The sequence below is a fragment of the Osmia lignaria genome, unplaced genomic scaffold (assembly GCF_051020975.1).
Source record: "Osmia lignaria lignaria isolate PbOS001 unplaced genomic scaffold, iyOsmLign1 scaffold0035, whole genome shotgun sequence".
Lineage (NCBI taxonomy): Eukaryota > Metazoa > Arthropoda > Insecta > Hymenoptera > Megachilidae > Osmia > Osmia lignaria.
In genome coordinates, this window is record NW_027478176.1 from 168,010 (window position 1) to 240,098 (window position 72,089).

Sequence of the window (72,089 nt, forward strand, 5' to 3'; positions counted from 1 at the left end):
GGTGATTAATAATTAAAAAAGGAAGTACAACAAGTACCTTTTTGTTTTATAAGTGACTAACTTTATTATGTAATTAATAAAAACTTAACTGAACTATATTTCCTCTACCCCCCCTACCCCTTCCCCCGATTCCCCTACTCCCCTTTCCCTTCCGCCCCGGTACCCCCTCAAGCGCCGCGACCTCCCAGCCGCTACTCCTCTGTCTGTAATGTAAAAATTGAAATTATTAGATATGTATTTTTTTTTTCACAAAATATTATTATTATAAATATTCGCCCATATATTGAACAACAGAGATGTTCTGATAAGGGCAATATTGTATTCCTCTGTACGAGGCAAGAATTCATAGTGTAATAAAAAATAATCTGTAATACATACTTCGCGGTGGCCTACCCGCCTCCTTCTTCTCCTCCTCCCTCAGTTGTAGCAATTGTTGCTCTTGTTGTTGCTGCAGCAGCTGCATTTGCTGCTGATGCTGCTCGTTCTGCTGCTGCAGCAACAGCTGCACGTCCCGCATCAATTTTTGATCTGAAAGAGAAATAAAAAAAAAATCTATATATATATTACAGGTGTTACGTGCGGAGCGCGCGCGTGTGTTTGTGACGCGACTGTGTCAAGTGTCAGCTGATGTATAAAGAGTGTAAAAATGTGGTAGTGTACTGGTCGAGCAATGCAACTATCGATAACGTAACGCGCGGGTGATGCCGTAAAGCCAGAAAATTTATTAAATTTTTGTGGGTTCGGAGATACGCTAGTCCCATACGGGCCCTTTCATCAGATCGCTAATATTATAGGATTTATAAAGGAGACTAATGAAGGTTATGTCAAAGAAAATTAGATTTGATTAAAATGAATCAAATGGTATATTATAAAATAAAAATGTTAAAATATAATGAGATACGTATAATAGTGAAAGGTATAAAATATAGATAAAATATTGAAATATGAAAAATATATAAAATATTGAAATATAATAAAATATATATATAAAATGTCGAAATATTATAAATGATATAAAGTATCGAAATATAATAATGATAGGTGTAAAATAAAATATAAAATATTGTGAAATATAACAATGTGATTAAATATAAGAAAACGCAGACTTAGCTCGCGTACAATTTAAACCTGAGACACACAATTATGGCCGGAAATAGACAAATACATGTGATAAAGTACAATTTGAAAATAGGAATCTCCAGTTGAAGAAGACTCTTACAATCAAAATTGACTACGTCAATTTTGACTACTGGAAATTCCTTGCCAATATATTCATGAAACGACCGGAAGAGTAATGGAAACGACTCACCGGATTATGTGGTAAAATTCCGTATAATGGTCAAAATTCTGTTGCTGCTATTTTCCTGTTGACTGTTTTCTGGAGGAAGGAGAGTAGAGCACACACCCCGAACTGTTCCACCGATACACAATTACAATGCGCGAACTATTACGCAGTCTATTAACTAACACTACGAAAATATATGTATTTATAAAGAAATAAAATTGAACTGGAAAGTTAAAATATTGAATAAAATAATCAAAATAAACGAAAGTAAAATCGATACACGAAGATAGAGTCTTTTGCCCTATTTGCTACTTCCGAACAATTGAGAACAAAACTCGTCTCTAAACCACTTCGCGGACCCGCCGACACGGTGCTCGCGATTGTACGTCGAAGAGTGTCGCAATCTGCACCTTTCGGAGAAGACCAGAGTGGGCCTCGTCCGAAATTGTTTACATTGCGTTGTTGTGCGCCTAACGAATTAGGCGGCGGTGTCGATGCGTAAGGAGGCGGGATTCGCTTATCGGTGGTGCAGCAGGGATATGTGCGCTCCTCTCTCTGTTTTAATCTTTCTCTTTCTAATTCACGTATATTCCTTTACTTTTCCTGTCATACCAAAGACCTCGTTATTCATTAGAATATAATAAATTTTACAAAATTGCTTTAATCTTAACGTTATAGGAAGGAAACATGCTTTTCAAAATTATTACAGGTTACTGAATTTGAACTGAATAAAAATATAAATTCGCAACTTGGACTAACCCGGCGTGGCGGAATTACAATATTATAGTGTTTAGTGAATTTAGCAGAAAATTCGGATTATTATAATCTATGTATAGGGAATTTTGATCATCCTCGCGGAACCGATAAGGAACGTTCTAGAGTGGTCAAGATTATCGGACCACACGAATGATGTTTCGGGTTTACATCCGGCGATATTCAGTACCAAGAACGACACGTGATTTTGAACCGTGGGACCACTCTGATTTCGAGGAAGGAATTTGTTATGCTAACAATCGGAATTATGTCTGGAGGAGATAGATTATCTCGAAATTTCAAGGATCGTTTTGCGTTCAATCCGGGGAGGTCCGGAATGCAAGACAAGCTATCGATGTTCATGGTTTCCGTTCGCACCTCCAACCAAGGTCGAGGGTACGACGGATCAAGACGACGGGGGCTGGCCCATCAAAAAGACGACGGAAAAAGGGGGGGGGGGGGAAACAACATGGCTTTCGGCTAGACAATTGCTGCCTCAAAGCAGCAATCTCAAAAAGAGAGGGAACATTATCGAGGGAGCGGAAAGACCCCTGTATCCCGCATGCACTGGGGATAATTCAATGATGGTAATGTTAATTGATCCGCCCGTTAACACGGGGGACAATTCGATGATGAGGGGGGGAAACACGAGGAGAACGTGTAAAAATTTCTGTTCGAAACGTAACACAGGCATGTTTTTGAATCATGCAATATATGCATTTTCCAGAGTTTCTTTTAATTTTACTTGAACTCTTTTACCATTATTAAAGTTGAAATAATACTTACAATCGTTTTCAGACTGCTCCATTTTTCTAAAATTTTATTTTTATTATTTTTTATTATTACGTTTATGTTCTGAAACAAAAATATGTAGATGTAATATTTGCAAAAAAAGATATAAGTAATAACCGTTACATTAATATTAATTAATGACTAGCGGTGGAAGATTATCGATTACAGTGGTATAGTGTTCATGTTGTATAGAACGAAAGTCACACGAACGGCGACAAGACCGTATATATCGAAACACATCTATACTTTTTAAAGCGTATTAGGATAACTAACATTCAATATGTACTTCTTATATATTTTTTTATTATAATCATTGAATACGAATCCGGAAACTATTTTCAACAGTGGCTAAAATTTTTGATTATTTCAATTGCAAAATATATAAAATATTATGAACTACGTATGTTTAAACGTCGATAAAAGTGATAAAAATGACATTTGTTACGTTGCGCGCGTGCGACGGCGCAACGTAAAAAGGAAATATAACACTTGGAGATATAGGTAGTTAAATTTCAATTAATTGGTTGGAATTCAACCCCTAATTCCTGCTTCCCTATTTTAGCGCGATGGTTGGTATCGCTGCCACCAGTCTCGAGCGTGTTAACGCTCTCGACAAATTAAAAGACGAAAGACAAAATTGATAAGATGTTAAAAGATTATTATTATTAGCCTTTCGTTGGGTTCGTTCAATGCTTGGTCCCGTACGGGACCCTCCTTGAATCTGGGTATGTTGATAGGCGTGTTTTAGCTGAAACGTGTGGGGTGTGTTCGAAATAAATGGAAACTGTTTGACTAAATGAAACTGGTTTAATCGTGAATGAAAATCAGATAATTGCCAAAATTATGAGTTCAATAATTTAGAAATTCCGTTGAATTGAAAATTACCAGTTTTGCAAAAATGTGTACAAGTGTAAAGATGCTTAAGATTAGTTAACAAGGTATATATATATGAATATAGAACACTCTGATATCACATTTGAAACATTAGACTAGTATACCGGTCGCGTGACTCGATTATTACAATTTCACTTCCTATATTTAGCTGTAAAACCGGCGGTTTCCGCCCGCGGTACACCTTAGCCTGAGAAATTCTCGTAACTCTCGAGGGAGCTGGACTAAGATGCCCTTTGGATGATGGAAAGAAACTGGATTTCGAAATTGTAATAAACGGAAAATATTTAATATTGAATGATATCGATACCTCGTACGGTGGAACGATCTGACCTGAGGAATTCTCGTAACCCTGAAGGGCTGGACCAGGTCGCCCGTTTTGCCAATCAATGAAGGTCGTGATCGAAAAACGTAATTGAAACGACTTACCATTACGCTGTATAATGCGAAACAAGATTATAATATTCGTTATCTAAATTTCTCTGTATTCGCCTGATGATCTGGAACACCAAAGAAACGGTAAGACGTTGATCACTGCACTTGTCGCGGCGGAAATGAATTAAAACGGACGAGTACGTCGACGAGAGACAAACGAATAACGATTAACGATTAATTACAATTTATTACGAAAACGATCAATATATGATTTACGCGGAGTGAAGTTAATACGAAATTACTACGCGAGCAAACGATTTAAAATCAGAAAGAAAAGATAGAAATTTAGGGAGAGAGAAGATTTAACGTGCGCGTCTATGAGTCCTTATCCAGAATTCCGAATATTTTAACTCGCACGGCACTCTGCCTCGCTACGCGGAGGACTTTACCGCAGAGAAAATATCGCGAACTTCCAAATAACTCTGTCTCTCGGACACACGGGCTCCCGATCACGTACTTACGATTGATCGATCAAGAGTGACAAATTTCGTGCGCGATCGACGGCCGAAGGGCCCGTCGCGCGAACATCGTCCTTGGAGGGTTTGGCGAATCGTAGCCCGTTTTCGGAAGTGTCGCGTGCCCGGTGATTGGCTAAGACGCGCGAGCTAGACGAAGATCTTTCATCCCCTTTCTTTGGTGTTCCTTCCTTTTCTCATTCGTCGCCATGATAGTTTCAACGGTTTTCAGAAACTACGCAGTATTTCTCTTTATACATATAATTAATTAACGGCATTTATTCGAGATATAACTATTAGTTTAGCTGGAACACAATTTGAGATTTGATATTGAAATATAGATTAAAATTGAAATATAGATGAAATCGAAATATCGAGTCTGATAGGAAACCGTCATCCGTATATCATGATCAAAATTATTCATTCCCGATTGCAAAAAGACAGTATGATTTAATATATTTAAAAGCGGATGACGCGCTTACGGTGGTTGTAACGCCGTAGCGAATTATGCAATTTATCGCACATTAAAACTATCGCCTCGATGTATTCGGCATTTCGCATTTTATGAATTTTAAACAATTCTAAATCTGGCGAACGTTCCTTCGAGAACGTTCCTTTGTTCAAAATTTGCCGTTATCGCTAGGCAGTTCTTAGAATTTCGATACAATAGTGTTTATTGCTTCGAACGACCCTTGATTTTCGAACGGCGGTCGAACGTTCGTGACGTTCGCTTTCGTAAGGGTTCTCAATTCTTACTTTCATTGTTTAAATTTGTTTCATCCATCCACTCTCTCATACTATTGTTACAATCAGGTAAAGATGATCCTTGTTGGACCGGCTGACGCTTTGTGCAACAGAGTGAGAAAGAGGTTTCTAACAAAAGAGTTATTACGATTTTCCCGTTTCTACGCAGTTACCAAGGGAAATTCCCGAAATGCGAAGCACTGGCTAACTGCGTAGTGCTGGTGTTATTGCTACGGCTCTCTCTCTCTCTCACTCGAGCTAACCCGAGTTTTTGTGCGTATTAGTCTCTTATTACAATGGCTGGCGACGATAGCTTCAAGGAGGGACACGTAAACTATTGAAAAGTAGAAAATAGAAACGGCCTTTCCTCGTGTACCTCGCATGAGAAATTCTCGTAACCCTCGAAAGAGCTTGACAAGGTATACGGTTCCAGGGTAGAGCAGGTAAAGAAGAGAAAGCGATAGAGGAAGTCAAAAACAGAAAAGAATTGAACTCAAACTCTTCCTTGTACATCCCCGCATGAGGAATCCTCGTAACCTCGAAAGGCTTGACAAGAATGTACAAGGTTGAGGAGGAATGGAAAGGTTGGCGGAAAACCGAAACACCCGCCTATACGCCCCTTACATGAGAAATTCTCGTAACCCAAAAGGGCTTGATAAGGGACGCCAGGCGGATAAATTTCAAATTTTCCGCCGGGACGTAACACATTCGAAATGCAGTAGTACTCAAATATTTTTTTTCTTTAAATTCAAGTTGTAAAAAAAGAAATTCTAATTATTATATGCATGTGCGATTTCATACCAAGTTTACTGTCGACTAGTATAAATATATATAAAAAAAAAATTATTCGTTTGTTCCCCCATTTAATTGCGTTCGTTATTTAACTCCCGAACAACGTTTCTAATAGCGATAAACGGTTCCTACATTCGTATTCAGCGCACATTCAACCGTTAGAACGCAATATTGAAGTATAAACATTTTAAATAGAAATAAAAGGTTTTATTGATAATAAAAAAAAAAGAAAATATCTATTCATATTTGTTAACATATTTGTATTACTTTTTTATTATAATAATTGTAATAAAAATTTGTTAACAATTCAAAATCTAAAGTTAAATAATGAAAATAATAAGTTATTCTTTGATGTAATAAAAATATTTTTGTTCAAAGTAACTATAATAATACACCAACTAAATAAACCGTACCACCAGCCATTAAGAATTATTAATATATATTATTATATACAACGTATACAAAAATAAAATATTGCTCATTTCGTACTTACCACTTGTTCGATTCACTGATCGTATGAAATTGAGCAGGAATCTCCGACTTCCAAAGGGAGAGAGATGGTGGGGCACATTCCAGGATCGCACAAATTGTTCTCTATGTTTACATTCCTGTTGGTATGTGCGTAGTAGCTTATATTGAACATAAATATTTGTAAATATTCTATTCACCTCAAATGCGCAAAAACCAAACGGCGTACAGTCAATGATAGAAAGATTCATACCCTCTTAATGTAGCCAAGAAATGTACAAAGTATAAGTACAGTAAGTGTAATAAAAAGTGTCTAGTCAACGTTTAAAACAGAATACCTCATTTAAAATTGGACCAAATAACTTGAGGTTTTTTTTAATGAGAAGATACAAATTTATTTATTAAGATGTGTGTTTTTGTCGTTTAAAAAAATTACAATTTGTTGAAATTGTGAAAAAAAATAGTAAAAGGCAATTTTTTTCATCTCTTTTCATGTGAGCCTATAATAAGAATTTGAAATATGTCTTTCGTAAATTCAAATAAGTTGTGGGTATGCAGAAAATTTCGTCGAGATCTGCCAATGCACTTAGAAGTTACAAATAATTAAAATTTCTGAAAATCAGAACTTTTCATTTTAAAATGTGACTATTTATATTCTTAGATGAATAAAAAGTCGCGATTTTCGAAAATTTTAATTACTTGGTAGTGCTAAATACATTGACCGATCTCGATGAAATTTTCTTCATACACATAACACACTTAAATTTACAAATGTCATATTTTAAATTTTCATTGCAAACTCACTAAAAAAGTTAATAAAAAATTGCCTTCTACTATTTTCTTTCACGATTTCAACAAATTGCAATTTTTTAAAACGACAAAAGCACATATCTTAGTAAATGAATGTGTATAAGTTCTCAAAAAAATACCTCAAGTCATTTGGTCCAATTTTAAATGAGGTAATCTGTTTCAAACGGTAACCGAACACTGTTTTATTACACTCAGTATACAACCTGTCGGAATACGTTTTCTTCGATAAAACGTAATGTGTCGCGATGTACTTTTACAATCCGACTCTGGTAAAAAAGTTGAAGATTATTCAGTTCGAAGAATAATGTAATAATTATAAAATTATACACTGGGCATTAAACAATCTTCATTTGAACCCAATGAAGAATTTATTGGCAATATTGAAAAATTTAATTTACATAAGAAAACCTGTAAACAAAAAAAAATGAGCCTCGTGAAGCAAATAAGGCAACGTGAGATAAAATCATAACGATATAAATATACGAATCAGTGCGAAGACACATAAAACGACGCGTGGAAATGTAATTGAATATTAAGTAATGCAAATTTTAATTAAATTGCAAGTATTTCTGAATTTATGTTACATTAGATCCATTTAACAGTGTCATGAGTTTTGTACTTATACCGCATTGTTTCACGTATGGAAAACGTTGATGTTCAGCGCTGACATCGTACCGTCGTATTCAATGAATGAAAAACTTATTATTGCCGCAAAATTCATTATTTTCCACTTATCACTCAATGTAACGGAAATCTACTATAAGTTGGCCTATTATTGCGATCGTCCTCACAACATAAACAAACATAGCTAGAACTCATAAACAGATCTCGTACTCAGTTGAAACGAATACCTGGCAACGTTACATCTTCACTTGACTGATACTTGATTGAATCATTTGAAAATTGCTCGAAGGTAGTCGTTTTTAACTAATAATATTGAATTTTCGAAAATCTGAAACCGGCCACGTCTGCTTGGAGCGACTGACAATTGTTTCCAAAATCCAAAACTGACCACGTCTGCTTGGAGCGACAAATAATTGTTTGTAAAAACAAACCAACCGCATCTGCTTGGAGCGACCAATAATTGTTTGTAATAAAAAACAAACTGACCACGTCTGCTTGGAGCGACCAATAATTGTTTGTAATAAAAAACAAACTGACCACGTCTGCTTGGAACGACAAATAATTGTTTGTAAAAACAAACCAACCGCGTCTGCTTGGAGCGACCAATAATTGTTTGTAAAAACAAACCAATCGCGTCTGCTTGGAGCGACCAATAATTGTTTGTAATAAAGAACAAACCGACCACGTCTGCTTAGAGCGACAAATAATTGTTTGTAAAAAAAGACAAACCGACCACGTCTGCTTGGAGCGACCAATTGTTTCTAAAATAAATAAAAAACAAACCAACCATGTTTGCTAGAAGCGATGGGTAGACCTACAAAACATGCATCCCGTATGAGGAAGTATCGTGCGAATGAATCAAACGACGCCACGCAATTACGTCTGTACAAAAATTGCAAAAGAAATACAGAAACACGATGTCATGAAACTATTAACGAACGCCATTTGAGATTATCTGCAATGCGAAAATATATGCGTTCAAAATTATTGCGTGAAACGATAGAGGAGAAAAAACGTCACTTAACCATAATTTATAATCGTTTAAAAAACGAATCTGTCGAAGAACCATCACATAGGCTTAGATTAATCAGTAGGCGTCTAGCAAACGAATCTGCTGAGGAACGGTCACGTAGATTGAGATTAATCCATAGACGCTTAGCGAACGAATCTGCTGAGGAACGATCACGTAGATTGAGGTTAATCCACAGACGTTTATCCAATCAATGTATCGAAGAACATTCACATCGTCTAATGCTCATGAAAAATCGTAATCGTAAAGTATTTTTAAGGGAAAGTACCGAATCAAAAACCACACGTTTAAGAGGTATGCGCGAACGAGCTAAAAACCAAAGGAAAGAACGTTTCCTCCAGGAAGATTACTTTGAATCGGCTATTAATATTTTTGCTGATGTACCGTGTGCGGTGTGTTGCAAGACTTTATATCCGCAGCAACGTTACGCTTTACACACGCAACCTTTGTCTGATCTAATTCCTGCAAATCTAATGGAATCAGAGAAGATAACAACATGTTCTCGTCGTCTAAATCATCTTAAAAAGCACAAAGTTCCATCACAGGCATTTTGGAATAAAATGGAACTAATGTCTGTACCTCAGGAGATAGCAGATTTATCGGAAATCGAGAAACAAATGTTGTGCAGAATAGTGCCGTTTCTTAAAATCATGAAAATTCAAAATCGCTTCAGTTAGGATTGGTGCAAAGGTCAGGTATTTGCCCGCGATGTGTTCGAAGTAGCCGAGCAACTTCCAGTCCAATTAAACCATACCGGTATAATGATTGTAGTGGAAAGTTACGAAAATTTGGAGCGGCAGCGACAATTTAAAATAGATGTTGGAAAGCTTCGGGTAGCCTTACAATGGCTATTACAAAATAATGCTTTGTACAAAGACGTACAACCATGTTTTTCAAACATTACCAGTAATATTTTCGAGATAGCTCATGTCATTGAACAGCCGGCTATTGTAACAGAGGAAATTGAAATTGCACAAAGAAATACTGAACCAAACAGTAGATTTGTAGACGTTGATCAGAATGTAGCTATTTTACGAGGCACGTTTCATCAAGCTAGCGATCGCTTCAGTATCGAATCTCGTGGCAAGCAGTGTACTGGCATAGCTGCAGTTGCATGTGTTGCGTTTCATTCCCTTGATCCTAGCACGTGGTGTACTAGTGATGTCGATTATGTGGTTGTAGTAGGAGATAAATATTATCGTGATTGCATTAAAGCGCGAAGTATTCCTAACCCCAACGAAATCAATGTAGACTATTTAGCCGCAACTGAATTATTGCCGCATGTAACATTTAATAATAGGCGAGTCAGTATTAACGTTGACTATGAAATGTCGGTAAATGGTTACATTGATGTTGATAACGGTGATAATGGATTTCCAAATTTAAAAAATGGTTTGATTACATTTTTTCAACGGTATATGTACGGAATTCTTACTGCGAATCTTACATCAATAGCCGTATCATGCAGCAACCAGTCGGAGACCACCTGTTATTGGTTGTTTGATTCCCATGCAAGAGGTCCAAAAGGATATAAAGCACCGTTACGGGGCACCTCATGCTGTATGAAATTTACTACTATTGATGTTTTACACGCCACTTTGCGTCGTAATTTGTATGCGAAACATGGCAACAGTAATGTATTAAATATCTACTCATTAACACCTGTAACAATTGCATCCCAGAGAAATAGATCTTCACTGGTAGAAAGAATGCAACATCTATCAGTTGTGACCCCACGAAATGAATCCGACGCAACACGAATTATTTTCGAAACAAGCATGTTACGTTCGATTGACGAAGGTGTTCCCAACATCGATAGTGTCGTCTCAGTCAGTAACACTAATAATAATGCAGACAATGACCCGATAGAACTGGCGAATATACATAGAAAAACAGCGCCTCCTTTGAACCTAGAGAGGGAGAGAAGAATTGAAGAACTGTGTTGGTACTTCCTGTTTCCAGATGGAAAAAATGGATTCAGAGAGCATCGTGACATCCCAATAACACTATTAGATTACTTCCAAGCACGTATTCTGAGCAATGACAAACGGTTCCAACGAACAGATTATCTGTTCTTCGCATTATCTGTGGTTGAATATTACCGCGCAAAAGCTAGCATTTCAGTGTCATGTAGAATGCGCCAAGGTGAATATACTCCAGAGGGATTAGTAGACAACATACATCTCACAATGAGAAACATAAGAGGATCGGTATCATACTGGAAACGATGCTGTTCTCTTGTAATGATCTAAACTGGCCAGATATGTTGAAGGCATTACTACTATCCGAAGGTCAATCAACGACCGAACTTGAAAACCTAACGTTTGCAGATCGACTACAGTTGGTTCAGAGACACCCTGTAGTTATTGCAAGACAATTTACGTAACGCGTAAACGCGTTAATGCAGTATTTAAAAAACTCGCATTGCTTAGGCGGCGTTGTTACCGATTTTTGGTACAGAATTGAATTTCAAAATAGAGGAAGTCCACGTTTGCACATGCTTATTTGGTGTGCAAACGTACCTGATTTCCTAACCAACGAAGGCCAAAACGTTATTGAGAAAATTGTATCTTGTTCATTGGAAGTCGAAAATCACGATATGAAAGATATAGTTCAAAAAGTCCAAATTCATAAACATTCTCATACATGTTACAAAGATTGTAATAATCGTTCTTGTCGATTTGGATTCCCCAGACCGATAAGTGAAAGAACGATGTGCTTAGGCCCAGATGACACACTTGCCAACAACGGGCGTTTCTGCGTACTTAAGAGAACCGCGAATGAAGTTATGGTGAATAATTACAACCCAAATCTTTTAAAGCTTCGGAAAGCAAACATGGATATTCAATCATGCGGAAATGTTACAGCGGTCGCATATTATATTGCTAAATACGCAAGTAAATGCGAGCGGCAGGACACAGGAAATATTATTAAAGAAGCCGTTTTACGAGCGAAACGCCGAAACGATACCATCCGAAATCAATCATTTTCGGTATCTATGGCAATTCTATCTCAACGTATGGTCAATGCCATAGAATGTGCTTATCGATTATGCCACCTCCCCTTAAAATGAGCTCGCGAAAAGCTGTATTTATAAACAGGTGTCGGCCTGAGCAGAGATATAGAATTCTGCAATTTGAAGAAAATGGAACATCATTTTTCAATAACATATTCGATCGTTACGTAAAGAGGCCAGACAACCTAGAAAACTTGAGTTTAGCCGAATTTGCTGTCCGATATGAAACAGTTTCAAGTGAAATATGGACAGAAGAAGATGGCGACGCTGAACTTAGAACTGACGATGAAGAAATTTCGAGATCGAAGTTTATAAAATTGAAGGACAATACCCGAATGCAAATAAGAAATAAACCAGCTATACTCCGCCACCGATATTATACCCTGAATAGTGATAGAAAAGGATACTTCTATAATTTAATAGTGTGTCACATTCCATTTCGTGATGAAAGTACACTTATGTCCGAAAACGAATCTTCAGAACAATGTTTTCTTCGACGGCAATACGAGTTGAAACCTATGTTGGGTAACGCAACCGTCGAACAATTTACTCACGCAGAGTAAATTATTGAAGCGGCGCTCGCCCAGGTTGTTGCTTTGAATATTGTACATGAAGAAGAAACTAATGAACATTTAAGAGATCCAGTCGGAATTCATGCCGACGAAACAATATATTATGATCAAGGTGATTTATATGAAGATCAACAGCAAGAAACAATTGCAATGCCAGAAGACGTTCGAAGTCTTAACCAAGACCAATAGCATTCGAAGTCTTAATATTCAACAGAAAGACGTATTAAAATCAGTTTCCGCAGTAATTGAGAAAGATATTTAAAAAAATGATGATGAAAATACGGAACAAATATTGCTTTTTATTACCGGAGGAGCTGGTAGTGGCAAGTCGTTTATTTTAAAATTACTTGTTGAACACGTTAAACGCTGCTATAATCCTACAGTTGATACGATGATAAAACCATCTTTCATTGAAGTAGCTTGTTTGACTGGCGTCGCTGCCCGTCAAATATTCGGAAAAACTCTGCATTCCTTGTTCTCGTTGCCTATTGAAAAAGGTACTGCAATGACCTATCGACGACTGACAGGACAGAGGCTCGAACAGGAGAGACGAAAGTGGCGTCATACAAGGTGGTTGATTATGGACGAGATATCAATGGTATCTTATGAGAATTTGCGAATAATTCATTTAAGATTGCAAGAATTCAAAACAAATGATAAACTATTTGGTGGCGTAAATGTACTTCTCTTTGGCGATATCATGCAGTTGCCCCCAGTAAAAGGAAACTGGTGTTTTGTACAGCCACATTGGTGTACTGCAGAAATTAATTTATGGCATCAATTTTCATTCTGCGAACTCACCATTAATATGCGACAAAGAGATGACGTTGAGTTCATCGATTTATTGAATATCCTTCGGTTTGGGGAAGTGACAACTTCTCAACTGGAAATATTATGCGAACAAAGAGGGGTTCCTCTAACCGGAGAGTTCGAGGATGGTGCAGCAGTAAGAATATTCCCAACGATAAAATTAGTGGATGAATATAATTCAAAAATGATTGATGAATTAGCAAAATCACACCGTATGTACGTCATTGATGCAGTAGACGAATCCCGTGAAGCAGCTACATATGGAAAAAGGCCACCAGAAAATGCCATACCTACAAATGTAAATAATTGTGGCGGACTGTTACATACAATAAAGTTAACTGAAGGATCGCGAATCATGCTGCGACGAAATATATCAATTTCTGATGGTTTGATATACGGCGCAATGGGAATAGTGAAGAAATTTACATGGCCGGAACTTCGAAGAGATCAACTAGAACAGGGAGAGTTGCCGGACGCGGTACTTATAAAATTTGACGACGAGTCCATTGGAAATAGATTTAAAGATTTCGACGGTTACATCCCAATATCTCCAGTTGTAGCAACGTTTCAGGCGACGAAAGGTTATGGGGACGTCGAGCGCAGAATGTTACCACTTATTCTAGGTTGGGCAGTAACGGTGCATAAATTACAAAGGACTACATTAAACAAAGCTGTAATTGATCTTGGCAAAAAGAATTTTGCAAAAGGCCAAATTTACGTCGCTCTTAGTCGTGTCAAAAGTTTAGATGGTTTAGCTCTATCTGATTTAGCACCAAACAAAGTCCTCGTTAAACCGCATGACGAAAGAGCACTCGCAGAAATGCAAAGATTACGACGGTTTCTTTTGCAAAGGAACAGTCCAAATTAGCTTCCAGCGATTGATACCTGAAGAAGGAAGCCAACCTTTCTTTTAGCGACCAACTGGTAGAGAAAATGACGAAGTCTATATTTTTTTTTTTTTCATTTCATTTCATTTCACGGATAATGTTGAAAAGTCGCAATCGGTATATTCCCTGTAGAGTAAACGCCGAAAGAAAAAAATATAAATGAAGCCGTACGTTTTCTTGAAATAAAAATTGGCAGGAATGAAAAAATGCAAAATAGTTTTTTTACTGGACCAATGAGGAGTTATACTCTACAGGACGCAAAAAGTTTCGTTCCGATTGGTCCATCCGTCTCGGCGTAATCGGTGAACATACATTAAAAAAAAAAAAAAAAAAAAAAAAAAAAAAAAAAAAAAAAAATGCACATCGAATTGAGTATCCTCCTCCTTTTCGAAGTCGGATAAAAACATCATATAAGTTTGTAATAAAATAAATAAGATAGAATATAATTATAATTAAAACGCATAAAGTAGCCTGACAAAATGTAAGTCAATAAAATAGTTAGGAAAGTAAAATAATAATAAAGTAAATAATATGAAAATAAAATCAAATCAAATCAACCCGAATAAGCCCCGCAGATTGCGCAGATTGCAGGACGCACTGCGTTACTACATTATAACGTCGCAAAGAAACAAATTATACAAAAACAATGGAGATAAAGGAAAACAACCGCCAAGGAATGAGAGGCCGAATAAATGAATAAAAGACCCTTAACCAGAGCAAAATCAATATCAAACGCATATAGTCAGGAAAATCTAGTGGAACCAATCAAACAACACCCAGTCAAATAATATTAGTTAATAAAATAGACAGCTAAAGATGTTCACAAACTGAGGAGCTACAGAAAATGTAAAGTGTGTAGCTTAACAGACATAACCGACATAATGTAGTACAATGTAAAATAATGTAAAATAAAATAAAATAAATACAGTAATGCTTCGAAATAAGCAAGTGGTCTCTGCTTCGAAATAAGCAAGTCGCTATCCCCTCTTCTTTGTTTGAAGTCGCCCGCAAAGTGAGAGGTACGAGAAACGAGTGAGAGGTCCATGAAAGCGCGAAGCCGATGTTTAGGGTAATAAATTTCACGCTCGACTGAGCAGTGACATCGGTTAGTAGAAGAAGGATGGAATATATATAATGCTTTCTCAGTCTGGTATATTTGCTTCGAAATAAAGCATAGTGCGAGAATGAGAGGGCATGTTATATTCTATCCTTGTCCAAAAAATAACATCCCTGCTCGGCCGATCACTTTATGATTTGCCGCTACCTCGGATCTCTCACTCGTTTCTCGCGTTTTCTATCGACCCGTTTCGAGAACAAAGTCAAGCCGAATAGCTACTTGCTTCGAAATAAGCAACTGTTCGGTCCCGAGCCACTTGCTTATTTCGAAGCATTACTGTAAATACAACAAGTGAGTTGTAGTAAATACAACAACTTTAAGATGTAAGGTGCGTGGTTCAATTAAACACCATAATACTGTATAATATAAGAAGAATAATAAGTCAAGGCAAGATATTTAAATGATGTTAAAGGATAAACTAATAACAGAAACCACGCACCATCAATGCATCCGAATAGACAAAATCACCCACCAGCACAGAGGAAAGAATAAAATTAGAGTAAATAAATCAAATCCTTTAACTCTAATAAAATGAATAAAGAATGAATGAATGAATAAATAAATACTGAATGAATTATGAATGTGTTACGTTGCGCGTTGCGTGAGCGCGCAACGTAAAAGAAATATATGAAAATATATTTAATTCTTATTTTTGGGCGATGAGAAAGGTATCGCTGCCACCAGTTCTGACCGCGTATGACGCGGAAGCGTCCCCTACGGTCACAACGAAATTAAAAGACGGAAAATTTAGATAATATTTATTTCCGTTGGGTTCGTCAGCGCTCTGGGTCCCATACGGGTCCCTCCTTGAAACCTTGTGTTGGTATGCGTGGATTTAAAATGTAATATGATAAAGGAGATGATACAAAATGGAACTTGAAAGAAATGTGAATGCAATTTAGTGTACAAAAAGAAAATAATTTAATTCAAAAATAACTATCGAAGCTAACAGAACTGAATTTTGAAATGACTAATTGTTTGAATACTAAAATGATTCTATTAGATTTCTGTTAATCACTGTTAAGTAAATTCAATTGATAACAATACTGTTTGAACAAGGGTAAAGATGCTTAACCTATTGTACGTTAATAATATAAATGAAAATCGGAAAAACGTCTAACCTTTGGTTTACAATGAGAGCTTCTATTGTAATTATTACACGTATTTGAGATGTGAGAAATATATGGTTGACGTAGGACGACTGCCTCGACCGGATATAATGAAAAATCAAATTTTAGGCGATTTCTATCCGCAAGGAAACGACCTGCATGAAGAGACTCTTATAACCACCGGAAGGGCCTTACAGGTCGTCCCTGATAAAATATCTCGCAGTCGAAACAATCGTCACCCACACACATTCGCGATGATTGAAAAATTCGGAATATCAAAATAGCGAAAAATAATATAATCGGTACCTGACTGTAGAAACGAGACGATCTAAAATGAAAAGACTCTTATAACCCGTAGGCTTAATAGATCGCCCGTTTTGCCGTGTCTAAATTGAATGCTAATGCCGTGCTCGACAAATTAGTACAGAACAGGCTTACCGTGAAATTGTAGAATGGAATACAAGAAGAAAATCGCTCTGAGATCGCTATGTATCGCTGAATAATCGCTGGTAAATCTGGAACACCAAGAAAGGTTGAGAGATCTGTGGCGGCACTGCACTTGTCGCGCGCCCGTTTGCCGTTTGTTGCAAAATTAATTAGACGAACACAAGACGATTACGCTCTTCGGAATAATATAATAATAAACGCGAGTGAATTTAACATGAAAATTACGCGAACAACGGATTAAAAGAAAGAGAAAAAATAGAGGTTTAATAGTGTGAAATGGCTTTACGTGCGCGTCTCTGAGTTCTTGCCGCGTATCCGGAATTTCAGTCTCACGACACTCTGCCTAATTCGTAGGTCTTGCCGCGCAGGTAATTACAACGAAGTACGAACGACAACTCTATCTCTAGACGCACGGGCTCCCGTCCCGACTTACTCGATTGTTCGACGAAGAGTGATCAGAATCGATCGCGATCCTAGCCGGAAGGGCCCGTCGCGAGGACGATGTCCTGCGTGGGGACATTTCGGCAAATCATAGCGCGTGACGACAGCGTCGCGTGCGTCGCTATTGGTTAAGCGCGCGCGCCAGCTAAATTCCTCTAGATCATGTTTTCTCTCTTTCTTGGTGTTCCCTCTCTGTCTAACGGCTTTTCGGTGTTTCTACGCCGTAGAATTTCTGGATTGTTCCATGTTTCGATAATTTGGATATTAGATAGTAATTGAAGCGATTATCAACTAGTAAATTGAATCAGAATTATTGAACAATAAATTTGCAAGTAATTGAATCATTCGTAGTACCATTGCGCACGGATAATGAAACCGATGATCGCGTGGTTTTTTAATTAACCAATCGGCTTGTTCACAATCATTTGTTCGCAGAGAAATCGATCAACAATATGAATTGCGCCGGTACGCTCGATATAAGGCATTCGGTGTTCGATTGCTATTTTTCAATAACGACAGGTTTCCATTATTAATCGAATATTCGTTATTACAGTTGCGACGTAGTTGCTTCGAGAACGTTCTCGCCGTTCGAAAATTACCGTTAAGTTTTCGGTTTCAGGCAAATTCTCGGAAGTCGATACAAAGACTTTTATTGCCCCGCACGACCCTTTGCCTCTAAACAGTCCTCGAACGCTTGCTAACGTTTGCCTGCAAGGGTTCTCATTCCTCGCTCTCGCATTCATACAAATATTCAACGAGCTGGATTGCTTTGCGTTCTCATTCCAGCAATCAATTCATACACGCGATCTGGTTAGGGACCGACTGGCGCCCACGCGTGAAAAAGAGGAGAGTATCGATGTTAATCTCGGTAATAACGTAATCTTTGCGTTTTTGCGCAGTTAGCCCGAGGAGACCCCTATAATGCGAAGCACTGGCTAACCGCGCCGCGAACGGTGTTTATGATACTTCTCCTCGGTCGAAGCCGAGTTTTTCTATCACACGTTTCTGTTACTACGCAGTTGAGCACGACGATAGTTTGAAGGAGGGGTTTCAACTAAGAAGAGAATTGAGAAGTATGAGAAGAATGAAAGAATAGGAAAGACAAAAGTAGAATAATTATAAGCTCAAACTTTTCCCTGCGCATTTCCCACATGAAGAAGTCTCTTACAACCCGAAGGTTTGATGGGAAAGCACAGAGTCAAGGAGAAATTAAAGAAAGGTGCAGTAGTAATTTGCCCTGCCACGCCCCTTACATGAGGAGACTCCTATAACCCGAAGGCTTGATAAGGGAACGTGAGGCGGACAAATTTGCAAAAATGTTCCGGACGTAACAAATGAGACCACAGCAGTTATAGAAAATAAGAAATTGAGAAAATAAAGAAAATAAAAAAAGTGAGAAGTGCAATGTTGTAACCAAATATAACCAACACAATGCACTGTCATATAAAATAAAATAAATAGAATAAACACCATAAAATGGTATACATCCAGTTCATCGAAGGACAATTCATCGAACGACAATTCACCGAAGACAATTCACCGAATGCTAATTCACCGAGAGATATGATTCATCGAATACCAGTTCATCGAAGGGACAGTTCACCGATTGGGACAATTCACCGAAAACAATTCACTGAATTGCCAGTTCATCGAAAATTGGTAATACGCTTATGGTGAATGTGATGAATTATTGAATGTTTATGAAATTAACCGACGAGTTTATATAATTCCCAACTCGTAATGGCTAGTGTGATAAATATTTTGAGTGATTGAGACAGTAGAATACAGCGCAGTTTTTTGAGTAGTTAGTATTCCGAAGGATAGTTTTTCATTGAATACCGTGACGCGAGAAGTTAAAACCATACATAGACGCGATAGATGAGGTTAGGACATATATAATTAAATCCGGCCGCCGTAAGGCGGCCGGCAACGCTTTCGTTATTATTTAAAAGATCACAATTTGTAGAAATCGGGAAGATTCAAAAACCGAAGGATCCGCGGAATGCCCAACGCAAAGCAAAAACATATAACGGGAAATTAACCTTAGTCATTGTAATTTTGGTGGCTTAAGGAACGTTCTATATCCACACTTGCTGTGATTAGGATAGTATGATGTGTAAGGTTACTTGTTATTGCTGTTTGTTTTTGGCGGTCGCCATGTGATCACAAACAGAAGGGACAAGCTGTAGTTCCATGGGAAAGCATACGCTGCTACGGACTTGTAGTCAATTTGGTGATTTTTTCTTCTATTTTGCTTGTTGTCCTCTATATGTATTGTATACAGAATTGCCTCGAAATAAGCAAGTGGCTCGAGACCGAACATTGCTTCTTTCGAAGCAGGTATGCCAAACTGAAAAAGCATTATATATATTCCATCCTTCTTTTACTAACCGATGTCACTGCTCAGTCGTGCGTGAAATTTATTATCCTAAACATTAAACATCGGCTTCCCGCTTTCATGGACCTCTCACTCATTTCTCGTACCTCTCACTTTGCGGGCGACTTCAAACAAAGAAGAGGGGATAGCGAGTTGCTTATTTCGAAGCAGAGACCACTTGCTTATTTCAAAGCAATACTGTATATTCGATTCAGTCCGGAGCAGAGCTCATTCTTCCTTCGACATTGAGACACATAACCTTACTTTTGTTTTAATAAGTTGAGTCAGCTTGTTAGTTGTATGTAGATAACTGGAAGATTCTTTTTTGTTTATCCCTTGTAATAATAGATTTTTGTTCTGAGCACATAAAGTTAGTGTGATTTTGTTTTTTTCCTTTATTTCACATTAGAGTACTGTTAAGGTTATAAATTAATACTACAATTAGGTTAAGATTTAATTTTATTCATTAATTTCGCTTAGTTTAAGAATCCCGCTCGACAAATTAACTCGTCCGTTAATGACGTCACAATCCTTCGATCCTGGCGCCACGCGTGATCGCGGTGCCTGTAGGTGATCGATAGATCACTTCTGTTCAAAACATCGAACGCAATACACGTGTCTCTCTTAATTCAAACCACGCGCTTATCGCTTGCACAAATACTCAACTACATATTCGCTTCGCCTTCAACGTATCGCCGGGAAGTTAAACGTTTATCGAAACTTCAATCGCGGAAGCGGAGTTAATAAAAGTGAGTTCTGTTATCATTGAGTGACGAATTTTGATTCTTTATTAAACTACCTTTTCCACAATCTTCCTGCATATCCTTGTCAGGATAGTTCCGGCGAAATTTAAAATAGCGTTACGCTCAAAACAAGTACTTTTCAATCTTCTTGTATCATGCAATTCATTGATAGTGAAAAAGGCCAGACGAGGTTGTTGTACAATGGATTTTTATATTATCAAGACCGAACAGTAGCCGAAAGTACGTATTGGAGGTGTTGTAATTATCAAAAGTTACGTTGTACAGGGCGTGTTATAAGTGTTAAAGATTCTGTAAAAAAAGAAAATGCGCATAATCACCCCGGCGATCCACTGTTTGTGAATAAGGAGAAAGGTGTGAATGAAATGAAGCATGAATCATCGACTAGTACCAGCGGGATTCATAATATTGTTGTTATCGGAGTGGGAAGTGTTTCTGATAATATTGCAGCTGTAATGCCGAAGATTTCTTCATTAAAAAGAACATTAAGACGAGTCAGAAATAAAATTCATGAAGATCCTCGAATACCTGTTTGTCTGAAGGAATTAAGTGATATTCCAGATAACTTACGTTATACTGAAAGGGGTAAAGTATTTCTAAGTTTTGATTCGGGCGTTGACGATCCCGAAAGAATCCTTATTTTTACAACTAGAAAAAATTTGAAAATTCTTGCCACAACCGATCATTGGTTTGGAGACGGTCCTTTTGATAATTGTCCAGTACAGTTTGCACAAATTTACACCATTCACGGCCTTTTCGATAGTACAGTGGTTCCCTTAGTCTACGCGCTTCTTCCGCGTAAAACAAAAGGAACATACTGTCGGTTTTTAGGAGCATTAAAAAATTTAAAATCAGTACTATGCCCTAGTACTTTTATGATTGACATGGAGATTGCGTTTGTAGGTTCCATAAATGATGTATTCGCAGGAGCAAATGTTCGTTTTTGTTATTTTCATTTTTGTCAAGCAATATATAGAAAATTAAGCAATTACCATTTGAAAATTCGGTACGATACAGATGAAAACTTTTGTATAACAATTAAAACTTTGATGGCATTAGCATTCGTTCCCGTTAATGATGTTGTTAAATTATTTGAAGAATTGGTTTGTATCAACTATACAGGAAAAGATGAAAATGTTTATGAGTTTTTCACGTATTTTGAAAAAGAGTACATTGGGACTGTTAAATTGATGAAAATAAGAGAACTCCCGAGATTCCAAATTAGTTGTTGGAATCAATATGATGCAATATTAAACGATTTGCCCCGTACAAATAATAATGTTGAAGGATGGCACAGAGGATTCAACGAATTAGTGGCAAAACAGAATGCAAGTATTTGGCATATATTAAGATGCTTAAAAATGGAGCAGGCCAAAAATGAATTTATGATTTCCCAAATTCGATCAGGAGCTGAAGTAAGCAAACCAGTAAAAAAATTCATTCGGTACAGAGATCAGTTAAAATCTGTAGTAAATAGATATAACAGTAGTATATATGAAGAAAAAATTGATTATGTTTATGCAGTGGCAAGAATTCTTTTAGTTTAAAATATATATTTAGAATTTAATTTCATACTTAGATACTAAGGATACAAAAATAAGTTAATTTAAAAACAAGCAAATTGTAAATGTAAAAACGATGATATTAAACAAAATGAAAATTAAAAAAAGCAAGCAGACTCAAAAATATAAAATAAGATCAAAAACATTCGATGAATTGTCTCATTAGGTGAAGTGGCGTTTGGTGAATTGGTATACGGTGAAATGTCCATTCGATGAATTGTACATTCGATAAATTGTCCATTCGGTGAATTGTCTTCGGTGAACTGTCTTTCGATGAATTGTCTTTCGATGAACGGTCCGTAAACCCCATAAAATGGATTAAATTCCACTGAGACATGACAGCACGATTGCTGTCTCCATCACCACCACTTTATAAATTATAGATTATACATTACAAATTATAAGTGATTATGTCCATACAAATGCGGATAGAAAGTAGAAAGTAGAAATTGATAATGATGTATAAATATAATAAAGAATAAATAAATAAAGCGACAGATAAATGAAATCAAATGTAGGCTGCGTGGTTCAATTAAACACCATACTGTTACATAGTAAAGAATAAAATAAAAGAATAACAAGTAACGAGTAAATAAAATGGTAAATAAATAAGTAGAGTATTTGAAATGAAATTCAAATGGTGTGATTATAACAGAAGCCACGCGCTGTCAAGCATTTGAATGGACAAAATCACCCATCCTCACAGGAAGATTAACCGTACCTAAATCCAAATAAATCCAGATAAATAAATAAATAAATAGTGGATAATAAGCGAATGAATGAATGAGTGAGTGAGCAATAAAGCAATTAAAGAAGCTAAGGCAAGTGTCAAAGATTACGGCGTCAAACCGCCCGTCATGACCTATATAAGTTTTTTCCACGCGCGAAACGGTAAATTTACGTGGAAGTAGGTGAAGTGACGTCAGCAGAGGGCACCGGGAGGGGGCACAACTTGACGATTGGTCTGGTGACGGAACCGCTAGTAGTTTTCAAGGTGGCTACTCTTACTCGTCCATCTGGCCCTGGATGAAGGGCTTCAACCCGGCCCATCGGCCATTTAGCCGGTGGTTGCAACTCGTCGCGTAGTAACACTAGTGTCCCCAGCTTCAGGTTTTCCTTCTGCAGATATTCCCGCCTCCACCTGTGCCAAAAGTGAGAACGTAATGCAGATATTTGTCGCCAGCGCGAAATAAGAGAAATATCATGCGAGTCGGATTCTGGATCCGGAACGATACAAGTGGGTTCACCGATTAAAAAGTGTCCGGGTGTTAATGCCGACAGGTCCGAGGGGTCGTCGGAAAGTGGATGTAACGGTCGTGAATTTACGCAAGCTTCCACCTGGCACAGAAGCGTCGTCATCTCCTCGAAGGTAAGCGTGGCGTTTTCGACGATTCTTCGCAAATGATGTTTAACCGTTCTAACTCCTGCCTCCCATAGGCCCCCGAAGTGCGGAGCATACGGAGGGATGAAGCTCCAATCCGTGCCTTCGGCTGCCAGCGAAGCTGTGGCGTTTAGGTAGAAGGCGGAAGCGCCGCGGAACATGTTGCGCAACTCCCGGTCCGCTCCGTGGAAGACGGTCCCATTATCGCTCAACATCGTGGCGCAGCGGCCTCGGCGACTGATGAACCTGCGAAAAGCGGCTAGGAATGAGGCAGAGGTAAGATCTGAGACAGCTTCCAGATGAATCGCACGAGTACTAAGGCAAATGAACAGCGCTATATATCCCTTGTAGGATTTGTGTCCTCTTCCTGGTGATGTTCGCAGCTTCACCGGTCCTGCATAGTCCACTCCCGTAGAAAGGAAGGGTCGGCGGGGAGTGATGCGCTCGATCGGTAAGGGGCCCATCAACTGCGTGGTCGGCCTTCCACTGTAGCGAGCACATTTTACGCACCCCTTAATGACGTCTCGCACTAGAGAGCGGCCATGGATGATCCAGTAGCGTCGCGCCAGCAGGCTCCTGGTGAGTTGTGGTCCTCCGTGTAAAGTACGGAGATGGGCATCTCGCACCAAAAGAGTAGCCAACGGATTTTTCTTCCCGATGATGTAAGGGTGCCTCTCGTTATAGGGAAGGGAGGCTTGGTCTAGGCGGCCTCCGACGCGTAGCAGCCCTTGGTCATCCAAGAAGGGCCTCAAGGCGATGAGGGTCGACGATCGCCGTACCTCTTTGTGCTGCCGGAGCTGGTCGACCTCTGCGTGGAAGTTGGACTTCTGAGCTAGGCCGATAGCGATCCGCAGAGCAGCGTCTCGCTCCGAAGCCCGGATGAACCCGGTTTCGGTCTTCAGCTTCCTTGTAAGTCGATGAAATCTAAAGCAGAGAGCAATAACGGCAGTTAGGCGTGTCAAGCTTGAAAACCTTGTTAAGAGATCGTTCTCATCGTTTTCCTTTGCTAGGTAGATTTGTACTCGGCCCCGCTCCAAGTCCGCCTCCTCGACCTTTCCTAGTGGTGATGCAGGCCACTGATCGGGGGGGTCGATGAGCCAGGAGGGTCCCCTCCACCAAAGCTGCGACGATAGGAGCTCCGACGGCGTTATCCCTCTTGTTGCCAAGTCCGCAGGGTTGTGTTTGGTAGCCACGTGTCTCCAATTTTGAGGCGGAACATTGGACTGCACGGTGGCTACTCTGTGAGCAACAAACGGCTTTCAGGTAGAGGCATGCCCTCGGATCCAGTGGAGGGTAACGCTGGAGTCCGTCCAAGCCGTGATGGTTGCTGGTACGTTCAATCCCCTTTGTACTTCCGCAATTAATTTGGAAAGAAGCACGGCGCCGCATAATTCCAGGCGTGGTATGCTAACTGCTTTGACCGGAGCGACCTTGGTTTTTGCCACAAGCAGTGTGGTCACGCTGACGTCTCCCCTGGACACTCGCAGGTAGACGACGGCTGCATAGGCTCGCTGGGAGGCATCGCAGAACCCGTGCAGATCCAGTTGCGCCGAGTCTGCTGAGTAGTTCGTCCAGCGAGGAATGGCCAAAGCGTCGAATTGGCTCAGCGTCTTCCGGAAGGTTTTCCATGCGGAAAGCAGTTGGTCAGGTAAGTCCTCATCCCACTCTGCGCCAATTATCCAGAGGTCCTGCATGAGAATCTTTGCGAAAATTAAAACAGGGGCCGCCCATCCCAAGGGGTCGAAGAGACTGGCTACTTCCGAGAGGATACGCCTTTTAGTGTATCGGGAGGGCTCTTTGAGGGGTGGAAGGACACGCAAGGAGAAGGTGTCCGTGGTTGGCCTCCAGACGACTCCCAAGGTACTGACTCCAGTGTGGTCCTGGAACACGCAGGCTTGACTTTCTTCTGCTTCCTGTAAGCTCGGCTTATTCGATGCCCATTTACTCAGATCGAAGCCTCCCGATTGCAGGATGGAGATGACCTGTCGTCGTAATTCCAGAGCTGCTTCCTCGTCGTCGGCTCCGGCAAGGATATCATCCACATACGAATGCCGACGAATTGCGACCGCTCTCAGCGGAAAACGCTCCTCTTCGTCTGCCGCTAGTTGGACCAACACCCGCAGCGCAAGGAAGGGCGCGCAGGCTGTGCCATAGGTGACGGTCTTGAGCCTGAAGTCCTGTACAGGTTGATCGGGTCTGGAGCGCCAAAGTATCCTGGTCCAGTCCGCGTCCGCCGGGTCTACTCGAATCTGCCGAAACATTTTAACAATATCCGAGGTAAATACTACTCGAAAAAGGCGCCATCGTGTTAAAATCATCCAGAGGTCTGACTGCAGTTTCGGTCCAGGCAGCAGGCAGTCGTTGAGAGAGGATCCCGTGGCGGTGCGAAAGGAGGCATTGAAGACGACCCTGATTTTGCCAGTAGGGTCGTATCACTTCGCCACAGCATGGTGCGGTAGATAGTAGGCTGGATCCTGAACCGCAGATTCCGGTACCGCCTCCATGTGACTCAAGGCCGCGTACTCGTCCATGAACTGCGAGTACTTGTCTCGCCAGGCTTCGTTGGACGCCAACTTGCGCTCACAGCTGAGCAGCAGCTTTAGCGCCGTCGATCTGCTGGGCTTCAGGGCGAGGCTTGGATCCAATTTGAAAGGTAGGTGCACCGAGTAGCGGCCTGTTTCGTCCCGATAGTGCGTCTCTCGAAAGTGCCGCTCACATTCTCGGTCCTCTGGTGATAACGGGGGCTGTTCGTGTAGCTCTTCGAGCTCCCAAAAGCGTCGAAGCAGCCTATTCGTTGAGTCGTCCGTTTGGCAATGAAGGCTGTGGACGACTGCCTTGCTGCTAGGTCCTTTGGCATCAGAGACAGGGCCCATCAGTACCCACCCAAGAGGCGTACGCCGCGCCGTTGGGGTACCAATCGGTCCAACCCTCGACTCGTCCTGTAACAAAACTCCACAAATATCAGCTCCTAGGATCAAGTCAACACGAGAGGGTACTCCATATTCAGGATCGGCGAGAATCACTCCTTGAAGGTGCGGCCAAGACTGTGGTTGCACTGCTCGAGCCGGGAGCAACGCCGTCAGTTTCCGCAGCACCAACGCACGAACCGACAAGTGAAAGCTGGGGTCCAGACGAGAGCGTAAAGAAAAGGAAACTTCGCTTTTCGCCAGTCCACTCTCATTCTCCTGTACTCCTGAGATGGCGACGCTGACCGCCCGCCGTGGCAAACGGAGTGCTTGAGCTACCCAACCCGATACCAGCGACGTGTCCGAACCGGTGTCTAGCAGGGCTCTGACCTCTAGGTGTTCCCCTGATGGTGCCTCCACCCTCACCTTGGCCGTTGCTAAGAGCGCGGCGGGTCGAGTGGTAGCTGAACAGGCGAAGCAGGCAGCTACGTTTTTTTCTTCGGTGTCGGAAAAAACCGCTGGCGGTGGAGATGTTGGAGCGTCTCCTTTGGCCGTGGGTGCACTCTTCGCGGGATTCGCCATCGCATCATGGAGGAGCGTGTGGTGCTTGTTGCCGCACGCTAAGCAGACTTGGCTGGATGGGCACTTGTTCGAGTCGTGGCCAACAGTCAAGCAGTTAAAACACGCCTGTAGTTGTTGCGCTCGCTCCTTCCGGCGCCGTGGTGGGAGCGCCTTTAGCTTAGAACAATAAGCAAAGTTATGATTTCCTGCACACGAGGGGCACTTACGGGGGGCGGGACTCTTAGCCGATGCGGCTAAGACTGCGACATTAGACCGTTTTACAGACGCCTCCTTTTTTGTTTTAGCCAGGGCACCTTTGGTTGTTGCGGGATGCAACACGGGTTCGGCCGCCTGAGCAGCATCCAGCGCTTGGATGCGATTTTCTAGGAAAAGAGAAAGCTGTCGGAACGACGGGATGTCGCGACTATCAGCTAGAGAGGTGTCGTGTGATTAATACTAATTCAACGATAAAACTTTTTTATTTTTAACTTTTTCTCAATGAAACTGTTACTAATGCATTTGTGAGATTTTTCTGATTAAAATGATACCAAACTCGATATAGGTTGAATTATATTTATAAACAATAGTAATAGAATAAACAACATAGAATTGAGACCACAACTGAATATAAATGATGTCGGCTGAATACAAAAGATGTGTACGGACACAGAATCGGCATGTCTGCTGCAAAGAAAACACGTGTACGGACTCAGAATCGACACCTCGCTTGGATAAATGAAACATTAAATGCCCAGAATCGACTCCTTGCTTGAATAAATGAAACATTAAATGCCCAGAATCGACTCCTCGCTAGGATAAATGAAACCTTTGAAACCAAAGCCGACACCGCGACTGGTTTGGATTTCGATCTCTCTTGCTTTTCGCCAACTTATAACATCAATTTTAGCAAGTAATTATAATTGAAACAATATCGTGTTTGGTACCACTTTACTCACAAAAATCTGACCAATGCGCTAGTAAAAGTTTCACTCAAAAAAAGTCAAAAATAAAAAAGTTTTTTGATTCAATTAGTATTAGTCACACCGATACGTTTCAGCTCTTTCCTTTGATTTCGGACCTCTCTCTTTCCACCACTGTCTGTCCCTTTCTACGTTCACGCTTGGCTGGTCGTCGCGTGTCATCCGAGCTTCGATACCGTGCTTAGGTAAACGCAACCACTGGGTCTCAATCTTGGTTGAATTTATCCAGGTTTTACTGTAATACGATGCAAAATATTACACAATACTAACTGAATTTATTGCAAATAATACGTAATATGTAAATTAGGTATAAGTATAAGTATGAGAATATGTATAAGTATACTAATAATATAGTATAAGTGTCAATGTGAATAAATATGTAAATATAAATATATAAATAAGTATAATATAACAGAAAACGGAGCACAATAGCACACATTGCCACTCATTGCAATGGATACACGTACAAATCACAAACATACACGCACCGGTATTCAATATTCAACATTTAATGGTCTAATTAAAACTCAGCAATTTAACGATTCAATCAATAATTCCATATACGATCCCCCTCCGTGTCTCAACCGAGCACATGGCGCACGGAGATGGAGTAAACCAGTGCCGCCGATGATCATGTCAACCAAAGATAAGAAACCGAATGAAACTTAAGCCAATAATTATACGCCATATAGATGCGTAACCTTCGAGAATTTTCGTAAAATTTACAATTTGTCCCCTTACGTCTGTTGACTATTAAATTAGTTATCAAATTAACTAATTGGTTATTACACGGAATGTACAAGCACCCGTGACCAAATACATCAATAAAACACTTTCAATACATTACAGTAATCAAAACCAAATAGAAATAGAATGCAACGAAAGGTAATGATAGCGGAAAACATTCCGGTATCTCGTTAAATAAAGTACGCAACACTATCCGTTCATAATAATTACAAATTATCCCTGGTTGGTAACCATCCGCAGCACCAGCAGCCAAATATTATCGGCCACAAGCATTCTACTTGTTTACTATATAGCACTCGGCCGTTCACCCCGTAACGGTTATCCACCAACCAACTATCCGCCGCGCAGCAGTTACCCACCGCGCGCCAGATATCTGCTACATCACAGTTACCGGCTGCTAAACTATACATCGCGCAACCGTGCAATCCAAGGAAGCCATACTTACCATCAGACTTACCATAAAAGATAAGTCCGATATCCAGTACTATTCACGGAAAGGTAATTATAAAAGCAAACGGACAAATAAGACCCCAGACGGATTAAAATCAAGAATAAATCAATTAATAAAAACAACACCACGTCTATCATTTATTATTTATAAATATATAAAATCATACGTTTGCAATAGTGTGGGATGAAATAAACATTAACTATAAACAATGATAAAGATAGAATGAAATGAATGAAATGAAATCAACCCGAATAAGATCCGCAGATTGCGCGGATTGCAGGACGCATTATGTTACTGCCTATCGCGCCGCAGAAAACAAACTACGCAGAACAACGGAACAAAGGAACCGCCACAGAACGAAAGGCCGAATAAATAGACGAGTGAAACATTCAACCTAAACAGAATCGAAATCAAATATAAGCCATCTGTCAACGTTAGATAACGCATATAATCAGGAAAGTCCCGTAGGGCCGATCGGACAACACCCAGTCAGTTAATAAAATAAATGGAACCAAAATAGAATGAAAGCAACTGTAACGACCCGCTAAGAAGACCCAGCACTTTTTCATTTCATTTTTATTATTATAATATATTTTTAATTCAAATTTTGTACGAAATGGTTAATTTAATTTTTTTATATTTAGTTAAGTTTATTAAAAAAAGGTATTTAGTTTAATTTGTATTATTCTTATAATAAATAATTTTCATTAATCGGTAACATAGTCTAATTGAATAAGTCGATAAGCGTTTAGTCGGTAAGTCGGTCGGTAATTCGATTATCGATAAATGATCAACAAACAAATACGCGCCAGCGCAACCCCGATGATCTCGCGGTGGGGTGAGATTCTAGAGTAGGGTGATCGCGTAGACTATGGAGCAGGGGTGCTCGGCCGTCACGTGATGGGGATTTCCAGAAATCTAGAGGAACCCTATAATAAAAAAAAGCGCTAAGTCAACAGAATCTGACTATAAATAGAGGCGTTCCACGCAGAGTCAGATCAGATCTTCCCTGACTTCGGTCAGATGCAGACAACACTCTGGAAGCAGAGGAAAAGCTTGCGCTGAATTGCTTAGGCAACTATAGAGCGCGAGATTAGCTCTGTCCTTCTCTTTCAGTGGTGACGTACGAGAGTTCGGATCTGTGGACACCCTACTCATGGTACGCAACGTGTTGAACACGTGCTAATACCGAGTCACACGCTTAAGTGTAAAGAGCTAGCGAGGAGCGGAGCTCCTTGAGCAGGCCTGTATTAGCATAGCTCTGGCTAGACCAGAAACCGATTGCGACCTGTAGGTAAAGTCCGCTCGTGTCTGAAGGTATCGTACAAGCCACTGGAATATAGTTTTCCAGTACTTAGTGTAATTTGGCAAATTGTACAGAGTGTTGGCTGTATTCGAAGATTAAGTCGCGTTATAATTACTTATTATTACTTACTAACTACTAATCATATATTTTCCACTGTATTTCACTATCTAGGGCGTATCTATTATAATTTCTTATTGTATTTCATATTCTAGCCGTACCTATTGTTATACTTTATAGTTAGTTTACTTACTTGAATAAAAATAATTTTAGTTTGATACATTAATGTTGGATTTCACTCCTTTAACCGCACACCACACGAACCTATAATCCCTATTTTCGTTCATACGAGTCGCCTTCTTGGGGAACCGCTCTCCCTATACGTCGGTGCAGTGACGTACCTATCATTGGGTCGTTACACAACCAAGGCAACAGGCAACTAGCAGAAAGGAAATATGAATCACAAAATAAATCAATAAATCAAAATAAATCAAATCAGATCAATATAACTTTAATCAAACAACATCAAAATGAATGAATGAATAATAAATGAATGAATGAATACTAAATGCGAATGACACAGCTAAAGATATTCATAAACTGAGGAACTACAGAAAATGTAAAGTGTGTAACGCTTAACAGACATAACCGACATAATGTAGTATAATGTAAAATAAAATAAATACAATAAATACAACAAGTGATTTATTCTAATTAAATATAACCGTAAACATTATTGACTTCATCCCCACTACTTCATAAATTATAGATTGTAAATTGTAAGTGATTATGTCCACACAAATGCGAATAGAAGGTAGAAATTCATAACTGAATAATGTATAAAGATAATAAACAATAAGTAAAAGTGACAAATCAAACAAATCAAATATAAAATATAAGGTGCGTGGTTCAATTAACACCATACTACTGTATAATATAAGAGGAATAATAAGTCAAAGCAAGATATTTAAAATGATATTTAAAAGATAAACTAATAATAACAGAATCCACGCACCATCAATGCATTTGGACAGACAAAATCACTTGTGAGCACAGAGGAAAGAATAAAGTTAGTGTTGGCGCAGTGCGGGGAGAATAATACTCACTGTTTTACACACTAGCATTTATTAATAGACAATAAGATAATGAATAGGATATAGCATAATAATGAGTGCATTAAAAAGTAAATATATGAAAAAAAAACGTTGCATTACGACTGCGACTACGTGGCACATAAAAAATACCAAGAAGAAAAAACGGAACATATATTTGTGTCGCCGCCTTACAGTGGGCCTCAACAACTAACTTCTTTCTCAAGCGGGAATTATAACCCATCTACAATCCCCCACTTTATAATTCAACCGCGGATATTAGTCCCAAACTTTTTGTAGCTTCCAAATGTAAATTTCTGCCCAAGATCTTTGTTAGTATATCGGCTTTGTTATCGGAAGACGCAACGTATTGTTACGTGCGGCGCGCGCGCGTGTGCTTGTGACGCGACTATGTCAAGCGTCAGCTGATGTGTAAATGCAAGAGTATAAAAATGTGGTAGTGTACTGGTCAAGCAATGCAACTATCGATAACGTAACGCGCGGGTGACGCCGTAAAGCCAGAAAATTATTAAATATTTGTGGGTTCGGAGATACGCTAGTCCCATACGAGCCCTTTCATCAGATCGCTAATATCATGGGATTTATGAAGGAGACTAATAAAGGTTATCAAAGAAAATTAAATTTGATTGAGATGAATCAAATGATATATTAGAAAATAAAAATGTTAAAATATAATGGGATACATATAACAGTGAAAGGTATAAAATATATATAAAATATTGAAATATGAAAGATATATAAAATAATGAAATAATATGAAAAATATATAAAATATTGAAATATAATAAAATATATATAAAATGTCGAAATATTATGAATGATATAGGGTATCGAAATATAATAATGATAGGTGTAAAATAAAATATAAAATATGATGAAATATAACAATGTGATTAAATATAAGAAAACGCAGGTTTAGCTCGCGTACAATTTAAACTTGAGACACACAATTATTGGCCGGAAATAGACGAATACGTGTGATAAAGTACAATTTGGAATTAGGAATCTCCAGTTGAAGAAGACTCTTACAATCAAAATTGACTACGTCAATTTTGACTACTGGAAATTCCTTATCAATTTATGCATGCAGCGACCGGAAGAGTAATGGAAACGACTCACCGGATTATGTGGTAAAATTCCGTATAGTGATCCAGATTCTACTGCTGCTATTTCTCTGCTGACTGTTCTCTGGAGGAAGGAGAGTGGAACACACACACCTTGAACCGCTGCACCGATATACAATTTTGAATGGCGCGAACTATTACGCAATCTATTAACTAACACTACGGAAATATATGTACTTATAAGGAAATAAAATTGAACTGCAAGGTTAAAATAATGAATAAAATAATCAAAACAAACGAAAGTAAAATCGATACACGAAGATTGAGTCTTTTGCCCTATTTGCTACTTCCGAACAATTGAGAACAAAACTCGTCTCTAAACCACTTCGCGGACCCGCCGACACGCTGCTCGCGATTGTACGTCGAAGAGTGTCGCAATCTGCACCTCTCGGAGAAGACCAGAGTGGGCCTCGTCCGAAATTGTTTACATTGCGTTGTTGTGCGCCTAACGAATTAGGCGGCGGTGTCAATGCGTAAGGAAGCGGGATTTGCTTATCGGTGGTGCAGCAGGGATATGTGCGTTCCTCTCTCTGTTTTAATCTTTCTGTTTCTAATTCACGTATATTCCTTTACTCTTCCTGTCATATCAAAGACCTCGTTACTCATTAAAGTATAATAAATTTTACAAAATCGCTCTAATCCTAGCGTTATAGGAAGGAAACATGCTTTTCAAAACCATTACAGGTTACTGAATTCGAACGAATGTCAAATGGAAATTCAAATTCGCAACTTGGACCAACCGGCGTGGCGGAATTACATTATTATAGTGCTTAGTGAATTTAGCAGAAAATTCGGATTATTATAATGTACGTATAGGGAATTTTGATCATCTTCGCGGAACCGATAAGGAACGTTCTAGAGTGGTCAAGATTATCGGACCACACAAATGATGTTTCGGGTTTACATCCGGCGATATTCAGTACCAAGAACGACATGTGATTTTGAACCGTGGGTCCACGCTGATTTCGAAGAAGGAATTTGTTACGTTAACAATCGGAATTATGGCTGGAGGAGATAGATTATCTCGAAATTTCAAGGATCGTTTTGCGTTCAATCCGGGAAGGTCCGGAATGCAAGACAAGCTATCGATGTTCGTGGTTTCCGTTCGCACCTCCAACCAAGGTCGAGGGTACGACGGATCAAGACGATGGGAGCTGGCCCATCAAAAAGATGACAGAGAAAAAAGGGGGGGGGGGGGGGGGGGGGGGGGAACAACATGGCTTTCGCCTACAATTGCTGCCTCAAGGCAGCAATCCCAAAATGACGGGAACCATTTGCAAGGGAACGGATGGACAGTCGTATCCCGCATGCACTGGGGATAATCCGATGATGGTAATGTTAATTAATCCGCCCGTTAACACGAGGACAATTCGATGATAGGGGGGGAGGGGGGGAGGGGGAGGAGAACGTGTAAAAAATTCTGTTCGGAACGTAACAGTATTTTAGGCAGACAACACCATCGTCAATGGTCTGTCTCACATAGTGATATGCGACATCAATGTGTTTAGTTTCTGACCTCTCTATCCGGTTTCTAGCGAAATCCATTGCCGCTCGATTTTCGCACTACATGATATAAGGTGTCTCTATCCAGTTTCCCAAATCTAGATCATCAACGAATAACTTCACCCAGTTTGCTTCCTTAGCCGCCATTGACATCGCTACATACTCTGCCTCCATCGTGGACGTTGATATACACTTCTGTTTTGACGCTTTCCAGTCCACTAAATTTCCTCCAATAGTAATCGCTGTACCGCTGAAGGGGCGTCTGTCATCAAGATCTTCTGCCCAATTAGCATCGGTCCATATCTCTAAGGTTGATGCCCCTTTTTCATACTTCAATCCTAAATCGGACGTTTTGTTCAAATATCTCAATATTCTCTTTGCCTCCGTCCAATGTACCCTTCCTGGATTAGAAGCAAATTGCGCTAACTTTGTCACTGCATAGGCAATGTCCGGTCTTGTATTCCGTGCCACATACATGAGTGAACCTATCAATTCGCGATAAGGTACATCGTTCATCTCTTCCTTTTCCTTTTCATTAATAGGGCAGTTTTCCTTACTTAATTTGATTCCTGGTTCTATTGGAGTGTAAGCTGGCTTACATTCGGACATTCCATATTCTTTTACTGAGGACTTAATATAGTTTTTCTGATTTAATAGAAGCGTATCTCCCACTTGGCATATTCCGATTCCCAAAAAGAAAGAAACTCGTCCTAGATCTCGTATTTCATATCTATGGCTTATTCTCGTGACTATTTTGTTTAATACATTCTCATTCTTAGCGAATACTAACAGGTCGTCCACGTATGCGACCACGAACGTGCAGAAACCCAATTTGTATAAACAGCCACACGATGATTGTCTCACGAACCTTATTTTGCGTAGGTATGTATCCAACTCTTCGTTCCAGTTATGGCCACTCTGCTTAAGGCCATAGATAGGTCTCCGAAGTCTCACTATTTTTGTCTTTTCATCGTTACTAACGGTTTGCACCCTCATGTAAATTTCTTCTTTGAGACTTCCATTTAGATATGCACATTTCACGTCAATATGTCGATTTTTCCATCCATAAATTATTGAAAAGGCTAATAGGTACCTTATCATCCCGAAACTGGCTACCGGAGCATAAGTTTTGTCATAATCGATCCCTTGCTTTTGCCGAAAACCCTGGGCTACTAGTCTGGCTTTATACCGAACAGCTTGACCATTCTCGTTCGCCTTCACCTTGAAAACCCATTTGCTCCCTATACATGTCTTCATCGGTGGTAAGTCTGCATCCTCCCAAGTATTTAATCGTTCCAAATTTTCAATTTCCTCATGAATTGCTGCTTTCCAATGGTCCGCCTGTGGTGATGAGAGAGCTTCTCCTAAGCTATTCGGCTCTTCAATCTCCATTAAATTTAATTCTACCGTTTGTTTCGGTTTCCCTTTACAACCATATGGATTTTTTATTACTTTCTTGGGTCTTCCAATTCTTCCTGAGAGTCGTGGAGTGGGTTCGACTTCCTCCCCCACTATTTGCGTCCTCACCGTTCCGTCATCAGCGTCTGGTTGGCAATCATCATCCGACATATTAACACTGTTCTCGTTACTTGATTGGTCGTCTGATGACTCCTCGAGCTCTTTGTCCAAATTTACGGTTCCTTTTGGTAACTCTCTGTCTTTCCTATTCTGGAACTGAAAGTAGCACAAGGTGGTATTTCCGTTTAAATATTCAAAACCCACTTTGTTTTCGTCGAACTTTACGTGTTTTGTATGTACTATATCTTTTAATGTCGGATCCCATAGTCGGTATCCCCTCGTCCTATTCGAGTATCCAACGAATATGCAAGCCCGTGCACGCGGGTCTAATTTTCTTCTGCCTCGACTAGGAAGATGGGCATACGCCAAGCACCCAAAGACCTTTAAATGTCTGACGCTTGGTCGCTTTTCAACCCAAATTCCCTCCAGTACTCCATCTCGCAGGTTGCTGTGGATCATTCTGTTTCGCACGTAAGCTGCTGTCGCTACCGCTTCGGCCCAAAAGGTTTGAGGTAATCTTGCTGAAAGTAGCATTGATCTGACCATATCCAATAGGGTCCTATTTGCCCTTTCCGATACTCCATTCATTTGAGGAGTCTTAACACATGTCCTCTCGTGTTTGATTCCTCGCTCTGCAAAAAATTCTTATAGACTTTTATTACAGTATTCTAGACCATTATCTGACCGAAAACGTTTAACCCTCCGTTCCTTTTGAGTTTCGATTCTTGTTACATACTCCTTAATTTTGTTCGCTGCTTCGTCTTTTGACTTTAGGAACATTACATCTATTCTGCGGGAATAATCATCTATTACAGTTAGAAAATACCTTGAACCACCTTCTGATGGGACGGGCATCGGTCCGCAGACGTCAGAGTGAAGCAAATCTAATATTGCGGAAGACGACTTTCCATCAAGTCTTTTGTATGGTGTTTTTGTCGACTTTCCCAGGCAGCACCCATAGCATTGGTCAGGCACTATCATGCTGTCTGTCAATCCACAAACGTAACCCTTATTAGCCAATTCTGATATGCTTCTATTATTTATGTGACAGAATCTATGATGCCACATTCCTGGTTCGTTCACCATTATGGGATGTAATTCCTTCCTATTCTTTTCATGGTTCTTTACATTCCCTTGCAAAATATAGAGGTTATCCTGGCGATAAGCTGTGGCAATTAGTTTATTCGTCCCCTTGTTTATAATTTTTGCAATTCCTTCTTCAAAAACAATCGTTTTTCCCTTCTTCTTTATTTGAGCAACTGATAAAAGGTTTCTGCGACATTTGGGAACATAATACACATTCCTTAGGGTTACCTCATAATCTGTGTAGCTTTCACTAGTATTCAGCACTATGTCCCCAATCCCTTCAGCTATCAAGGTTGCCTCATCCTTTTTAACCATGGTCTCCGCTGTGCCAATTGGCTCTGGATTAATTTGTCTAAGATTCTTAAACCAATTTCTATGTTTACAAACATGATGTGTTGCTGCACTATCAATCAACCATGTATCCTCCAATTCAACATGATTTACATTTATGGATAAGATAAAAGATTCCTTTTGTTGAGAACGTACCTGTTGTTTTGTATCTACTCTTCTCTTTCGACACTGTTTTGCAAAATGACCAGCTTTTCCACAATTAAAACATTTCTTGTCTGGTTTTTTAACATCTGTCTTATCTGGTCTTTGACGATTACTCTTGTTTATTTGGTAAGCAGATACTTCATCTTTTTGATGTTCATAATCTTGATCCTTTGACATTCGCCTCTCATATTCCATTAACAGGGCCTTTTTGATTTCAGTTGAAGTAAATTTAGCATCCTCTAAATTAGCCAGGGACATTGTCAATCCATCATAAGCCTCTGGCAATCCTGAAAGCATGGCATAGGCCAGATCCTCATCCCTCATCTCTGAACCAGCATCCTGTAGATAGTCAGCGATTATCTTCATTCTTGATATATAAGAAGCCATTGTCTCGTTTTCCCTCAAGCGAATTCTGATAAATTCCCGCTTGAGCTGCATTATTCTCTGCCTAGATTTTGGCTCATACACTTGTTGAAGAACGTTCCATGCCTGTTCTGCAGTTTTGCAATCTACTATGTGAACTTGTTGATCTGCTTCAACAGCTAGTGCTATGGTTGCAAGTGCCTTCTCTACCTTACTATTAAGCTGACGCACTTCTTCTTCCGTTGCATTTTCTTTGAGTATTGCCTCTCCATTCACATAAGGCCATAGATCTTTTTGTATGAGATACATTTTTGCAGCAAACTTCCATGTTCTATAATTATCTCCATTCAACCGATCTATTTTTCCAGCCTTTGAAACGCTCGCCATTGTTCACACGCGTCTTAGACCTTTCTCGAATTTTAACCTCAACACGCGTCCTGGGCCCATAACCTTGTTGGCGCAGTGCGGGGAGAATAATACTCACTGTTTTACACACTAGCATTTATTAATAGACAATAAGATAATAAATAGGATATAGCATAATAATGAGTGCATTAAAAAGTAAATATATGAAAAAAAAACGTTGCATTACGACTGCGACTACGTGGCACATAAAAAATACCAAGAAGATGTTACGTCCGGAAAAATTTTGCAAATTTGTCCGCCTCACGTTCCCTTATCAAGCCTTCGGGTTGTAAGAGACTTCTTCATGTGGGAAATGCGCAGGGAAAAGTTTGAGCTTATAATTATTCTACTTTTGTCTTTCCTATTCTTTCATTCCTCTCATACTTCTCAATTCTTTTCTTAGTTGAAACCCCTCCTTGAAACTATCGTCGTGCTCAACTGCGTAGTAACAGAAACATGTGATAGAAAAGCTCGGCTTCGACCGAGGAGAGGTATCATAAACACCGTTCGCGGCGCGGTTAGCCAGTGCTTCGCATTGTAGGGGTCTCCTCGGGCTAACTGCGCAAAAACGCAAAGATTACGTTATTACCGAGATTAACATCGATACTCTCCTCTTTTTCACGCGTGGGCGCCAGTCGGTCCCTAACCCGATCGCGTGTATGAATTGATTGCTGGAATGAGAACGCAAAGCAATCTAGCTCGTTGAATATTTGTATGAATGCGAGAGCGAGGAATGAGAACCCTTGCAGGCAAACGTTAGCAAGCGTTCGAGGACTGTTTAGAGGCAAAGGGTCGTACGGGGCAATAAAAGTCTTTGTATCGAATTCCGAGAATTTGCCTGAAACCGAAAACCTAACGATAATTTTCGAATGGCGAGAACGTTCTCGAAGCAACTACGTCGCAAATGTAGTAACGAATATTCGATTAATAATGGAAACCTGTCGTTATTAAAAAAAAATAGCAATCGAACACCGAATGCCTTATGTCGAGCGTACCGGCGCAATTCATATTGTTGATCGATTTCTCTGCGAACAAATGATCATGAACAAGCCGATTGTTAATTAAGAAACCACGCGATCCTCGGTTTCATTATCCGTGCGCAATGGTACTACGAATGATTTAATTGCTTCCAAATTTATTGTTCAATAATTCTGATTCAATTTACTAGTTGATAATCGCTTCATTTACTATCTAATAACCAAATTATCGAAACATGGAACAATCCAGAAATTCTACGGCGTAGAAACACCGAAAAGCCGTTAGACAGAGAGGGAACACCAAGAAAGAGAGAAAACATGATCTAGACGAATTTAGCTGGCACGCGCGCTTAACCAATAGCGACGCACGCGACGCTGTCGTCACGCGCTATGATTTGCCGAAATGTCCCCACGCAGGACATCGTCCTCGCGACGGGCCCTTCCGGCTAGGATCGCGATCGATTCTGATCACTCTTCGTCGAACAATCGAGTAAGTCGGGACGGGAGCCCGTGCGTCTAGAGATAGAGTTGTCGTTCGTACTTCGTTGTAATTTACCTGCGCGGCAAGATCTACGAATTAGGCAGAGTGTCGTGAGAGTGAAATTCCGGATACGCGGCAAGAACTCAGAGACGCGCACGTAAAGCCATTTCACACTATTAAACCTCTATCTTTTCTCTTTCTTTTAATCCGTTGTTCGCGTAATTTTCGTATTAAATTTACTCGCGTTATCATTATATTATTTCGAAGAGCGTAATCGTCTTGTGTTCGTCTAATTAATTTTGCAATAAACGACAAACGGGCGGGCGACAAGTGTAGTGCCGCCACAGATCTCTCAACCTTTCTTGGTGTTCCAGATCAATCAGCGATTTTCAACGATCAACCAGCGATTTTCAACCGATTTTATCGTATATAATACTCTACATTCTCACGGTAAGCCTGTTCTGTATTAATTCGTCGAGCATGGCATTAACATTCAATTTAGACACGGCAAAACGGGCGGTCTATTAAGCCTACGGGTTATAAGAGTCTCTTCATTTTAGATCGTCCCGTTTCTACAGTCAGGTACCGATTATATTATTTTTCGCTATTTTAATATTCCGAATTTTTCAATCATCGCGAATACATGTGAGTGACGATTGTTTCGACTGCGAGGTATTTTATCAGGGACGACCTGTAAAGCCCTTCCGGGGGTTATAAGAGTCTCTTCATTCAGGTCGTTTCCTTGCGGATAGAAACCGCCTAAAATTTGATTTTTTATTATATCCGGTCGCGGTAGTCGTCCTACGTTAACCATATATTTTTCGCACTTCAAATACGAGAAATAATTACAATAGAAGCTCTCATTGTAAACCAAAGGTTAGACATTATTCCGATTTTCATTTATATTATTAACGTACAATAGGTTAAGCATCTTTACCCTTGTTCAAACAGTATTGTTATTAATTGAATTTACTTAACAGTGATTAACAGAAATCAAATAGAATCAGTTTAGTATTCAAACAATAGTCATTGCAAAATTCAGTTCTGTTAGCTTCAATAGTTATTTTTGAATTAAATTACTTTCTTTTTGCACACTAAATTGCATTCACATTCCTTTCAAGTTCCATTTTGTATCATCTCCTTTATCATTTTGCATTTTAAATCCACGCATACCAATACAAGGTTTCAAGGAGGGACCCGTATGGGACCCAGAGCACTGGCGAAACCAACGGAAATAAACACTATCTAATTTTCCGTCTTTTAATTTCGTTCTGAGGACGCTTCCGCGTCATACGCGGTCAGAACTGGTGGCAGCGATACCTTTCTCATCGCCCAAAAATAAGAATATTCATTTTTCTTTTTTTACGTTGCGCGCTCACGCAACGTGCAACGTAACAAGAAGAAACGGAACATATATTTGTGTTGCCACCTTACAGTGGGCCTCAACAACTAACTTCTTTCTCAAGCGGGAATTATAACCCATCTACAGTTAGAATAAAATAGATCAATCCCTTAACTGTAATCAAAATGAGTAAGCAATGTATAAAGAATGAATGAATAAATGAATAAATAAAGAATGTGAGCACAATAGTTATGGAAATTAAGAAATTGAGACAATAAAGAGAAAAAAAAAATATATAAAGTGTAATGCTGCAACCAAACATAACACAATGTACTGTTATATAAAATAAAATAAATAGCATAAACACAGTGAAATGAATTAAATTTCACCGACAGCACAATTATTGGCTCCATTACCATTACCCTATAAATTTAAATTATAAATTATAAATTATAAATTGTAAGTGATTATGTCCACACAAATGCGGATAGAAAGTAGAAATTGATAACGGAATGATATATAAAATAATAAAGAAATAAATAAATGAAAAGCGACAAATAAATCAAATCAAATGTGGGCTGCATGGTTCAATTAAACACCATACTACTAAATAGTATAGGAATAAGTAAATCAATAAGTAGGGTATCCAATAAGATAAACTAATATCACTAGCCACGCACCATCAGAGCATTTGGATAGACAAAATCACTTGTCAGCACAGAGGAGAGAATAACGTTTAAATAAAATAAAATAAAACAAATCAAATCCATTAACTTTAATCAAAATGAATGAACAATGAATAAAGAATAGATGAATAAATGAATAAATAAAGAATGCGAACACAACAGTTATGGAAATTAAGAAATTGAGACAATAAAGGAAGAAAATGTAAAGTGTAATGTTATAACCAAACATAATCAAACACAACAAAATGAATTAGGTTCAACTAAAATACAACTAAAATATGACAGCACAATTATTGGCTTCATCACCATTACTTCATAAATTATAGATTATGAACTGCAAGTGATCATGTCCTTGCAAATGCGAAAAGAAAGTAAAATTAATAACCAAATGATGTATAAAGATAATAATAAGAGCAATAAATAAATCAAATCAAATCAAATGTAAGCTGCGTGGTTCAAACACCATACTATTGTATAGTATTGTTGGATTCCGGGTTGGGGAATCAGGTACAACACTTTTAAATATCAAAACGTTTATTGAACGGCAAGAACCGCACGCTAGAACTGACCACAGAAAAGTCTACTGAACGTTTTTGGGGAACATCTATATATAAGGTAAGCGAGGGTAACTGGGGGTCAGCGGATGGTCAAGGTACAAGGGGCAGGATGAATAACTGGGGAGAAACCACCCCTCAAAGTTTCGACCTGAAACTGCTATCTCGAAAACCAAAGAAGATACGTGAAAACTTCTAATGGGCGGATTTAATGGTTTTTTATATACAATGATATGACGTTAACAGATTGTCGAAAATACCATTTGTTTATAACAAAAAAAATTTTTATAACATTATTTTACAACTTATTTAAATTTATGTAATGACAAAAAATGTAGAGCATTTTATTCCAAATCCATTGATATATATGTTTATGAAATTGCCTCCTACAGTTTCGTAGATTTTTATTATCGCACGAATGCCCGCTGATTCAGCGCGTGATACTTTAATCGTACCTGACGTTATACCGATATTACTTATCCGCGTAAGTGGAAAACAACTATTTTTATAACATACAATGTTTAATCTTGTTAAATTTGTATCGCATGATATAAAATAATTAAAGTTATACATACTCGATGGTAGATGTATTAAATAGATAATTTTAATATGCAACAAGTGATTTGTATAACTTAAGGAACATACTCATGACAAAAATGATAATCATCAAAGAAACAAGATAAATAAACCAAACAATGAGCCGAACAACCGGATGACAAGCGGACTACGTATTAAATCACAAAATAAAATGAAATAAATGCAATACCCGTAATGACGCGAAAAACGTGAAATAGTATGAACTAGTATGAACCATGAAATATGAAATATGAATGTAGATGGTAAAATAAAATAAATAAAATAGAATAAATAGAATACGATGGGTAATGAAATAAATAAGACGAGACAGCAATGTAAACCGCGCAACCCATTAACATATCAAACAGCGATATTAACCACCGAAATTAATATTGACTGATAAATTAGCAAAACCAATAGAATAAACGGCAAATACGATAAGACAATAAATAAATTGAACAATTGAATCACGTAACGGGACGTAAATTGCGCAGGTTTATTAAACACACAATTATACCGTTGCGAATAAATAAAATAAATAAAATAAATAAAAGACGTCAATGAGATAAAATAGAAATACGATAATAAAACAAATAATCAATATAACGCAAGTTGCATAAATTATCAAGGCACACTACCCCACTGTACCATAATAAATGAAATAAAATAAAATAAATGAAACAAATAACACAAAATAGTATGAAATATAAATATATAAGTATAAACGGCGAAGGAAAAGTAGAATAAAATATAGAACACTAACAACGAAATAATGAAGCGAAATATGAAATAAATTATGTAAATTAATAAACACGTTAAAATAATGGCAATAATAAGAAAAAGAAGGTAAGAAAATAGGTAAGAATGTAAGAAAAGAACTGTACCGCGAAAAACACCGAATAATCGAATCGAATAATCGAATCGAATAATCGAATCGAATAATCGAATCGAATAATCGAATCGAATAATCGAATAATCGAATGTGTTAATAAATAATAAATAATTAAATAATACAGCGGAACAACGCGCCAGTCAAACGCATGCAACCAGATCGTAAAATAAAACGAAATGAAGTAAATTGTTAGAATAGAGGCAATGTATAATGGCGCTTACTGATTTTATGCATGATAGTTTCCTTTCTCTGCTTACATATGTATTCTATGTTCGCGCGTTTTTCTCGCGTCGCCTATCGCGTTCATTTTTTTTTTTGATGGTCACTCTCGAGGAGAGATCACTAGAGATCGGAAGCAGAGTCCTCCATACATTAAATAAAGTTCAGTTTTCTTTCATGTCACTCCTTGTGTTCGCTTTATTAAACCATATCATCATAAATTAATATTAATAATACAAATAATGCAAATAATGATAAAATATCGAAAAAATATCGAAAAATATCGATTCACTTTCACACAAATCACTTAATAAACCGACGCAATTAACGAAAAAACAAAATAAAAACAGAATAAAAGAATAAACCGTTCTAATTCATCACCAAACCGTTGACCTAATTTCCCATCGTCTGTCCTCTTCTAGCCAAGGCCCAGGCCGCGCGTGCAGGTTGACTATCCTTGTCTAACCACAGCGGCAATCTTGAAAACCTGTCCGATCCTGCTTGCGTCTCCTTCTTCACATTCAAATTATTATTTTTGAAATGTCTTAAAAACCCCGGAATTTCACTGCAAATTAGTACAAATCGCTTGTAATTATGTATAATGAACCGTAAATAATGTCAATGTTCATAATTAACGTCTCGAACGCCAGGAATACGCCGCGAAATCACGCGTAACGCGCACAACGAAATTTAATGTATAATAATAATGAATTATTGCACGATTTAATCAAAAAACACATCAATAGCACTCCCGAACACTTGCTAATCACTATTTAACAAAAAACGCGAATAAATAAGCCGCTTCTCACCGCGTTGCGAAACTAACCACGGAGCGACCACGAAACACGTCTGCTCTCCTCAACGCGTCGAGCGGGAATCCCCTAACTCTAACCCTAACCTAACCCTAACCCATGCGAAATGTTTTTATAACCGGACCAATCGGAAGACATATCCTACAAGACGCAAAAGATTTCATTCCGATTGATTCATCCATTTCGGAGCAATCGGTGAACAAAGCCAGGAAAAAAATAAATAATAATAATAAACAAAATTTAAAAAAAATATACTGATCGAATTGAGTATCCTCCCCCTTTTCGAAGTCGGATAAATAATGAAATATACATTTAATAACAATGTCATTAATACTATATGTACAGGTGATATAATGTAATATATATTTAATAACAATGTCATTATTACTATGTCTACATGAGATATAATGTAATATACATTGAATAATAACGTGATTATTACTGTATCTACATGAGTTATAGTGTAATATACATTTAATAAGAGTGTCATTTTTACTATATCTACATGAGATATAGCGTAATATACATTTAATAAGAATATCATTATTGGCGTATCTACATTAGATATGTAATACACATTGAATAGTAATATGATTATTGCTATATCTACATGAGATATAGTGTAATATACATTTAATAAGAATGTCATTATTACTATATCTACATGAGATGTAATGAAATATACGTTTAATGAGAATATCAGTATTGGCATATCTACATTAGATATGCAATATACATTTAATAACAATGTCATTATTACTATATCTACATGAGATATAATGTAATATACATTAAATAAGAATATCATTATTGGCGTATCTACATTTGATACGTAATATACATTCAATAATAATAATGTCATTATTACTTTACCAACATGGGATATAATGTAATACACATTTAATAATAATGTCATTATTACTATATCTACATGAGATATAGTGTAATATACATTTAACAAGAATGTAATTGTTACTATATCTGCATCAGATATGTAATATATATTTAATAACAATGTCATTATTATTATATCTACATGAGATATAATGTAATATACATTTAATAACAACATCATTATCACTATATCTACATGAGACATAGTGTAATATACATTTAATGACAATGTCATTATTACTATATCTACATGGAATATAGTGTAATATACATTTAATAAGAATGTCATTATTACTATATCTACATGAGATGTAATGAAATATACGTTTAATGAGAATATCATTATTGGCATATCTACATTAGATATGCAATATACATTTAATAACAATGTCATTATTAGTATATCTACATGAGATATAGTGTAATATACATTAAATAAGAATATCATTATTGGCGTATCTACATTTGATACGTAATATACATTCAATAATAATAATGTCATTATTACTTTACCAACATGGGATATAATGTAATACACATTTAATAACAATGTCATTATTACTATATCTACATGAGATATAGTGTAATATACATTTAACAAGAATGTAATTGTTACTATATCTGCATCAGATATGTAATATATATTTAATAACAATGTCATTATTATTATATCTACATGAGATATAATGTAATATACATTTAATAACAACATCATTATCACTATATCTACATGAGACATAGTGTAATATACATTTAATGACAATGTCATTATTACTATATCTACATGGAATATAGTGTAATATATATTTAATAACAATGTCATTGTTACTATATCTACATGAGATGTAATGAAATATACATTTAATAAGAATATCATGTATAACAAATTTAATGTATAATAATAATGAATTATTGCACGATTTAATCAAAAAACACATCAATAGCACTCCCGAACACTTGCTAATCACTATTTAACAAAAAACGCGAATAAATAAGCCGCTTCTCACCGCGTTGCGAAACTAACCACGGAGCGACCACGAAACACGTCTGCTCTCCTCAACGCGTCGAGCGGGAATCCCCTAACTCTAACCCTAACCTAACCCTAACCCTAACCCTAACCTAACCCTAACCCTAACCTAACCCTAACCCTAACCCTTTTTTTTTTTTTTTTGATAGAAGAGGAAAATGCTTTTACGCACGCGCAGGTTATCCCCTTGTCGCACTATTCGGCTAGAGGGGGCCCGGGCAGTGTGGGACTCATATCCCCTGAAGGGGGGCCTGGTTCCCGTTTGGTGAGGGCAAACCCAAAGAGGCAACCCAGAAGGGGCAACCTGACAGCCCAACCCTAAAGGGTGGGCACAAATGATAGCGGTCACAGCCCAGAAGGGGCATCCGCGGCCTGATATACTACCCACTAAAAACCTCTCCCCTGACGTAGGCCGCCGGTACCCTTTCATCCTTTGAGGATATCCCAGTTGTACCGGCGATAGCCGCGACGGCGCTTTAGCTCCCAAGCTTTCATGTGCGCTTTCGTCTACCCTCAATCCGCTATGCGCTAGGCAACCACAGGGGATTGAGGAGCCACGCCGTAACACCTCCGATCAAGCGGTAGGATATTTTAACCTGCACGACTTATGCGCAAGATTTTTCTTCGGCCACGACCAGGAACCGGAGCTCCTGCTCAATGGGTGATCGCGCCCCTACTTCACCTGCCTGCCATTAGCGAGGCCAGGAAACTTTCTCTTCGGCCACGATCAGGAACCGGAGGACTTTCCCACTCATCGGGTGATCGCGCCATGACTTCCGCCTGCTTGCAATGCGAAGACAGGGCTTCTTCTTCGGCCACGATCAGGAACCGGAGCTCCTGCTCAACGGGTGATCGCGCCATGTGTTCCGCCTGGCATATATGAGCACAGGGCTTCTTCTTCGGCCACGATCAGGAACCGGGAAATCCTTTCCCCGGTTGACCGCGCCATGTCTTGGTACGCTGCAACCCTCGATGACTTGTCCCATACATACTCCAGACACACACACACACCACTCCCAAAAAGCATAGCATCGAATGTCCAAACAACCCAAGCAAGTAAAAGGAGGCATGCAGAATACCCATGAAGAAAGTAGGCACCTTGTCAATTGAAACGAAATTAGCGAATGAATACAAGTCTAAATTCCCTCCAGAGTCCGAAGAATCAGCAAACTAGTTGGCCAAGGAAGATAATAGATTCCGGTTACACCCTGATACAGTACATGAAGCTCATGGACTAAATTCAAAACATGTGCAATTATATAAATAAATAAAATACTGTACTGCACCGTCAATAATCGTGATTAAAGTTCAATTGCCGTTGGCAAAAGAGTAGTAAAACAAGCAACTAGCAACTGTAGCAGCAAGAGTAGACAAGTTAAAACAAGGAAACAAGGTAGGTAACTGCAGTAACATACTATAAAATAACAGGAATAGCCCATCCCGATGAGATAGATATTAAATTCCTACAGACTCAGCACAGCACGAGAGAACCATACCATTACCAGAGAGAGACGTCATGAATAAATTGAATTAAAGAATATCAAAGAAGAACATTAAAATGTCCAATGAATATCTAAGGATGTACAGGCGACAAATCAAGAATCAAGAAGTCAAAAGGCGATAATGGAATAAATAGCGATAACAGTGATAACGGGGCAGAATAAAATAAAATATAAAATAACTGAATGGAAGCAACCATAAATATATAAATATATTAATACTAATATCATCCACAACATTGGTACCATCATGAATATAAAAATATAAAAATAAGCTAAATCATATCAATTACTTTAATTCAATTTGATTTGATTAAGAATGAATGAAAGAAAGAATGAGCGACAGAACAGTGAAGTAATTAATTAAAGATATTAAGGAAGAATGAGATAATAGTAAGGCATAAAGTATGAAGTGAAAGCCGTAACCAAGAACATAATGTAAACGAATGTAATGTAATGCAGTGTAATGCAATGCAATGTAGTGTAATGTAGTGTAATGTAAAGAAAATGAAAGATAATAAATAAAATACCAAATATAGGAATTGAACTGAACAGGATGTACTGTAACCGCCAAATTACTATCCACAACTATTTCTTAACCAAAGTAGATTAGCTAATTTATAAATAGTAAATGATAAATGATCATGTCAATGCAAATGCAAAAGGAAACGATTATTGAATGACGTATCAAGATAGATAACTAAAGCGACAAAATCAAATCAAAAATTAACTGCGTAGTTCAAATAGAAACTAAAAACTAGAAGAAACTAAAAACTAGAAGAAACTAAAAACTAGAAACTGATACCAAATGAAATATCAGGATAGAATGAATAAAAAACAACAAAATCAAATCAAATATAAACTCCGCAGCTATATTAAACACCACATCACTGTATAGTCGAACAACAAATAAGTAAGTCTGATATTTAATACACAAACCATTATCAATCAATCATAAATAAACACTTGCACAGACAAAACCACCCATCATCACAGAAAAGGAATAAATCAAATCCATTGACCTTAATCAACCAAAATGAAAATGAATAATAGTGAATGATACCCTAACCCTAACCCTAACCAAAACAAATGATAAACTATTTGGTGGCGTAAATGTACTTCTCTTTGGCGATATCATGCATTTGCCCCCAGTAAAAGGACACTGCTGTTTTGTACAGCCACGTTGGTGTACTGCAGAAATTAATTTATGGCACCAATTTTCATTCTGCGAACTCACCATTAATATGCGACAAAGAGATGACGTTGAGTTTATCGACTTACTGAATAACCTTCGGTTTGGAGAAGTGACAACTTCTCAACTGGAAATACTATGCGAACGAAGAAGAATTCCCCTAACCGGAGAGTTCGAGGATGATGCAGCAGTAAGAATATTCTCAACGATAAAATTAGTGGATGAATATAATTCAAAAATGACTGATGAATTAGCAAAATCACATCGAATGTACATCATTGATTCAATAGACGAGTCCCGTGAGGCAGCTACATATGGAAAAAGACCGCCAGCAAATGTCATACCTGTAAATGTAAATAATTGTGGCGGACTATTACATACAATAACGTTAACTGAAGGATCACGAATCATGTTGCGACGAAATATATCAATTTCTGATGGTTTGATAAACGGCGCAATGGGAATAGTGAAGAAATTTACATGGCCGGCACTTCGAAGAGATCAACTAGAACAGGGAGAATTGCCAGACTCAGTACTTATAAAATTTGACGACGAGTCGATTGGAAATAGATTCAAAGATACCGACGGTTACATTCCAATATCTCCAGTTGTAGCAACGTTTCAAGCGACGAAAGGTTATGGAGACGTCGAGCGCAGAATGTTACCACTTATTCTAAGTTGGGCAGTAACGGTGCACAAATTACAAGGGACTACATTAAACAAAGCTGTAATTGATCTTGGCAAAAAGAATTTTGCAAAAGGCCAAACTTACGTTGCACTTAGTCGTGTTAAAAGTTTAGCTGGTCTAGTTTTATCTGATTTAGCACCAAACAAAGTTCATGTTAAACCTCATGACGAGAGAGCACTCGCAGAAATGCAAAGATTACGACAGTTACTTTTGCAAAGAAACAGTCCAAATCGGCTGCCAGCTTCCGATACGTGAAGAAGGAAGCCATGCCTTCCTATTATTTTTTATATTTATTAACAACCAATCGTAACGAAACTGACGAAGTTTACTTGCAGGGACAACTTTGAAAAATCGCGATCGGTATATTCCTTGGAGGCTAACCCTAAAAAATAGGCTTTTTACTATAATAACAATAGTTATTATCAATAAGAAGTTACACAAATTTTGGGAAATGGAATCATCGTGGAATGATCTCCGAAATGTGAATAATTTCATCGCAATCGGTGTATTCCTTGAACCAGAACGTATTTTGCAATAACGAAAACCGTTCGGAATAAAAAAATGCGAAATGTTTTTATAACGGGACCAATCGGAAGACATATCCTACAAGACGCAAAAGATTTCATTCCGATTGGTCCATCCTTCTCGGAGTAATCAGCGAACGTACATTTAGAAAATAAAGTCGTTAGGAATAAAAAAATGCAAAATATTTTTTTTACGGGAACAATGGGGAGTTGTACTGTACAAGATGCAACAAGTTTCATTCCGATTGGTCCATTGGTCTCACACTAATCGGTGAACATACACGGCACGTACATGAAATAGTACGTTTTATTGCAATAGAAACCATTCGGAATAAAAAAATGCGAAATGTTTTTATAACCGGACCAATCGGAAGACATATCCTACAAGACGCAAAAGATTTCATTCCGATTGATTCATCCATTTCGGAGCAATCGGTGAACAAAGCCAGGAAAAAAATAAATAATAATAATAAACAAAATTTAAAAAAAATATACTGATCGAATTGAGTATCCTCCCCCTTTTCGAAGTCGGATAAATAATGAAATATACATTTAATAACAATGTCATTAATACTATATGTACAGGTGATATAATGTAATATATATTTAATAACAATGTCATTATTACTATGTCTACATGAGATATAATGTAATATACATTGAATAATAACGTGATTATTACTGTATCTACATGAGTTATAGTGTAATATACATTTAATAAGAGTGTCATTTTTACTATATCTACATGAGATATAGCGTAATATACATTTAATAAGAATATCATTATTGGCGTATCTACATTAGATATGTAATACACATTGAATAGTAATATGATTATTGCTATATCTACATGAGATATAGTGTAATATACATTTAATAAGAATGTCATTATTACTATATCTACATGAGATGTAATGAAATATACGTTTAATGAGAATATCAGTATTGGCATATCTACATTAGATATGCAATATACATTTAATAACAATGTCATTATTACTATATCTACATGAGATATAATGTAATATACATTAAATAAGAATATCATTATTGGCGTATCTACATTTGATACGTAATATACATTCAATAATAATAATGTCATTATTACTTTACCAACATGGGATATAATGTAATACACATTTAATAACAATGTCATTATTACTATATCTACATGAGATATAGTGTAATATACATTTAACAAGAATGTAATTGTTACTATATCTGCATCAGATATGTAATATATATTTAATAACAATGTCATTATTATTATATCTACATGAGATATAATGTAATATACATTTAATAACAACATCATTATCACTATATCTACATGAGACATAGTGTAATATACATTTAATGACAATGTCATTATTACTATATCTACATGGAATATAGTGTAATATACATTTAATAAGAATGTCATTATTACTATATCTACATGAGATGTAATGAAATATACGTTTAATGAGAATATCATTATTGGCATATCTACATTAGATATGCAATATACATTTAATAACAATGTGATAATTACAATATCTACATGAGATATAATGTAGTAAACATTTAATACGAATATCATTGGTGGCATATCTACATCAGATATGTAATATACATTCAATAATAATAATGTCATTATTACTTCACCAACATGAGATATAATGCAATATACATTTAATAACAATGTCATTATTACTATATCTACATGAGATATAATGTAATATACATTTAATAACAATGTCATTATTACCATGTGTACATGAGATATAATGTAGTATACATTTAATAACAATGTCATTATTACTATGTGTACATGAGATATAATGTAATATACATTTAATAACAATGTCATTATTACTATATCTACATGAGATATAATGTAATATACATTTAATAACAATGTCATTATTACTATATCTTGTAACGTGGTGACACCCGTGCCCCCCCGTTACAATCGCTGCGCTTTTCCCACTCTACACTTCCACCTCAAAACCACCCGTAACCCTTCCCTCACCTAACCCTTTCCCCCTGCTCACCGGTGGCGGGCCGATGGAGGCAACGGAAGACCTACAAGGAATACCCGCAGAAGGAGCTACGAGGCCGGCGACAGACCCCTAACCCTTCCTCCAAGGAAACGGAGCAACATGGGACTTCGAAGAAATAGACGAAGCTGCCCAACTGATGCAAAACGTCCACCCGGAGCCATCTGTCGCCGAGCCCGAAGACCTCAACCCACCCGTCATCGCGGGATATCCGCCAGCCCCATCGACCCCGAGCACCGGTGTATCGAAGATCGATAATCGATCTATCCCGTTGCCGGAAGAGGCCCCCTTCCTAGTCCCATCCCTTCCCCAAAACCATCCCGCGACGGTTTCGTCGTCGCAGCAGCGACGGCGAACCGTCATTGAGCCCGAGGCTATCGTTGAGAGTGAGAGATTTAAAGAGATTTTGTAAAGCGATAGAGCGATCGAGTGTGTGTGGAGCGTGAGAAGTCTTGGGTGAGTCCCTTATCGTAACTATTGTATTAGCGAGACCGAGGCAACGGCTATTTTCTCCGTCCGCGCATTGTTCGACGTAGAGACGAGGCCCCCTTTTGATTTTCCAACCACAGCTATTTCCTCATTCGCGTAACGTAGACGAACTTTCCTGCGAACCCCCCTTCCGACCCTAGAGGTTTCCCTTCCCACAATAATCCTCCTTGCGTACTCCCCCGCGAAGTATTGTACGGACGTAAGTGCCCCGAGACCCATCCCCTGTAAGACACCCTCAATCACCCCCCTTTTTCCTTTTTTGATCTTGATCGCCACAAGACGTGGCTGGCGCCCAGCGAATCATTGTAACACCGACTCATTGTATAGAGAGTAAACCCCCGAAAAGGGTCACAATCTACATGACATATAATGAAATATACATTTAATAAGAATATCATTATTGCCATATCTATAAGAGATATGTAATATACATTGAATAATAATGTCATAATTACTATATCTACATGAGATTTAATGTAATATACCTTCGATAACAATGTGATAATTACAATATCTACATGAGATATAATGTAGTAAACATTTAATACGAATATCATTGGTGGCATATCTACATCAGATATGTAATATACATTCAATAATAATAATGTCATTATTACTTCACCAACATGAGATATAATGCAATATACATTTAATAACAATGTCATTATTACTATATCTACATGAGATATAATGTAATATACATTTAATAACAATGTCATTATTACCATGTGTACATGAGATATAATGTAGTATACATTTAATAACAATGTCATTATTACTATGTGTACATGAGATATAATGTAATATACATTTAATAACAATGTCATTATTACTATATCTACATGAGATATAATGTAATATACATTTAATAACAATGTCATTATTACTATATCTTGTAACGTGGTGACACCCGTGCCCCCCCGTTACAATCGCTGCGCTTTTCCCACTCTACACTTCCACCTCAAAACCACCCGTAACCCTTCCCTCACCTAACCCTTTCCCCCTGCTCACCGGTGGCGGGCCGATGGAGGCAACGGAAGACCTACAAGGAATACCCGCAGAAGGAGCTACGAGGCCGGCGACAGACCCCTAACCCTTCCTCCAAGGAAACGGAGCAACATGGGACTTCGAAGAAATAGACGAAGCTGCCCAACTGATGCAAAACGTCCACCCGGAGCCATCTGTCGCCGAGCCCGAAGACCTCAACCCACCCGTCATCGCGGGATATCCGCCAGCCCCATCGACCCCGAGCACCGGTGTATCGAAGATCGATAATCGATCTATCCCGTTGCCGGAAGAGGCCCCCTTCCTAGTCCCATCCCCTCCCCAAAACCATCCCGCGACGGTTTCGTCGTCGCAGCAGCGACGGCGAACCGTCATTGAGCCCGAGGCTATCGTTGAGAGTGAGAGATTTAAAGAGATTTTGGAAAGCGATAGAGCGATCGAGTGTGTGTGGAGCGTGAGAAGTCTTGGGTGAGTCCCTTATCGTAACTATTGTATTAGCGAGACCGAGGCAACGGCTATTTTCTCCGTCCGCGCATTGTTCGACGTAGAGACGAGGCCCCCTTTTGATTTTCCAACCACAGCTATTTCCTCATTCGCGTAACGTAGACGAACTTTCCTGCGAACCCCCCTTCCGACCCTAGAGGTTTCCCTTCCCACAATAATCCTCCTTGCGTACTCCCCCGCGAAGTATTGTACGGACGTAAGTGCCCCGAGACCCATCCCCTGTAAGACACCCTCAATCACCCCCCTTTTTCCTTTTTTGATCTTGATCGCCACAAGACGTGGCTGGCGCCCAGCGAATCATTGTAACACCGACTCATTGTATAGAGAGTGAACCCCCGAAAAGGGTCACAATCTACATGACATATAATGAAATATACATTTAATAAGAATATCATTATTGCCATATCTATAAGAGATATGTAATATACATTGAATAATAATGTCATAATTACTATATCTACATGAGATTTAATGTAATATACATTCGATAACAATGTGATAATTACAATATCTACATGAGATATAATGTAGTAAACATTTAATACGAATATCATTGGTGGCATATCTACATCAGATATGTAATATACATTCAATAATAATAATGTCATTATTACTTCACCAACATGAGATATAATGCAATATACATTTAATAACAATGTCATTATTACTATATCTACATGAGATATAATGTAATATACATTTAATAACAATGTCATTATTACCATGTGTACATGAGATATAATGTAGTATACATTTAATAACAATGTCATTATTACTATGTGTACATGAGATATAATGTAATATACATTTAATAACAATGTCATTATTACTATATCTACATGAGATATAATGTAATATACATTTAATAAGAATATCATTATTGGCATATCCACATTAGATATGTAATTCACATTTTGCTCTAAAGTTCACAGTTTCTGAGATATTTAAGAGGACCCCTTATTTTGAGACGCCCTGTATAATTTAAACTAAAAGCCATAGCATCGAAACGAATCGATATTTGTTTGGTGTCTCCCGTGTACTTCCACGAGACCAAAACTCGTTACGTGTTTTTTTGATAAATTTTTAAAAAATCCGCCCCCCTATTTGACCATAACTCGGGTACGTGGTCGAACGTAGATGTAGCCTCTGAAACCCTATAACTGTCGTCCGAACCTTTTTTCTCTAAAGTCCATTGTTTCCGATATATATCATGGTACCTCCTTCTTTGGAATGCCCTGCACAACTCAAATTTAAAGCTACAACAACGAAAAAAATAGCTATTTGTGCCGCTTGAACATTTTCATAAGCCCAAAAAAATGATTTACTCAGTCGGCGTTTTTTTTTCAAAAATTAAAAAAACAATTTCCCTCACCACAATTTTTCAAATTGTGTACTTCTGGGCACATCTACACTTCGAGCCCATTCCAACGATACCAAGCACTCGGGGGTAGCACCTGCCATAAGCTGGGAAAAGGGATGACAATAATATGGTTACCTTAAGCGAGTCATAGTATAAAACTCCCGCTGTTTACCCGCGCTTTTTTGAATTTCTTTACGTTGACATTCAGAGCACTGGGCAGAAATCACATTGCATCATCACCCGTGAGGGCCATCGCAATGCTTGTTTTAATTAGAATACCAGTTCTGAGCTAAGCGTTGAATAGCGGCCAAAGGAAGCTTTTTTTTGTTTATATTGGAAGAGGAAATGCGTTTACGCACGTGCAGGTGATCCCCTTGTCGCTCTATTCGGCTAGAGGGAACCCGGGCAGTGTAGGACTTATATCGCCCAGGAGGGGCAGACCTAGGGCGCCCAGGAGGGGGGAGGGGTGGCAACCCAACAGGGAGGGGGGGGAGCAGCCCCTAGGCTTGATATACTACTCACTAAAACCTCTCCCCTAACGTGGGCCGTCGGTAGCCTTTCATTCTTTGGGGATATTCCAGGAATATCGACGTATAGCCACAATAGCACTTCCTTTTAACCGCAATCTGCCGTACAAGCATGAGGGATTGCAAATCCACGCCGTTGCACCTCCGGTCAAGCTGTAAGGATATTTTAAACCTGCACAAATTCGCACAGGATTTTTCTTCGACCACGATCAGGACCGGGACATCACATTTCCACGGTAGACCGTGTCGTGTCTTGTTCCACCAGGTAGGATGCTGTTGATGTGCATTATTCCTGAGATCATCACGCCGACCTGTCGGTAAGGACAGGACCCCATTCTTCTTCAGCACGGCCAGGCCCCGCGGCATCTGCTATTCACTCTATCTCTGATGACCCGGTACCTGCTGCACACATATTGCACACCCACACTCACACAAGCCTCCAGCAAGCTTCAAGCATGAAATGCGCAATAATAATAAATAAATAAGCACATAAAATAAAAGAACCCAGAAACATAAATAGAACATAAGTAACAATAAAATAATAAACACAATCAAATCATCAGAAGAAATGTTAATTCATCATAATGCAAGGCAGAGTCAAAGTCAAAGTCAAAATGAATGCAATGAATCGAACAACAAATGTAAAATTGCATAAGTTAATAAATATAATGTTACGTTGCGCGTTGCGTGAGCGCGCAACGTAAAAGAAATATATGAAAATATATTTAATTCTTATTTTTGGGCGATGAGAAAGGTATCGCTGCCACCAGTTCTGACCGCGTATGACGCGGAAGCGTCCTCTACGGTCAGAATGAAATTAAAAGACGGAAAATTTAGATAATATTTATTTCCGTTGGGTTCGTCAGCGCTCTGGGTCCCATACGGGTCCCTCCTTGAAACCTTGTGTTGGTATGCGTGGATTTAAAATGTAATATGATAAAGGAGATGATACAAAATGGAACTTGAAAGAAATGTGAATGCAATTTAGTGTGCAAAAAGAAAGTAATTTAATTCAAAAATAACTATCGAAGCTAACAGAACTGAATTTTGAAATGACTGATTGTTTGAATACTAAAATGATTCTATTTAATTTCTGTTAATCACTGTTAAGTAAATTCAATTGATAACAATACTGTTTGAACAAGGGTAAAGATGCTTAATCTATTGTACATTAATAATATAAATGAAAATCGGAAAAATGTCTAACCTTTGGTTTTCAATGAGAGCTTCTATTGTAATTATTACACGTATTTGAGATGTGAGAAATATATGGTTAACGTAGGACGACTGCCTCGACCGGATATAATGAAAAATCAAATTTTAGGCGGTTTCTATCCACAAGGAAACGACCTGCATGAAGAGACTCTTATAACCCCTGGAAGGGCCTTACAGGTCGTCCCTGATAAAGTATCTCGCAGTCGAAACAATCGTCACCCACACACATTCGCGATGATTGAAAAATTCGGAATATTAAAATAGCGAAAAATAATATAATCGGTACCTGACTGTAGAAACGAGACGATCTAAAATGAAGAGACTCTTATAACCCGTAGGCTTAATAGATCGCCCGTTTTGCCGTGTCTAAATTGAATGCTAATGCCGTGCTCGACAAATTAGTACAGAACAGGCTTACCGTGAAATTGTAGAATGGAATACAAGATGAAAATCGCTCTGAGATCGCTATGTATCGCTGAATAATCGCTGGTAAATCTGGAACACCAAGAAAGGTGGAGAGATCTGTGGCGGCACTACACTTGTCGCGCGCCCGTTTGTCGTTTGTTGCAAAATTAATTAGACGAACACAAGACGATTACGCTCTTCGGAATAATATAATAATAAACGCGAGTGAATTTAATACGAAAATTACGCGAACAGCGGATTAAAAGAAAGAGAAAAGATAGAGGTTTAATAGTGTGAAATGGCTTTACGTGCGCGTCTCTGAGTTCTTGCCGCGTATCCGGAATTTCACTCTCACGACACTCTGCCTAATTCGTAGGTCTTGCCGCGCAGGTAAATTACAACGAAGTACGAACGACAACTCTATCTCTAGACGCACGGGCTCCCGTCCCGACTTACTCGATTGTTTGACGAAGAGTCCTCAGAATCGATCGCGATCATAGCCGGAAGGGCCCGTCGCGTGGACGATGTCCTGCGTGGGGACATTTCGGCAAATCACAGCGCGTGACGACAGCGTCGCGTGCGTCGCTATTGGTTAAGCGCGCGTGCCAGCTAAATTCGTCTAGATCATGTTTTCTCTCTTTCTTGGTGTTCCCTCTCTGTCTAACGGCTTTTCGGTGTTTCTACGCCGTAGAATTTCTGGATTGTTCCATGTTTCGATAATTTGGATATTAGATAGTAATTGAAGCGATTATCGACTAGTAAATTGAATCAGAATTATTGAACAATGAATTTGCAAGTAATTGAATCATTCGTAGTACCGTTGCGCACGGATAACGAAACCGATGATCGCGTGGTTTCTTAATTAACAATCGGCTTGTTCATAATCATTTGTTCGCAGAGAAATCGATCAACAATATGAATTGCGGTGGTAACGCAAGTTGTTCGCTAAAAATCCTAATAGCATACGATGGTTTAACTGATAATTTCAATAGTATTCAATTGTTCGATATTCGAATATTAATTCCTGTATTCGCAGCGAACTTTGTTCGAGAACGTTCTTCCTGTTCAAAATCGTACCGTTGGGTCTTAGTTTCAGCTAATTCTCGGAATTCGATACAATGACTTTTATTACCCTGTGTGACCCTTCGTCTCTAAACAGTTCTCGCATGTTGCTAACGTTCGCTGGTGAGGGTTCTCTATCCTTGCCTTTTGCACTCATTCGAATATTTGAATTTCATGCTATTTCATACCTTCATTGCAACACTCAATTCGCACGTACGATCGGGCTTGGGACCGACTGGCGCCTACGCGTGGAAAAGAGGAGAGTATCAGTAAAAAATCTAAAGATAAATTGATCTTTACGCTTTTGCGCAGTTAACCTGAGGAGACCCCTACAATGCGAAGCACTGGCTAACCGCGCAGCGAACGCTGTTTACGATATCTGTCCTCGGTTGAAACCGAGTTTTTCTATCTCGAATTCTATTACTACGCAGTTGAGCACGAAGATAGTTTCAAGGAGGGGTTTCAACTAAGAAGAGAATTGAGAAGTATGAGAGGAATGAAAGAATAGGAAAGACAAAAGTAGAATAATTATAAGCTCAAACTTTTCCCTGCGCATTTCCCACATGAAGAAGTCTCTTACAACCCGAAGGCTTGATGGGAAAGCACAGAGTCAAGGAGAAATTAAAGAAAAGTGCAATAGTAATTTGCCCTCCCCACGCCCCTTACATGAGGAGACTCCTACAACCCGAAGGCTTGATAAGGGAACGTGAGGCGGACAAATTTGCAAAATTTTTCCGGACGTAACATGAGTAACCTCCTCCTTTTCGAAGTCGGTTAAAAAATAACAGAATACGAGTAAGTATAGAAGTAAGGTAAAGTAAAATAAACCATAAGAATGCCAAATTCAGAGATGACGGGTGACAAAATTATTTACAGAGATATAACCCTTGTAACGACCCGTTAAGAAGACTTAGCACCTTTTTCCATTTCGTTTTTATTATTATAATTTATTTTTAGCACAAAGTGGTTAATTTAATTTTTATGTTTAAAAGAGTTTATAAAAAAAAAAAAATAATAATTAGTTTGATTTGTATTATACTTCTCATAATAAATAAATTTCATTTAATCGATAACATAGTCTGATTGAATAAGTCGATAAGCGATAAGTCGATAAGCAATTAGTCGGTAAGTCGGTCGGTAAATAGATTATCGATAAATGATCGACAAACGAATGCATACGCGCCAGCGCAACCCCGATGATCTCGCGGTGGGGTGAAATTCTAGAGTAGGGTGACCGCGTAGACTAAGGAGCAGGGGTGCTCGGCCGTCACGTGATGGGGAATTCCAGAAATTCAAAGGAACCCTATAATAAAAAAAAACGCTAAGTCAGCAGAATCTGACTATAAATAGAGGCGTTTCACGCAGAGTCAGATCAGATCTTCCCTGGCTTCGGTCAGATGCAGACAATACTCTGGAAGTAGAGGAAAAGCTTGCGCTGAATTGCCTAGGCAACTATAGAGCGCGAGATTAGCCCTATCCTTCTCTTTCAGTAGCGACGTACGAGAGTTCGGATCTGTGGACACCCTACTCATGGTACGCAACGTGTTGAACACGTGCTAATACTAAGCCACACGTTCAAGTGTAAAGAGCTAGCGAGGAGCGGAGCTCCTTGAGCAGGCCTGTATTAGCATAGCTCTGGCTAGACCAGAAACCGATTGCGACCTGTAGGTATAGTCCGCTCGTGTCCAAAGGTATCGTACAAGCTACTAGAATATAGTTTTCCAGTACTTAGTGTAACTTGGCAAATTGTACAGAGTATTGGCTGTATTCGAAGATCAAGTCGCGTTAATCATATATTTTGCACTGTATTTCATTATCTAGGGCGTACATATTATAATTTCTTATTGTATTTCATTATCTAGGGCGTACCTATTGTTATACTTAATATTATACTTACTTAGAGCAATTATAGTTAATTTACTTACTTAAATAAAGGATAATTTTTAGTTTGATACATTAATGTTGGATTTCACTCCTTAACCGCACATCACACGAACCTATAATCCCAATTCTCATTCATACGAGTCGCCTTCTTGGGGAACCGCTCTCCCTATACGTCGGTGCAGTGACGTACCTATCACTGGGTCGTTACACGTATAGTGATAAAGAAAAATTTTGGTGACAGCGGTGGGATTGTTCGAGTGGTAATGAGAAAATCGTATCTCTGCGGACATTAATGGTCAAGCCTAGAATAAAATAAAGACAGATAAATAAAATAAAAAAAAAGAAAAAAAAAATATATATATAGCAGGGTAGATATAGAGAGTTATACATATATACATATATTACATTAATAAGCAAACATCAAGATGCCCAACGGAACAGCCGATATACCAGCCGGCACATCAGCCAGCGGATCAACCGAAGGAAGCCGACCGATCAGCATTCGTGATGCAGCGGACATCGTACCAGCATTCAACGGCCGCAATATACCTGTTTATCAATTTGCAAAGAGCTGTTTTAAGGCGAAGAATATAATCTCCCCAAATGCTGAGTACGGATTGGTGCAGCTGATCAAGAACAAATTTTACGGGCAAGCTTCAAGAGTGGTACAAAACGGAGACTACGACACTATTGAAGAATTAATTGCCGTAATAAAGTCTCGTTTCGCCCCGCTGTTCACTTCAATGCAGCTATGTGGCGATATGGCAAGGATGGTACAAGCGCCGACCGAGGCAGTCGTAGACTACGGCAGCCGCGTTTCGGGACTCTTGATACAGATCAAGAGTTGCAACGAGATGGAGTTCCCAGATCAGGTTGAAAGATACAACCAATCCTCGGAAACAAATACCGTCAGAGCATTCCTGACAGGTTTAAAACAAGAGGTATATAGTCGGATGAGAAATCAAAATTTTGACAGTCTTGAAGATGCAATAAGCGCAGCAATCCTAGCAGAAGCTGAGAGCATAGAGAACCTAACGAAGGTTAAATTATCGCAAGGATTCATTACAGCCGAACAATGCAACAATTGTTACGGATATGGGCACAATACCAGTGTATGCTGCAGTCAGAGGTTCCAAAGACAATCCACGTCGAGGGCCCACTGGCCAGCAAAATACTGTCAGCACTGCCAAAGGTCCGGGCACACCTTGGAAACCTGCTGGTTTAAAGACCAGCAAGGAAGACCAGGGGTCCCTCAGGATTTTGCGCAGCCAAATCAAGCCCACAAGAATCAACCTATGCCAAGGCAGAATCGAAATTGGACACAAAATAGAGCGCCAATTTGCGAATTTTGCCAAAACATCGGCCATACGATTCAAGAGTGCCGAAAGAAAGCATATCAGGAGCGTGTCAAAAGTCAAAGACTCCAGCAAACTCCACAAGTACAACAGGTACGTAAGAAAGCGAACTTATACCTGAACTTAGGAGAGATAAATAAGTCTCCCAGTGTCGAACTATTAAGCGAAAATTTCAAAAATCAAAAGGCATTATTCATGGTCGACACAGGGTCAGACATTAATATAATTAAGAAACAAGCAATCTCAAATAAAATAGCTATAAATACAGATATAATTTTTCAATTAAACGGGATAACTAAAAGCTCCATTTACACTACAGGATACATCAAAGTAAAAATACTGGAGACAGAATCCATCTTCCACATTATTGAAGAATTACCAATTGAACAAGACGGAATTTTAGGCACGGAATACTTTAAAAGCAGTGGAGCTAGCATCAATTACGCTAAATCTATATTGATCGTAAACAACAATATAATACCGTTCAAACAACCAGCAGTAGTAATACCATCCAGGACAAAAACCATGATACCCATAAAGGTGTCAAACACAGAAATAAAAACCGGTTTTGTCCCAAAACTGCAGCTTCACCCACAACTATATATGGGGAATGCTGTAGTCACGAACCGGGATGGCATAGCATTTCTATACGCAATCAACGTTGGAGCAGAAGATATAGAAATTGAAATGCCAGCTGTTGAACTGCAACAATATGAAGAAGCACCACAAGATGAAGATGCAGTCCACCAAGAACCTGAGCGAGCCCAAAAGATTCTAAAGATACTACAGACAGACCATCTAAATCAAGAAGAATTTGCCAATGTAGAGGATATAGTAAAAGAGCACGCTGACAGATTTTATATAGATGGAGATAAACTCCCAGCAACAAATAAAATCTACCATAGAATCATCACAACGGATGAGATGCCTGTAAACGTTAAGCAATACAGGTATCCTCATGCGTTAAAAGACGAAATCAATCATCAAGTAAATGATCTCCTTGAGAAAGGAGTAATCAAACATTCATCGTCACCATTTAACTCCCCCTTGTGGATAGTACCTAAGAAACAGGATTCACAGGGAAACAAATTGTGGAGATTGGTGATTGATTTCCGAAAGCTAAACGAAAAAACAATCAGCGATGCCTATCCACTACCCAATATTACAGACATCCTGGATCAAGTGGGAAGCGCAAAATACTTCTCCGTGTTTGATTTGAAGTCCAGTTTTCACCAAACACCAATGCATCCAGAAGACAAGCATAAGACGGCATTTTCGACACCATTTGGGCACTTTGAATTCAACAGAATGCCTTTTGGGTTGAAAAATGCTGCAGCTACGTTCCAACGTCTGATGAACAACGTCCTAGACGGACTGCAAGGACTGGAACTATTCGTGTTCATCGATGACATTGTAATTTATGCAAGTTCGTTACAAGAACACGAAACCAAAGTCAATAGGATGATGGCAAAGCTCAGAGAAGCAAACTTATGCTTGCAACCTGACAAATGCCAATTTCTGAAGAAAGAAGTAGCGTACCTGGGTCACATAATTACAGAAGACGGTGTAAGACCTGACCCAGCAAAGGTTGAAGCAGTCCAGAGGTTCCCCATTCCTAAGACTGTCAAAAACATTAGACAATTTCTGGGATTGTGCGGATACTACAGACGTTTTATTAAAGACTTCTCTAAGATAGCCAAGCCATTATCCGACCTGACGAAGAAAGAACAAAAATTCGAGTGGTCCAGCCAACAGCAGCAAGCCTTCGAATTCTTGAGAAACGTACTATGCGAAGAACCGATCCTGCAATATCCAGACTTTAAGAGACCATTTAATATAACCACTGATGCATCCGGAACAGCGGTAGGAGCAGTCCTAAGTCAAGGAGAGATAGGAAAGGATCAGCCAGTAGCTTACGCCTCAAGAGTAATGAATAAGCCGGAAACGCAATATTCCGCAACAGAGAGAGAATTACTTGCTGTAATATTTGCAGTAAATCACTTCAGACCATATATATTTGGCAGGAAGTTTTATCTAATTACAGATCACAAACCATTGATCTGGCTAAATAGTCTCACAGATCCTACATCGAGACTCATGCGATGGAAATTGAGATTGAGCGAGTACGATTATGAAATAAAGTACAAACCAGGCAAACAAAATATAAACGCTGACGCTCTTTCGAGAAATCCAATCGAAGATATAAACGCCCTGCAAATACATGCTAAGAGGCTGCATTCGTCTACGTCTGGGTCAAAAAAGAAGCGTAAGAAGAAGAAAGAGTGGCACCAATATCCCACTCGCCCCAGACAAACGACGACCACTTCAGAATCGGGCAAACACAAGAAAAGGAAAGAGTGGCACCAATATCCCACTCGCCCAAGACAAACAACAACCACGTCAGAATCAAGAGAATTCAAAAAGAAAAAGGAATCACACCAGTATCCTACCAGACTCAGACCAACAACTACGACTGAGTCTGAAGAACACAAAAAGAAAAAAGAATGGCATCAATATCCTAGAAGACCAAGGCCAACAACTTCATCTAGTTCACGGGATATTAAGAAAAGGAAAATAAGCCATAAACATTTAACACGACCACGAGACGATTCCTCAGAATTCGAAACAAGAAAAAAATATCGGAAAGACAGGATACGAGAAAGAAGTTTTTCTCAAGAGGACAACGCAACAAAGAAAAGAGTAAAAGAGGATTATACAAGCTCAGATGAATCTCAATATTACGAGACAGATATATCTGAAGAGCCACCAAAACCAAGAAAAAGAACAAATTTAAATCCAAAAATATATTCCTCTGAAGAGATCAGAAAGAAAAGAAGACCTAATGAACAGCAAGTCATTGTAGAAGTACATCAACCACCACAGGATCGAAAATATATCATTCCACAGAAAAGACCTATAAATAGGGAACCAGTAATAATTGGAGATGAAATAGAAGAATACAACGAAGAAACAATTATACCAAAACACATTTTCAGAGAACCACCTAAAATCGATTCTTCTTCAAGCACAAGAGGAAGATCTCCAGTACTAAAAAGAAAAATAGATAAAGAGACTTCAAGCGATACTCTATCAGCTCCGATTACACCCATCAAAATTAAAAAAGAAAAAAATCAACCACCAAAAATTAAACAAATAAAACCCAAAATAATCAGCAATAAACCAATTATATTAAAAATAGAAGAAACCGAAGACCATCTATGGATGAAAAAAGGCACAGCAATAATATTTCTTAACAAAGAAGGACAACCAGAAGATATACAATCAAGACAATTTATGGAAAATGAAAAGATTAAAATTTCTAAACCACAAAGTAACATCATGCAATATAAAATCAAAAATAGATTAATTTTTGGAATAATAGTAGAATCTAGAGAAACATTACCACAGAAAATTAAAATTCTTCATCAAATATTACTCCAAAAAAGAATCCAGGAGTGCAGCATGCCAAATAGACAGGGTTTAAAAGCAATTCTCCAGATAGTCTTTGCAGACTCTAATATCAACATCACTATCTGCAAAGGAACGGTCCAAATTCCACCTAAAGAGGAAAGGAAAAATATAATTAGGGAAAATCATGAAAGCCCAGTCGCAGGACATAAAGGTATCAGGAAAACTTACCTTAGAATCAGGAACAAGTATTATTGGAAAAACATGAAAAAAGAAATTACCGATTACGTTAGATCCTGTATAAGCTGCCAGCGAACCAAGCTAGTAAGGATGAAGAATAAGGAGCCAATGGTTATCACAGACACTCCTTCAGACGCATTCGATAAGGTGTCCCTAGACATTCTTGGACCCTTGCCAATGACACATAAAGGATACAGTTACATCCTCACTATACAGGATAATTTAACCAAATACTCCGTCGCAGTTCCACTTGTATCAGCCACATCCGAGGACGTCGCAAGAGCATTCACTAATTCATTCATATGCCAGTTCGGTAGTCCTAAAGCTATCCTCACTGATCAAGGGACATGCTTCACATCCTCGCTAATCAAAAAGCTAGCCAAAATCTTCCATATCAAGACGTACCGTACATCATCCTTCCATCCTCAGTCAAACGGGTCCCTGGAAAGAAGCCATCACGTTCTGGTTGAATATTTAAAACACTACATATCTAAACAAGAACATTGGGACGAATGGCTACAGCAAGCAATGTTCTCATACAACACAAGTGTTCACGAGGGAACAAAATTCACACCTCATGAACTGGTTTATGGAAAAAAGGCAAGATTGCCATCAAAATTTATACCATCTGACAGATTAGATACATACCCTGACTACATAGATAAACTATTACAAAACTTACATGAAATTAGACAAACCGCAAAAATAAATCTAGAACAATCAAAATATAGACAAAAATACTATTACGATAAAAAAATACGTCCAATTAATTATAAAACAGGAGAAGAAGTAATGCTCTTAAATCCACCAAGAAGAAGTAAATTACAAAAAGAATACACTGGGCCATACACTGTTTTAAGAAACATAGAAAAAAATAACATAGAATTGCAGATAGGTCCCAAAAAGACTAGGATAGTACACAAAGATCGACTAAAGAGGGCCTATCGACCAATCTACAGCGCGGATCAAAAATAAAAGTCGATACGACAATCTATATAATTTTCGGAACATACGCATGCGCAGATACAGAATTTTAAACCTACCGCCATATTGCGCATAGAACGCAAAAAAAAGCAAGGCACACGAAAAGAGACGCTACTGAAATTTTTATTACTATAATATTAAAAAAAAAAAAAAAAGGGAAAAAGTTAGAAAAAGATGGATCTGAACGAGGTAGAACATATTTTAAATATAAACTTATACAAGAAAGTAAAACTTTTTCTTTTTATTGTAGTTTGAAGAAATTGGGCAATATATCTTGGACGCTGTCTGTATCCGCGACATCGGCCCAGTTTTCAATAACAATTTGGCGCACAGAATTGGCCGAACATGTATCGACTGTGCATTTAAAATGGTCCCGGAAGCGAAGGAGATGTGGTTCTTTATGGGATGGCACAACCATGTATCCAAAAATACAGATATCAACTATATCCACTGCATAATATGCAGAAAAGTGCTATGCAGGATGAGACCAGCAGCCTCCTGCACTAGCTGCAGAAGTAGACTATTCGCAGCCGACAATGAACATAAGGAAACCTTTCGTGAAGGATTTATTTTGCCGACTCTAGACCCTAACATTTTTCCATTAAAGGATGTTGTTGTGCAAAATGAAGAGTACAGAGTTATTACTCATAATTAATATTAATCCATGTTTTCTTTCTTTTATAAAATACTTTATTCATTTAAATATATATATAATTATTTTTCTTCTATAAACGAGTGAATTTATTTATTTCAAAACTCACGAACCATATTTATTTCGTTCGATTTATTAATGCGCAGAATCGCAAGTCCGCCATATTAGCATAGAAAGAGATAGAAACAAAGAGCGACAAAGAAAGCTATACAAAGCAACGCTACGCACGCACCGCTACATTCAATTTATAAAGAGCGAAAATGGTGCGACGCGCAGGACGACGCGAACGTTTAAAAAGATTAAGAAGAGCATTAAAACAGTTCAGAGAGGTAAAATTATACTTTTAATAATTTATTTCATTTATTAATTATTTGTTTTCTACAAAATTTTCAAAGATGCCAGAGCAAAAAGAAATGATAATAGTAGAAGAAAAAGCACCACTACCACGATGGAGGTTAATTACAATCGACATACCAGAATTCGACTGGCAAGCATACAGACGGTTACAAAAAGAGGACCCTAGAAGGAAACATGGAAAAGTTATTCGCTACTTTGGAGTCCTATCAGCATCCCCAAGAAACAGCAAAGAAAAATGCCGCTGCGCCCTTTGCCATCTCAGAAGATGCAATCACAGTCTCTTGAGGACAAGAGACAAACGCACGGGGGAAGCTGTAACGACCCGTTAAGAAGACTTAGCACCTTTTTCCATTTCGTTTTTATTATTATAATTTATTTTTAGCACAAAGTGGTTAATTTAATTTTTATGTTTAAAAGAGTTTATAAAAAAAAAAAATAATAATTAGTTTGATTTGTATTATACTTCTCATAATAAATAAATTTCATTTAATCGATAACATAGTCTGATTGAATAAGTCGATAAGCGATAAGTCGATAAGCAATTAGTCGGTAAGTCGGTCGGTAAATAGATTATCGATAAATGATCGACAAACGAATGCATACGCGCCAGCGCAACCCCGATGATCTCGCGGTGGGGTGAAATTCTAGAGTAGGGTGACCGCGTAGACTAAGGAGCAGGGGTGCTCGGCCGTCACGTGATGGGGAATTCCAGAAATTCAAAGGAACCCTATAATAAAAAAAAACGCTAAGTCAGCAGAATCTGACTATAAATAGAGGCGTTTCACGCAGAGTCAGATCAGATCTTCCCTGGCTTCGGTCAGATGCAGACAATACTCTGGAAGTAGAGGAAAAGCTTGCGCTGAATTGCCTAGGCAACTATAGAGCGCGAGATTAGCCCTATCCTTCTCTTTCAGTAGCGACGTACGAGAGTTCGGATCTGTGGACACCCTACTCATGGTACGCAACGTGTTGAACACGTGCTAATACTAAGCCACACGTTCAAGTGTAAAGAGCTAGCGAGGAGCGGAGCTCCTTGAGCAGGCCTGTATTAGCATAGCTCTGGCTAGACCAGAAACCGATTGCGACCTGTAGGTATAGTCCGCTCGTGTCCAAAGGTATCGTACAAGCTACTAGAATATAGTTTTCCAGTACTTAGTGTAACTTGGCAAATTGTACAGAGTATTGGCTGTATTCGAAGATCAAGTCGCGTTAATCATATATTTTGCACTGTATTTCATTATCTAGGGCGTACATATTATAATTTCTTATTGTATTTCATTATCTAGGGCGTACCTATTGTTATACTTAATATTATACTTACTTAGAGCAATTATAGTTAATTTACTTACTTAAATAAAGGATAATTTTTAGTTTGATACATTAATGTTGGATTTCACTCCTTAACCGCACATCACACGAACCTATAATCCCAATTCTCATTCATACGAGTCGCCTTCTTGGGGAACCGCTCTCCCTATACGTCGGTGCAGTGACGTACCTATCACTGGGTCGTTACACCCTGATAAGTCAAAACAAAAGAGTGTCAAAAGGAATACCAAACCGGTGTAAGAAGACTCGTTAAGAATAAGAGCAAGATTACCAATCAAGGAAGTTTGATTGCCAGCTCAAAAGAAAAGAAATGAGGTAAGATAGTACTTGCAATAACGTACAGTAAAATTAACAGGAATACAACTTAATGGCATGAATATTAAAGTTCTTACAGAAACACCACACTGTCACGTCGTCATGAAAGGGACTATACCAACACCACAGAGAGACGTCATATTCTAACCGACGACACGCGGACCGCGGCAGCACTCTGCAGCACGACCGGCAGCCACCTTGGAACTACGGTTTTTTCAAGTGCAACCAAGTTGCCAATGGCAATCGCGTTCGCGTGAGCTTCTTAGCTCAGTAAAATCCGTGTAATTAATATAATTACACGGTGCCACGTGTTGCACCAACACGTGGTTATACACATCTCAATCTCAATCGTTTGTTCACCGCGACGCGTGTGAAGTTTGAATACGATCAACGATCATTGTACATTTCTGGTTTCTCGTGTAAATACTGTACATACTGTAACATCCCGCAAGAAGAAGAATAAACAAAAATTGTTATCATTGGTAACTATTAAAATATTTATTTATTTTTTTTTGTTTTGTTTTTATACAATTAAAATTTGTAACAGTTCGTTTTTTTATTATTATTATTATTATTATTATTATTGTATTACCATGATTTAGATTAATAATTATATTCATATTCAATAACTAAGAAAAGAATCTTGTATTTATTAATATTTATATTTAACAAAAATTGATACTCCAAAAATATACATCGATAATTGTCGCGTCGATAATTCTACCGCGTCGATAAAAGATCGACACAGAACACATAGATAGAGATAGGAATAACGCATAGAAAGTGATAGTAATAGAGCGCAGAATAAAGAGAGATAGCACTATGCACAGACAGAGATAGCGATACGCGCGGAGTCACGTACACTCCGGTCATAGTCCAAACACTTCCGGTATTGAAAGTGCGTGTAGAAAAAACTGCTACGTAAGCAGATCTCCGGTATAAATACGAGCGTGCCGCGCGGAGCTGTTTTACTTCGATTCTGATCGTAGTCTGACACGGGTCTACGGTACGATTATTACACAGATTTTCAGTAGCATAGATTCTTTTGTCGGCAAGGCGACAAAGGTTCCGCGTCAGACCCGGAGCGCTCAACTACCGGTTCGCAGCGGTTCTCATACGTGTCAGGTTCGCAACCAAGCTTAACGAGCGATCGAAAGCCGAAGCTCCTTGGATGCGGCCTATTAGTACACTGGCTCTAGAGCGACGATACCGTCTTGCAGTGTTCGCTTCCAAGCTTAATGAGCGAGCGAAAGCAGAAGCTCCTTGAGCCGAGTATCCACCTGTATCCAACGCCCGTATCGTATCACCGTTCCGAACCCTTTTGAATAGGCAGGCGTTGCCCCGTTGCATGCAACGGCATGCTGTGGCTCGGACAACATTTCTTCGTTTCTTGATAGAAACGGTTAGGCAATAGGACTGGGCCACTACAGGCGAGGAGTTTCGTTTCGCTGTGTGCCGTTCCAATGGAACGGAGGCAACGGACCCATCCGAAAAATTTCTTGGTTCTTTGCCGTTCCATCGAAGGAAAGGTTCATGCGTTTACACTTGACATAGCGTTTCGTGCCGTTACTTGGGTTTCAATTTATTTGAAATCTTGCGGTATTATTGGATTCATTTCAAAATCGATGAAATTATTTATGAACTTAATCTAATTTAATTTAGACAAATTTTATCGTTTAAATGTATTGAAACAGATCAATTATCTTCGGCGATACGCTGTTCATAAAACAGCAATGTTAATAATCAGCTGTGTCATTATTGAAAAAGGACAATGTTAATTTTGTAGAGATTTTTCCGTTGCCGAGTATCCGAAGTTCTATTGGGCTGTGATACGGAGGTGAAGGAATGGGCCGATCCGAAAATTGTCGGTTTTTTGCCGTTCAAAGGATAGGTTCGGAGACCACTTGAAACGTAAAAGCAACATACCCAGGCGAAGGCCCGAAATGCTATGTCAAGTGTAAACATGACTCTTGAGGCACGAGATCTGGAATCTGGAATCGGATATATCAGTGAGATAATACTAATGCAACGACTGAACTTTGTTATTTTTCATTTTTTTCTTATAAAACTGTTACCAAGATATTTGTGACGTTTTTCTGATTAAAATGATACCAAATACGATATGGTTTGGACAATTCTTATTTATAATAGTATTTCCTACAGTGTGATTCTCTTGCTACGCAAGACAAAAGCCGTGCCGCACAATGGAACCCCTGCTGTTTGGAAAATTGGAAATGATTTTTATTACATCTGAAAGTTAAAGGAGTAAATTTAGGAATCGGTTTATAACTTAGAAACATAAAATAGGGAAAAAATATGTTATTATGACAGGGTTTCGAGTTTACTTAATCCGTTTATTACTCGAAGAGGTCATCGTTTATTACCCTTGTTGCTTTCATTGGACTGGTACTACCTGTGTACCATGCAAATTCGGTACCTCCACGCGGACTAGGAGGTACCTTCGCGTTTGCAAAACGCAA

At 38.6% G+C, this 72,089-nt stretch overlaps 5 protein-coding genes across 5 annotated transcripts in view; 2 read left to right on the forward strand and 3 right to left on the reverse strand.

Moving 5' to 3' along the window:
• The first annotated feature begins 20,753 nt into the window (after positions 1-20,753).
• LOC143306716 (uncharacterized) lies at positions 20,754-22,163 on the forward strand. Its single transcript, XM_076693093.1, has one exon. The coding sequence runs from the start codon at positions 20,754-20,756 to the stop codon at positions 22,161-22,163; it is 1,410 nt and encodes a 469-aa protein (XP_076549208.1).
• Positions 22,164-23,075: 912 nt separating this feature from the next.
• On the reverse strand, positions 23,076-23,774 carry LOC143306717 (uncharacterized). The gene has a single exon (XM_076693094.1). It carries the CDS (start codon positions 23,772-23,774, stop codon positions 23,076-23,078), a length of 699 nt encoding a protein of 232 aa, XP_076549209.1.
• Positions 23,775-24,818: 1,044 nt separating this feature from the next.
• Positions 24,819-25,820, reverse strand: LOC143306718 (uncharacterized). Its single transcript, XM_076693095.1, has one exon. It carries the CDS (start codon positions 25,818-25,820, stop codon positions 24,819-24,821), a length of 1,002 nt encoding a protein of 333 aa, XP_076549210.1.
• Positions 25,821-25,991: 171 nt separating this feature from the next.
• On the reverse strand, positions 25,992-27,047 carry LOC143306719 (uncharacterized). Its single transcript, XM_076693096.1, has one exon. The coding sequence runs from the start codon at positions 27,045-27,047 to the stop codon at positions 25,992-25,994; it is 1,056 nt and encodes a 351-aa protein (XP_076549211.1).
• A 44,416-nt stretch (positions 27,048-71,463) lies between these two features.
• The window catches only part of LOC117609875 (uncharacterized), a 2,609-nt gene continuing 1,983 nt past the window's right edge, over positions 71,464-72,089 (forward strand). Inside the window, exon 1 of the mRNA XM_076693086.1 lies at positions 71,464-72,089. This exon is cut by the window's right edge and continues 392 nt beyond it. The gene's annotated coding sequence lies outside the window, so the exon portion shown is untranslated.

Bases quoted from the DNA above. Each gene is read 5' to 3' on its own strand.
- LOC143306716 (XM_076693093.1), top strand. From the start codon at position 20,754: ATGCAATTCATTGATAGTGAAAAAGGCCAGACGAGGTTGTTGTACAAT.
- LOC143306717 (XM_076693094.1), bottom strand. From the start codon at position 23,774: ATGTTGAGCGATAATGGGACCGTCTTCCACGGAGCGGACCGGGAGTTG.
- LOC143306718 (XM_076693095.1), bottom strand. From the start codon at position 25,820: ATGTTTCGGCAGATTCGAGTAGACCCGGCGGACGCGGACTGGACCAGG.
- LOC143306719 (XM_076693096.1), bottom strand. From the start codon at position 27,047: ATGGCGAATCCCGCGAAGAGTGCACCCACGGCCAAAGGAGACGCTCCA.